The sequence below is a fragment of the Mytilus galloprovincialis genome, chromosome 11 (assembly GCF_965363235.1).
Source record: "Mytilus galloprovincialis chromosome 11, xbMytGall1.hap1.1, whole genome shotgun sequence".
Classification (NCBI taxonomy): Eukaryota; Metazoa; Mollusca; class Bivalvia; order Mytilida; family Mytilidae; genus Mytilus; species Mytilus galloprovincialis.
The window spans coordinates 56,372,548-56,438,160 of record NC_134848.1 but is presented as its reverse complement, the minus strand read 5'-3'; the positions used below and the strand labels follow the sequence as shown (position 1 = coordinate 56,438,160).

The 65,613-nt window shown below is 31.9% G+C and overlaps 3 protein-coding genes across 5 annotated transcripts; 1 reads left to right on the top strand and 2 right to left on the bottom strand.

Annotated features, from left to right (window-relative positions):
- Positions 1-7,127: 7,127 nt before the first annotated feature.
- On the bottom strand, positions 7,128-30,970 carry LOC143052419 (S-adenosylmethionine-dependent methyltransferase Rv2258c-like). Of its 3 annotated transcripts, none has more exons than XM_076225450.1 (5): positions 30,862-30,970; positions 12,141-12,317; positions 11,062-11,249; positions 8,332-8,445; positions 7,128-7,917 (listed from the first exon to the last, which is right to left on the bottom strand). In XM_076225450.1, the coding sequence occupies exons 1-5, from the start codon at positions 30,894-30,896 to the stop codon at positions 7,370-7,372; spliced, it is 1,062 nt and encodes a 353-aa protein (XP_076081565.1). In that variant the 5' UTR covers positions 30,897-30,970; the 3' UTR covers positions 7,128-7,369. The 3 variants fall into 3 exon arrangements, with proteins under 3 accessions (XP_076081565.1, XP_076081564.1, XP_076081566.1); XM_076225449.1 differs by lacking the exon at positions 30,862-30,970 and adding an exon at positions 18,302-18,447; XM_076225451.1 differs by lacking the exons at positions 12,141-12,317; positions 30,862-30,970 and adding an exon at positions 11,625-11,767.
- On the top strand, positions 18,928-21,402 carry LOC143051251 (ATP-dependent DNA helicase RecQ-like). The gene is made up of 2 exons (XM_076224214.1): positions 18,928-19,533; positions 20,197-21,402. Exons 1-2 carry the CDS (start codon positions 19,073-19,075, stop codon positions 21,320-21,322), a joined length of 1,587 nt encoding a protein of 528 aa, XP_076080329.1. The 5' UTR covers positions 18,928-19,072; the 3' UTR covers positions 21,323-21,402.
- LOC143052418 (uncharacterized) lies at positions 22,159-30,472 on the bottom strand. The gene is made up of 9 exons (XM_076225448.1): positions 29,744-30,472; positions 28,717-29,157; positions 28,064-28,223; positions 27,540-27,662; positions 26,846-27,112; positions 25,876-26,357; positions 25,345-25,599; positions 24,820-24,918; positions 22,159-24,444 (listed from the first exon to the last, which is right to left on the bottom strand). Exons 1-9 carry the CDS (start codon positions 30,287-30,289, stop codon positions 23,359-23,361), a joined length of 3,459 nt encoding a protein of 1,152 aa, XP_076081563.1. The 5' UTR covers positions 30,290-30,472; the 3' UTR covers positions 22,159-23,358.
- Positions 30,971-65,613: the final 34,643 nt, after the last annotated feature.

Sequence of the window (65,613 nt, the reverse complement as noted above, 5' to 3'; positions counted from 1 at the left end):
GTTTAAACCTTTCAGATTTCTTTTTTTTTTTATTTTGAAAGGGAAGTAACTCCTTTTTTTAGGACACCCTATACTAAATATATGTAGTCACTACATATAGTCCGTTAACGAATCATATCCCCATACATCTATAGATGATTAGATAAAAAAAATAGTATTTGCTGTTCACAAGTATCAGTATATGCGAGAAGAAGAAATATTAAATTGCAAGAGATTTCATGCAGAAATAGTGCAATTTGATAGTGATTTTTTAAAGATTAATTACCTGAAATTATGTTGAACGCTGCTAATTTTTATTATCAATTTCACAGGCAATGCAATAAACATAACCATTTATTTCAACTATATTAAACTAAAGTGAGTGGATTGTAAAGATCTTTATGATAGGGAAAAAAAAACAAAAATACAAGAACAATTTACATGTGTTATCGAATAAATATTTATTAATTTCAATAAAGGATACTTGATTGGAAAATGAAATTAGAGTGATAAAAACTATTTATTGGAAATAATCTAACATATCAAAATGTAATAGCAACCTGTATGTTCAGGGACACTTTTGACTCTTAGATATTGTCATAAACAGGTAGGAAAGGTCAACTGAAAGAAGTTATATTCTTATAACTCATTTTGATTATATTTAAAAGATTGAATAGACACACAGACATTATGATTTTAATCCAATTGTTTTCATGAAAATGAGGTTTGTATGAAAAACACATGTCGACGGATATTATGAATTAAAGGATCATAGTCAGATACTATATTATTTTAATTGTATTCAATTTGCAACTTAATTAGTACGAATAATGGTTCAGAAACATCCGAAACACCTGATTTATAAGCCGATTGTTTTATCTTCAATTGTTGCGTAATGCTATATTATTTTTTTTGGTTTATGATGTTTCTGACAAAGTGTTACTTTTAATAGCGAGAACATATGAATACTGGTTGTAAGCTGAGGTGAAAGTAAATCAATTCCATAAGTATAAGAAGATTTAAAATTTGTCATTGTTCAGTCAGATCCTTCTTTATTTATATCTTCCTATTCAGAACCCAATTTTAATAATCACATTTCAAATTTAGAAACCTACATTGATCAAGGAATTATTCCGAAAGGATTAGTTTTAAAAGCCTCCCCACTTACAACAGGAGAAAAGTCAAACAGATTTTTTCACAGATGGAACAACATTCTATACCACAGTTCTTTTAGTCTGATGGATCTTTTACGCCAAGAAGAAATTCATCAAGTAAATTATTTATATAAACTACGTGATAATTTGCACTGCCGATCTCGTGAACAATTGTCTGATCCTGAACTTGACGAAATTCAAGTACGTCTTGGTGATATCAACCATATGGAATGACATTAGCTCCACGTCAAACAGATTAACAAATTTAAACGTGATGGTGTGCAAATTAACCACCCTTTAATCAGACCCTCTAAAACATCTAATAAAAATAAAAAATAGTCCCGTTTGTTCTAACATACAATCCAGCCTTTAAAATAACCTTTCACTTTTGATCCGTGCCAATTGGCAAACTATTGCCAAACACCCTAAATTATCCAAGATCTTCCCCAATCCTCCTGTCTTAGCTTTTCGGAGACCAGCAAGTCTCAAAGACTTATTTGTTAGAGCTGACGTCTCCTCAAATAAAAGCTGTTCAATTGCAGGATGGTGCAAGTCATGTGGTAACAGACGTTGTCTGACTTGTCAACAAATACTTAATACTCAAACATTTACTTGCCACTTGACTGGGTCTGTGTACACTATATTTTGCAATGTAACTTGCAAAACCCAGAATGTTGTATACTCCTTCAGTGTCGATGTGGCATGCAGTATGTTGGCGAGACAGAGCAGCCATTCAGCAAACGCATGAATGGCCATCGAAGTGACTACACTTGTAAGCCCGACCTACCCGTAAGTCGTCATTTGAAATCACCTGGGCACACACAAGCTGATCTCAAAAACCTTGCCATCACAATCATAGACCATAACGAGGGTTGGTCGAAGGTCGACAGAGTCGCTCGGGAAAGATTGTGGATAAGAAAGTTACGGACAGTTTCCCCAGAGGGCATAAATGAAAAAACATAGAATGAGTCCATCATTTTCCTGTCTTCACTTATTTCCAGTAACTCCGGCTTTACAGTTCGAAATTCTTTTTAAAATACCAGTTTGAATTACAGGGCTTCATTCATTCGGGATGAATGTATAGGTACAGCCACGTTCAATTATTTTACCTCATTAGATCAAACTTATTTTTCTAATCATTATTAGACTGCTATTCGTTTAGGAGGCTTAAATATGTAGTTTCTGTTGCAATTGCCCTACCGTTGTCAAATTTGAAATATTATTCATACTTGGATCGGTTAGGACATTTTTGATTTTTTTTGTTTGAGGACTGCCCTCAATGCAGTTATAACATCTAAACTGTCACAACCTTTGGAAATTTAAAATTGTGCCAGTTCACATCGAAAATAACTATTTTCATTTGGCATATCTTTGTAATCTTTGCGCCGTGTTTGGAAATTTTAAAATTGTTTCAGCGTCTGTGGTGTTCGCTTAAATTGTATAAATTTCGAGATTTAGAAAAAGTTCCTCAGTTTGAATATTTTTACATGACTCATTTGACATCGTGCTATTATTGAAGAAGGATATCAGTTATCCGAAATATCTAATATTTGTTCATTTTATAGTTATTTAATGGTGATGTTGTACCCTTTTTGACTTGATATATATATATATATATATATATATATAGGTAAATGAAGATTTGTATGAGTTCCAATGAGACAACTCTCCATCCAAATAACAGTTTTTAAAAGTAAACAGTTATAGGTCAAGGTACGGCCTTCAACACTGAGCCTTGGCTCACACCGAACAACAAGTACAAAGGGCCCCAAGACTACAAGTGTAAAACCATTCAAACGGGAAAACCAACGGTATAATCGATGTAAAAAAACGAAAAACGAGAAACCTGTATAAATTACATAAACAAACAACAACTACTGTACATCAAATTCCTGACTTAGGACAGATGCAAACATTTGCAGCGGGATTAAACGTTTTATTGGTACCAAACCTTTTCCCTTTTACTGAGACAATAGTATAGCATCAGAACATAGAGAAACACCCAATAAAATATCAATTGGAAGGCTTAACTCAATCAAAAAATATAAATATTTACTTTTTCAAAAATTATAGAAATGTTTTTTTCCTGAATTTTGAATAAACTTTATGCTATGTGTGTTTCAAAATATAAACAATTATATCAGAACTGATAGTCTACAAATGTACGACGTTTTCAAAAGATAAAATACATTTCAATGAATGTTCAAATATCTACGTCATGGAATGTCTTGAAAACTTTAGTCAGTTGCCAAATTTTGTCGGAGCAAAGGTGCATATTTGGCTTTTAACATGGTAATGCATGTTAATTTCTCCTGGTGATCCTTTACTAATGTACCCTGACCTATGTTTAACCGTATTTGTCACAACTTTTGGGATTTTGGATCATCAATGCTCTTCAACTTTGTACTTGTTTGGCTTTATAAATATTTTGATATGAGCGTCACTGATAAGAGTTATGTAGACGAAACGCACGTCTGGCGTACTAAATTATAATCCTGGTCCCTGTGATTTCTATTTACACAAACTCATGAAATCGCAAAATTCATTCGAAATGTGCTGTCTGGAAAAAAATTTGGTTGCTTATATAGGGAATCACTGAAGCGTGACTGGAGCGGGACCCCTCTTAGGTCAGTCAGTGGGCCCCCACTTATGAAAATTTCTGGATCCGCCACTGTAGAGGAAATGTTTATTGGGTTGGTTTAGTATTTCTTTTATAATGAATGGAAATATATACGTCTTCATCATAAGAAATCGTCACACCGGACAGTGTGCAGCAGCGATGACAATGGGGGATGGACTTCAGAATACAAAATATGTTTAATATGGATTTCGATTTTGATATGCAATTAAGTTGAGGTCAAGGATCAGTAAATGAACTTGTCCATAGATTTTTTTAAAAATTTAGAACTCAATTAAATATTGAAAATATACATCAGAAAATGTAAAAAACCGTATACGTCACCGACTTCGTTTTCAAGAAAAATCTATTTTTAAAATGGTCCGAGAGGGTACTAAATTCCATTGAATATATAGGGTAAATCTATATTTTTTTTCTACAATTTTCAGTTTCCGGTATAAATCACGTGAACCGCTCCATAGAATTTTTTTTAAATTAATATTTTCTTCCTCTTTGTCTTACGAATTAGATGATATCAAAAAAAGATATGGTCACCGACTTCGTTTGCCCTGTAGAAGCGACGCAAACCCAACAAAAAAAAAAAAAGAACAATCAAAATTCGTGACGTCGTTATTTTTATTACATAACGTCAAGTTATCATTCTAATAATTTCCAACGTTCTTCGTGTTGATTATGCACGATGATTATGTGTTTCGTATTGATAGATTTTTTGTATCATAAGAGTTAGGAAAATTATCATTAATTTTTATTTAGTATTACCAATATTCTTTATTCTTAATATTTTAGCACCCCATTATACTCTTTTTCTTTTTTTCTTTTTTGCATTTTATTCTGCAATGTTTGCCCATTATTCTGTATTCCGTAAACCCCAATCAGACCCTCTTTTATGGAACATTTTAAAAAGAAAAAATATGATACATGTATGTTCATTATCAATATACATATCTAAGACAATTACTAATTCAGACAAAAATACATTGTAAGTACATAAACGCAAAAATGGTGAAAACTTAAAAATAGAAATCATCAGGGTTACTGTCTACAAGTTGACGCAATAAAAGATGTAATTGCAGCTATATTTTTTATGCCCCCCTCAACTACCCCTGTACGTCTGTCCGCACGTCATTCCGTCTGGCCGCTCGTCCTTCCATCCGTCCATCCCCTTTTATAGTTTTTCCGCAAAAAAATCTACAGTTTAAATTCTAGAACGTTTTCACTTTGCTGTCTGTTTGCATGTGGTCAGGGTTTTGATCTTTATTAATATTTGCTCTAATGAGAGAAAGTGGAACTTTGTCATTTTTGGGTAACCAATTCATAAATCTCTTAGACTATCTTGTAGGTCATCTGTTTACACTTTTTCTTCGTTCCGATATATGATGTAAGAACAGTTTTGACATACTACATATAAAATACTTCCGAGACCACATTGTTTTTTTCATCACAATTATGTATAAATAGAAGTGATCAACAGTTTTCACACTTGTTTTAACTGGTCGGCAGATATGATCAGATATACAAACTCTACCACCCTACTTCCCTGACGCCAGTTAAACACCTGATTTTCATTTTGAAGATCGTCTTCGTGACTGTTTTCATATTCATTTTCAATTTTTAATTTTAGAAAAACAAGTTCATTCTCCTAGAAGTAACATACTTTCCGTCAAATTTACCGTTGACGTTGTCCCATCGAAAAGTCGCCGGGTGCAATTTTAACATCTAGTCAAAGGGACGTAATTCGTACAAAACGTGGCAACATTTCGCGGAATCCGCTACACGACGTTCATTTACTGTTACTTGACCTTAAAGGTACCCATAACATCTGCTACATTGTGACCATTTCTACACCATTTGAGATCACCCTTCGATTTTGATCGAGTTGATGTTGCTCAGTCTATAATTGTACAAGTTGTGTGCTATGTACTTTTGACTGTCATTTTGTCCTTTTCTATTATAGTCGTGCATTGTTAGTTAGTTTATTTTTTACTTATGACTTTGAATGTATCCAGTTAAACTTAACTCACACAAGGCCAACATTTACTATCGACTGCATGTTATCAAAACCTGATGTAAACAATATGTGGACATCGATTTTTATCAATATGAACGCAGTAGAGTTTAGTTAACCCGTTGATATCAGCTACACACCAAATTTAGTTCATTTGAACACGGCCATACTGTGAATAGTATCTGCGAAATGGACCTAATCGTGTGACTTTAACCTTGTTCATTGATCCATGAAAGGTAAAGATGTAGAGGTCAGGCCTTGTGGTCATAAAACTTTTGAGCATGATTTTTGTACTCATACTCAAGAATCAACCAATCAAAATACTGAAGTTTTTGTTTAGTGCACTTATTTTGTACTCCGAGTACTGACCGAGAGCCCAGGTCAACCCTGTCTGATAGACATGTACACATTGCAAGGATCATTCGATTACTCATAGTTATTGAGACAATCATACGACAAAAAAGGTAATGGACCATCATACTGAGGTCAAGGAAATTCTGTAACATACATAAGTCATCTACAAACATGTATAAAGTATGCATCATCCACGTCCTTTAACATCTTAAGACAACTAGTTTACACCGACGCCGCCGTCGTGAACTATTTAAATAACTGTTCAGTAATTATTTTTTTATTGATAAACGACGTTCAAAACAATGGATGATAATGATGATAGATGGCGGATTAACGTGCAGTGGCAAATTAATATGCATATTCAGGACGAGAACAAGTTAGTGTTATATGAATATTAACCCTGCTTTGTGCTAGACCGACACTCTGATCCGAAATTTTAACGTGCTTGTTAACAAGATAAAAGTCCGCAGGAAGACATGTCCCCTTACCCGGACACATTATTCTGACTCCGAGCAGATTAATATTTGCTCTTGCTCCTTAATGTACACACAGTATCGAATGATTTGGAAGCAAACAATATTTTCGTTTAAATTGTTTCATATTTGTCATTTTTGGGCCTTTTATTATTTACCATGTAGTATGGGTTTTGCTCATTGATGAAAGAAGCGTTTGGTGACATACAGTTGTTAACGTCTACGTCATTTGGTCTCTGTTGGAGACTTGTCTCATTGGCAATCATACCACTTATTTTCATCGTCCACTTATATTTGATCATGCATTCATTTGATTGACCACAAATGATTTATCGAAAATTATTAAGATGTTTGATGCCAACAACAGTTCTGACTTCTATGATTTACATACATTGGTTCTAATGAAAGTCAACAAAGTTTGTAGAGTAACATGTTTGTTTCTTAAATTTTTTCTGGATACCCCAGCAGACAACAGAAAATGTTTTGGAGTTTTCGGTATAAAGTTTCAGAAGATAAGAAAACGATTAATGTAATGATTTTATTAAACGAAATCAATGACAACATCTTTTAAGAGCATACACACAGTAGGCAAATATATACTAAACTACCAGAGAAATTCATTTATGTCTTTGGAATGAATAAATCTATATTATAAAACTTTTAAAAAAAAATTAAAATTAGTGAAAATTTTGCAAGCTGTGAAAACACTTCTCTACTTCCAGAAAATGCAAATGTTAATCTTTTTCTTTTATGTTGTACGGAATATCTATGCTTTTTGAAAATGTACCAATCCATTATGTTCGTCCCCTAAAATCTTTAAATCATTCGATTTAAGAAATTCTGCTCTGTTTTCTACACCCCATCCTACGCCATTACCAACTGCAGGTTCGCGTGACATGCTACATGGGAGACACACAAATGTACTAAAAACATACAGCATTGCAGCAGTTTGGTTGCCTTGGTTCATTTTGTGATCAGAATTGACACATGGATCTATTGCAGATACAGTTCCATCATCCTTTAGAACTCGTTTGATGTCTGAAATACTGAAATTTGGATTTGGAAGGTCATGCAGTACATCAACCAAAGTTATCCAATCGAATTTCTTCGTCCAGGATTCATCCATGTGGTCGTTTTCAAGTAAAACGAATTCGACATTTGGTATATTTTCTTTTGCCTTATTCTCCTTAGCCTTTTCAATGGAATTTCGATCGATATCTACGCCGTATACTTTGGCATTTGGTAAATATTCAGCTAATTTTATAGTTAAACTGCCTGGTCCACATCCGAAATCCAAAACATTGGTTATTGCATCTGTGTAAAGAAGAGCAACACTCATAAAATAACCATTTTCGTGGAAAAGAAAATATTTCAATTTGATAAAACAAATTTATATTTACATGACACATTTCATTTACGTTTAGCGTAGGAAACATGTTACCATGATCCCGTGTATTTGTTTTGTTACCATTGAATCACGTGACTTGTTCTGACATACATACACTCAGTAAGTTATTATTTGGTAACCCAAATTAGACTTGAAAAACCAAAATCTTTATGTTTTATTTATGACTTAGTGTTATTCGACAATTGCTTTTCGGATAGTCTAGTCTAATCTTGTGTTTTGATATATCTGTTGTGTTAACAATTAACTTCGTACCGGCAAATTTTTAAAGCAAGTAGTTTTAAAACAAAGCATACAACGACTTAAGATCTATAATTTAAAACCTGGTTCCTTGTATCCGACCGGGAATAAATTTTCTTTAATCCATTTACTGTCACATGCTTGATTATCATCGTCCAACCACATCAACGTATCAAACTGGTTACTGTAATCATATCCTGAAATATTTCCATCAATTGTGTTACAGGCCTAGATATTAAATAAAACGGCTTGTTATGTACAGCTTACTAAAAAATACTTCTTTCGTTGGTAGCGAAAAAAATGGAACGGTAAGCTGACGGTTTAAACGGAGCAATAAATAAACGCTACTAAAAACAACAAGTGTACTTAAGATCAGGTGTTAGCCACGAAACTAACAATCAATGAGCTACACACCAAAACGTATCAGTTAGCTAGCAATCAGTAAGCTAGTAACCAATGAGCGGTCAGTAAGCCAATGGTTAACATAGCGCAGTTTGCTTACAATCAGTAAGCTAATAGATTATTATACGTATCAGATAGCAAGCAATCAGTAAGCTAGTAACCAATGAGCGGTCAGTAAGCCAATGGGTAACACAGCGCAGTTTGCTTACAATCAGTAAGCTAATAGATTATTATACGTATCAGATAGTTAGCAATCAGTAAGCTAGTAACCAATGAACGGTCGGTAAGCCAATGGTTACATTTGTAACAGCGCAGTTTGCTTACAATCAGTAAGCTAATAGATTATTATACGTATCAGATAGTTAGCAATCAGTAAGCTAGTAACCAATGAACGGTCGGTAAGCCAATGGTTACATTTGTAACAGCGCAGTTTGCTTACAATCAGTAAGCTAATAGATTATTATACATATCAGATAGTTAGCAATCAGTAAGCTAATAGATTATTTTACGTATCAGATAGTTAGCAATCAGTAAGATACTAGATTATTTTACGTATCAGATAGTTAGCAATCAGTAAGCTAATAGATTATTTTACGTATCAGATAGTTAGCAATCAGTAAGATAATAGATTATTATACGTATCAGTTTGCTTACAATCAGTAAGATAATAGATTAGTATACGTATCAGATAGCTAGCAATCAGTAAGATAATGACCATCAAGGATCAGTAAGCTAGTAACAATAACGGATGTTAGTGGTCAATATTCTTGTTACCAATTAGAGTCAGAAGCTATCGATCAATATGCTGATGGTCAATAAGAATCAATCAGCTTACAATAAGTAAGTAAGTGACCAAAAAAAAGCTAATCCTCACTTAGTTAGATAGCAATCAGTAAGTTGATATATATAGTCAATACATTTTAGTTAGCTAACAATCAATAAGATATTGACCATCAAGGATCAGTAAGCTAGTAGCCACTACGAATTAGTTAGCTAGCGAGCAGTAAGCTAGTGACAACAAACGGATCAGTTAACTAACAATCAGTACTATAATGACCATTTAATAACATTAAGCTAGGGGTCATTACGCTTTTGACATCTAACGGTCTGAAACCTTACAATCAGGCGGAAAAATACTTAAGGATAACGATAATTAAGGATCAGAAAGCTACCTATCTGTTAAGAATCAGTATGCTAACGTGTATAAATGATCAGTAACATAACGACGAGAAAGGATCAATAAGTTAACAAATATTAGGGATAAGTAAGCTTAAGGTTTGTTAGGAATCAGTAAGCTAACGACTTTTGAAACGATACGTTAGCCTATAGTCTGTTCAGGATCAGTAAGCTTAAGGTCTGTTAAGGATCAGTTAGCTTACGGTCTGTTAAGGATCAGTTAGCTTACGGTCTGTTAAAGATAAGTCTATTAACGACTATTAGGAATCAGTATTCTAACGAATATTAAGGGTCAATAATTTTACACTTTATTAAGGATTCGTAAGCTAACGACTTTTGAGGATCTGTAAGCTTACTGTCTGTAAAGAGTCTTATATAGATGAAACGCGCGTCCTGCGTATTAAATTATAATCCTGGTACCTTTCATAACTATTTAAACCACTGGGTCGATGCCACTGCTGGTGAACGTTTCGTCCCCGAGAGTATCACCAGCCCAGTAGTCAGCACGTCGGTGGTGACATGAATATCAAATGTTTGGTCATTTTTATAAATTTCCTGTTCACAAAGCTTTGATTTTTTCGAAAAATTAAGGATTTTCTTATCCCATGCATAGAATACCTTATCCGTATTTGGCAATTTTTTTTTTTTTTGGAATTTTAGTTCCTCAATGCTCTTCAATTTTGTACCTTTTTTGGCTATATAACTATTTTGATCCGAGAGTCACTGATGAGTCTTATGTAGACGAAACGCGTGTCTGGCGTATTAAAATACGTAAGTAATCTAAAGGTCTGTAAGTGTACCGACTAATAAGGATCGAGATAAGTAAACGTACGATCAGTTACTGATCGAACAATTAGGATCAGTAAACTAGCGATCCGAACACTTTATTGAGCTGCCAATGAGAAAAATGACATATGATTTATAAGGCAGAACGTATTACATGTATTATAGGTATAGAAATACACAATTTTGTAATCGCCCGGGATAAAATTACTTATTGTGTTTAAGATGCTATATGTATTAGCAGTAATATATTGGTTCATTTTATTTTTATTTTTATTATTCAAGAAATTGTTCCATTGAGTTTTAGGTCAGTAGAAATAGCGTAGGATTAAGAGCACATACAAGCATTAAGTAGGTAGAGAAAATAAAACAAACAACGTTTGGTTTACGTCAATTACAGAGTATTCCAAAAAGGAACAAAGTTTAAAAAGGTAAAGTGGTATATAGCTTACCCTTCGGTCCGTCCTCTTTGAAACATTCTAATACTGAGGAGGTATTCGCAGCTAGTTGCAGTAACGCACTGGCGAGTTTACTAGATTCTGTATGAGGTTTGCATGCTTCCGGTATAAAGTATTTATCATCGGATGAGATACTAACGAAACCAGCGGCTGACATACATCCTAACCATTCTCTGACATATCTAAGGGAAAAAGAGAAACAAATCCATTTGAAATATTATCTTTTTCTTGTGCTTCTGTTCCACAACAAATAAAATCCTTGTGAAATTCAAAAAACAGATTTACTCATCGAATTCTTCTTTTCAATTAAAAAGCACCAACAAATTAAAATCATTTCTATGTTCCCCGTAACGCGTTCGTTGGGGACAAAAAAAGATATTCAGTGGTACATGCTGCATCATTTTCCCGTTTGTAAATAATTTATAACCGGACTGCTCGGTATTTTACTACAAATTCTTGACAGGCATACATTTTAACAGTCCAAGCCTGTTTACATTTGTAACAAGTGTTGAAACCACGAGTAGGTTATACCAGTATGTAAATAATCAGCTTCATACCTGTAACTCTGATAAAGCAAATGTGTGGTTCGTATAATGATAAGTTCTTCTTGTACAATAAAAGCGTATGAGAACATTTTTGACCTTGTCCGCTAGATTACTTCTGTCTAGAAGGCTTAAACTCAACATGTCCTTTTTTGATACTTAACATATCCTTGTTTGTAAAGTACTCGTTTGAATCATAAATCATACTGACAAATAAATCGTGATAAATCTTTAGTAATCACATATAATTATGTAATATTTGTGTAAGCATAAATAAATTTCAAAATGTATGCATATATGTTTGAATGAAATAAGATAAAACTTTATAAATTACAAGCGCTCAAAGTGCTTCATTAGGAACACTCAAACACAAACATTTAAATACCAGGGATGTTCAAACACACAGAAACTCTAGAGACTAAAATTGACACGAAAATAATAACCGCATTCAACTCTGCCAGTTTTTAAGTTTGTGAGACAGGACTTGTTATTAGTAAATTAAAATCTACGATATATCACGTATTTTCCTACCTTTCTTTCAATTTGCATGATACAGCGAGCTCTGTTGGTGAAACTGGGGAAGTAAATTCATTCAGCGAACCAAAGAGTCCTAGTTTATGACCTATTGCTATTTCTAAAGCAATAAAACCATTCGTCACAGTTGAAGAAAATCTATCTGCATATTCCTCAGGTTCCAGTATGGGACTCCTACGTAACAAACAGACAGTATTGAGAAAAAAATACGAAATTTAAACCAGTACGAATAATAATAGTATAACGAATTTATGATTTTTAATTTTTACGAACACCATTATGAGTTGGTTGTTCGCAAATAAGTTCCAACCGTCGTAACCACTATCGTGTCCACTTTTTCTCAAATGTGATATCACGGAACGACACTTATATCCTTTTGATTTGTACTTACCGGAGAAATAGAAATGCTGACGAGTGCCACATATGGTGCAGGATAGATGGTATGCCTTCCCATTTTGTTTGTTTATTTATTTTTTTTTTGGGGTGGGGGAGTGTTCAGCCCTTAGTTTTCAAAGTATATGTACAGTTTTTTTTTATATCTTTTCGTCAAATGCAATGGTTTTGACTGTCCTTCAAAATTCAATTTTGATTATTCCTTGATTATCCTCGATCTCCTTTCCCAAAGGAATATCTTCACGTATTATTTTAGTCTTGTGACCATGTCTTTACTTTAAGTTAGATGATGCCATATTTTCTGTTCACTTCAAAACCCTTTAGTTTGATTTATGACGTAAGGTCAAATATACTTTAATTGCTGCATGTTCTTAATAATTGTTTAGCTTGTTATCTAATTCATATGTTTTTCAGTACATGATAAATTTTGCCCACGCCAATATGTGTGTGCTCAATTAAATACAATGTACAAGGTTTTTAAACGCATATAATGGAACAGAGAGAATATTTTAGTGTCCTTAAGGGAATAAATGTCGACGTCGAAATCACCTGATATTTGTTATATTCTATTTGATTATTCTTATTCGGTTATTATAGTGGCCTTAGCTGTCAAAGTCATGTTCACCGATTTGACTCAAATTCTAATATTTGATTTATAACATAGTAAACGTACATCCGAATAATAAATAGTCTGAAATAAACATTTTACGATGCACGGACTCGATAATACGTATCAGCATTTCGTGTCTTTTTTTTGTCTGGACGCCATAAATTATCAAGGTGAACTCCGAAGACTGCCGACGGTCACAAACCATCATAAATCTAAACATTAACATATATATAAGTAGATAGCCCATTCGTGCAATTAGATTTGTTAGGTCTGTTTGATGACATATTATAGGTTTTAAAATATGTTAATAACCATTTCTACCTGTATAAGAATGAGTTTTTGTAGATCGAATCAGTAAATCAAATGGTTTACCCTTGTTTCGTTTCCAATACATGTATTGGCATTCTTTTCTTGTAAATATCTGAACATGACTATATCATGTAATACTCATCTCTAGCTGTGGTGTTCAATTTAAGTTCACATGAATACGGATTTAATGAGGTCGAATTATTCACTTGGAAGTGAATCATTCATTAGCGATGTATCTTTGCCATTTTTAACAAAACTGAAACAAACTGGCTGCTAAAAGCGAATTATCATTTCACGATTTCACTTTTATAAATGACTGTCCCAAAAAAAATCATATTTTATTAATTTGTATACCTCGTAGCTAATGCCCCTTTATAAACGGACTCCGGATTGTAAACTGAAAATTCTAAGGAGAGAATTAACTTTATTGATTTAACAAAAATAACTCTCCTTGTTTTTATATAGCAAATAGCAATTAAACCCTTGTCATAAGGAAAACATTTTTCAATATTTTCTTTTCCGATATATTTTTTAACTACACTATGCAGTTATATTGTATATGTGAGCGGCTATAACTGAAATTAGGCATTAAGCTTAATGCATAGGCATTAAACTAACGCCAAGGCAGTAAGTCAATTGCCTTAATGATGTTCGACCTAACTCTTTAATCTTAGAATTTTAGCTTAAATCCAGAAAAATGTGTCCAGGCATTAACCTAAATGCCTAAAATGTAAAGGCAAGTAAATACAAAGACATGTATTCAAAGTTAAAAATTCATTTGATATATTATAACATGATAATAACTGAAGTTAAAATGTCAAATTCCTAATAGAAATTTACAAGTTCTGGCCACTTTATTTTTAAATCGGGTATAACCAAAAAGTCTAAATTCACAACCATTGTCACTTTACAGTTTATGGGGCGCACCAAACGTTTTCAAAATATCAATTAAATTGAAAGTCAACTCTGAAGCACATTTGGACTCAAGAGCTATATGTTACAAACCTTTGTTGGTTGGTTTTCTGAAATTTATAGTTTCCATCTGTGTTTAACATGTTTAATTGGAAATCCATTAGATTAACCTGTCCTCTACTTTTCAACCCTTGGATAAAATGGGTTCACTTCTCCCTTCCATATATATTTTTTCTTCGTGTTACAATTTTCATTTGACCAGTTAAGTGCGAATTTATTTCAAATAATTTTCAGACAAAATCATAAATCCTTCTCCTTTCATTAGAAACTATCACTTGTTTGAAACATATTTTTGAAATTCCACAAAGAAAAATTTAATTCTGTGAAGAATATGAAAAAATACTAAAATTTTTAGATATGTTAAATTAATGTAGTTTAATACTTATGAATATATAATGAACAATACTTTACATCAAGATTTTTTTACCAAATGTACATTCATTTGGAAGATAAAGCAAAAATCCCAAAGTTCTTATTGCCTGAAATGGTTTTTGGCAAAATGTTGAATAATTAACATTATTTTACAAACAATTAGTTTAATGCTTGAAATTTTCAGGCAATAACTTAATGCCTTGGCGTTAGCTTATTGTCTAGGATTTAAGCTTAATGGCTCATTTTACTTATTTCCGCTAACATATATATTTCATTTAAAGCAATGGGTGTGTGAACTTTAGTAGATCGTTTATTAACAAATATAGTTTACATACATGTATTCTTAAACTTAGCCATACATGTATCATGTGTATAAAGTATTTGTAAATATTTGTATCAGAGAACGAATGGAGTTTACAGAATCGAGAATAATTGGTAAATAGTTCAGGAAAAAAAGAATAGAGAATAACGGCAAGTTGTGCAGAATAAATACCCAAAAAAGAAGAACAATAGAGAATAATTACATTAGATGTATGTTTCATTATAATACTTTATTCTGATTGGCTAGCTGCACATCACGTGTTATTCCTTAAGCAATTACATTACTCAATAAAATTTATCATTCATGATAAAACGTGATCATCTGACAATAAAGTACATAGGTGAATTAAATAAAAAAATATAAAATTCGTGTTTTAATGATGAAAGCTAAAAAAATGTAATAATAAGTATTGAATGCTTCTTTACAAAATGTACTTCGGTCAACGCTTTTACACCCCCAAAAGTTACAAAAAGAAGCATTCAATTCTTAAATAAACGAATGTTTTAATTTAAATAAAAGAATAGGAAATAATGGTCAGATTAAATAACGAACAGAGAAAAAGGAAATAAAAACCCCTATCCAGAACCTCATGTAAGATTTAATATATCTGAAATGTTGTTTTAATTCCTTATCTCTGACCTACAAAAAATCATTCGAAATGAGCTATACGTGTAAACAGTTTAGTTATATAATCTCGATAAATTTACTTTCTCACGAATCTTATGTAATTTAATGTTATCGTAGTATTATAAATGAGCAGCTGTGACATAATCACCTCCGATGAACTACACACGATCGATCCAACAAAAAATAAGGCAAGAATAGTGTATGCATAGAGACGTTTTTATCCTAAGTCATATATCGTCGCGAAGTCATATTCCTCTGAAATCTCGCCGACTTTTGTTTTTATTTGAAAGGCAATGCGCGTGGAATATTTGAGATAAAGCATATAAAACCTAACACGAAAAACCTTTTTCACACGTTTTCTATCTTCCCAATTAAAACGTTAAAATGAACGAAATGTACTGCCATTTATTAAAATACAAAAAAGAGATATTGAATGATTGCGAATGGGACAACTATACAACAAAGACTAACGGACAAAGATGTTAACAACAACAGGTCACGGTACGACCTATAACACAGTGAGCAAAACGCATATTGTAAAATCAGCATAAAAGTTACAGGGATGACAATGTGTGTATTCAACATTTCATGAACATTTGCATATTATTTTTATACGACCGCAAAAATTGAAAAATTTTTGGTCGTATATTGGTATCACGTTGGCGTCAGCGTCGTCGTCGTCGTCGTCGTCGTCCGAATACTTTTGGTTTTCGCACTATAACTTTAGTTTTAGTAAATAGAAATGTATGAAATTCAAACACAAGGTTTATGACCACAAAAGGAAGGTTGGGATTGATTTTGGAAGTTTTGGTCCCAACAGTTTAGGAGAAAGGGGACAAAAAGGGTGCAAATAAGCATTTTCTAGGTTTTCGCACTATAACTTTAGTTTAAGTAAATAGAAATCAAAGAAATTTAAACACAAGGTTTATGAACACAAAAAGAAGGTTGGGATTGATTTTGGGAGTTGAGATCATAACAGTTTAGAAATTAGGGCCAAACAGGGGCCCAACTAAGCATTTTTCTTGGTTTTCGCACCATAACTTTAGTATAAACTAGAAATCTATGAAATTTAAACACAAGGTTTATGACCATAAAAGGAAGGTTGGGATTGATTTTGGGAGTTTTGGTCCCAACAGTTTAGGAATATGGGGCCCAAAGGGTTCAAAATTAAACTTTGTTTGATTTCATAAAAAATTGAATAATTTGGGTTCTTTGATATGCCGAATCTAACTGTGTATGTAGATTCCTAATTTTTGGTCCCGTTTTCAAATTGGTCTATATTAAGGTCCAAAGGGTCCAAAATTAAACTCAGTTTGATTTTAACAAAATTTGTATCCTTGGGCTTCTTAGATATGCTGAATCTAAAAATGTACTTAAATTTTTGATTATTGGCCCAGTTTTCAAGTTGGTCCAAATCGGGGTCCAAAATTAAACTTTGTTTGATTTCATCAAAAAATGAATTCTTGGGCTTCTTTGATATGCTGAATCTAAACATGTACTTAGATTTTTGATTATGGGCCCAGTTTTCAAGTTGGTCCAAATCAGGATCCAAAATTGTTATGTTAAGTATTGTGCAATAGCAAGAAATTTACAATTGCACAGTATTGTCATTAGGCAAATGTTGACTTAAAATATAGTTTAAAAAACGGTAACAATAGCAAGACATCTTCAATTGCACAGCAATAGCAAGTATTTTCAATTGCACAGTATTGCGCAATAGCAAGAAATATCTAATTGCACAATATTGCGCAATAGCAAGAAATTTTCAATTGGAATTATCTTTCTTTGTCCAAAATAGTAGTCGAATCAACTTAAATCATTGTTTTACACAATATGCAATGTATATTCACTTTTACTACCAACTCATAAATTAAAACAATCTTTACCATTCAGTGATAACAAGCACTTTTTTAAAAAAAATTTATGTATTTAAATGAGTAGTTATTGTTGCAAACTCCATTAAAAATTTGAATTGAGATCAGTTTTTGAATAAGGGAAAGGGGGATGTGAAAAAAAATTGCGGGGGGGGGGGGGTCAATTTTTCTCATTTCAAATTTCATAAATAAAAAGAAAATTTCTTCAAACCTTTTTTTGAGAGGAGTAATATTCAACAGCATAGTGAATTGCTCAAAGGCAAAAAAAAAATTAAGTTCATTAGAACACATTCATTCTGCGTCAGAAACCTATGCTGTGTCAATTTTTTAATCACAATCCAAATTTAGAAATGAATCCAGCTTGAATGTTGTGTCCATACTTGCCCTAATCGTTCAGGGTTCAACCTCTGCGGTCGTATAAAGCTGCGCCCTGCGGAGCAACTGGTTTTCAATGATGAAAGAATTTAAAACCGACTTCAATACATAAATCTTAATCACTTTAAATAAACCAATAAGAAAGTTATATAAGATAAAAAAAAAAACGGTAACATTTATTTTCCTAACCGTACGGTCCTGATACATCAGAACTGATATTATATTCATTATTCAATATGAAAATTCTTCACCCTAAAAAATATTTTAAAGAAATTTTAAACATCAAATGGACAGATATATTTACCTGTAACTTGAAACTTTTGTTCTAGATGATAACATCTTCAATAAGAATTGCCAAACGACAAAATTGTGGTTTTGTATTCATGACCTAGACTGGCTGGTTATATTGCACATAAGGCAATGGGGCCCTGTGAGGGAGATGAAACATTTGACAAAATGTGTTTCTATTCATACAGAAAAACAATCGGTGATGTAAACATTATGACATTATAAAAATTATAATCATTAGAGAAGTGTTCAAAAGCAAACATAGAGCAGGAAAAATCTCTATTCGGTTTGTAGTCTAGGACTAACCATCTGTAATGGAGACCACCCTAGCTTTGCTTGTCTTGAAAACATCTCAATGCTACTCAATTTTCATCCTTGATTTCGCCTTTTACTTAGTTCGTGCATCACCGACGAGTGATCTGTAGACGAAACGCAGGTCTGGCTTAAAAAATTGTATCTTTGATGATTTTTGTATTGATTTTACATTGTATCATAAGATGCTAGAACTCATAACAGAATTTTAAGTGGCTTCTGAATGGATGATATTGTGTTAGAATTACTATTTGTTGAATGCTTTAATTTTATTTTTTTTTTTTATAAATGCTATGAAATAAATAACTCGAATAATTACAGCGCCCCCTTACGGTCATTGTCCTCCAGAGGGCTTGAAGACAAAGTGATCATTGGACGCGTCAGCCCAATACAAATTGTATTGACCAATCGCGGACAACGACCTTTAGATTATGCGCAGTCCCGATTTCCGGCAACATCACGTTTGTTTACAAACATGGAGATCGATAGCTATCTAAGTGAAATAGAGGATAAATATATGTTTGAATTAAAAGATAAACAAAGAGAATCTATTGAAAATATACTACAGTTGAATGATACAGTTGTCATTTTACCAACAGGCTATGGTAAATCACGAATTTACTTCCATTTACCGGAGCTATTTGAAAAACTGTCCGGTGAAAAATCAACAGTGCTAGTTATTTCACCACTTCAAGCTTTAATGAAGGATCAGATCTCTAAATTAGAACAATTAAATATAAGTGCAACAGTAGTAGGTGAATGTCAACCAGATAAAGGCGTTGTTGAGAACATTGCTGCAGGGAAATATTCCATAGTCTTTTCCTCGCCTGAGGCAGCCCTTACACCAGGATTGTGGCGCACTAGTTTGACCAAAGGACAATTTCATAGTCATATCAAAGCAGTTGTAATAGATGAAGCCCATTGCATCACACAGTGGTAAGATATTATTTTTAACATTGCTACTGTCTTTTTAGCTGCGGAACCGTAGCTCTTAGGTCCTTATGTTATTTTTTGACTATTTGCGGACCATAGATCTATGGTCCGCAAATAGTCAAAAAATAACATAAGGACCTAAGAGCTATGGTTCCGCAGCTACTGTCTTTTATGATAATGAGGAGATGTGTACATGTACAGTATGATTGATTTTTTTTTTTAATTGCCATTTGTTTGAAATATCCTTCCAAGGCTCTACATTTTTTTCTTGGCTTTCAACAATGAGAAAAAAAAACATATTATATTGTCGGCTATTAAAGAAAAATTTCTTACAAGTTACAGACTAGATTATAACACTGAAACCTATGAAAAAACAAGGCATGCCAGAAACAATTTAACAGACATGAACCAACAACAGCAACTGAAATGCTGGTGTCCATTTTACATGTATATGCTATGTACAACTACATGTACCACTATTAATAGATTAAGTTAAAAAAAAAACCAATTGCATTGTAATGTATATTTCTTTTGCCATTATTCACTGAATTCATGCAGTGATGTAGCCTTTCTTGTGCTAATAATATGTTAACGACTAACAATCATTCATTCATTCTTGACAACTTTTTATGTTAATATATTGATTTTTTATTTTTTCTTTGGCAGGGGTGGAGAATTTAGAAGACATTATGACAGACTTGCAGAATTACGTTCAGTTGTGCCAGAAAAAACTCCTTTTGTTGCCCTTACAGCTACCTCAACCAAATCCATGCATTCAGAAATTTTGAAAAAATTGCAGATGAAACCAAATGGGACTAAGACAATTTCAAAATTACCTGAACGCACCAACATAACATATTCATTGAAAAAGTCCAGCAAAAGTGTCCATGAATTAGAGTGGCTGTTAAAAGACTTGAAAACTAACTCTGTAAAAACAAAGAAGACCGTCATATACTGTAGGAGTATTCTTTCATGTGCCGATTTGTTTGAGTACTTCGTAAGTGGTATTGAACACAATAGAGATATTTTGGATAATAGACTTGTAGCAATGTATCATAGGTCTACAGCAGAAACAAACAAGAATCATGTGTTGAATGAGTTCCCAAATGAAGATAGTACCATTCGAATTGTGTTTGCAACAGTTGCATTTGGCATGGGAGTTGATATTCCTGATATTGAAAGAGTAGTTCATTGGGGAGCACCTCGAGGACTTGAACAATTTTCACAAGAAAGTGGTCGAGCAGGCAGGAATGGCAAACCTTCACAATCTTGTATATATTTCTCCAGCTTTGATACTGCTAAAGGACGTTGCAATGAAGGGGTGAGAAATTTGTGCCAAACAAAGGAATGTATTAGACTTGAGTTAAATAGATATTTTGTGCTAGACAATGATGAGCTTCTTGAACAAGGTAACCATGTGAACAGCACAAATCCTTTGTGTCAGTGTTGCAGTAATTGTCGGTTAAATTGCACTTGTGGTTGTTGTGTAGACTTTGAATTCTGTAATATACATATATCACCTGAAAACAATTTTGAATCAGATCCAATTGCCAGACAATTCAATGACCAGAAATTAAAAATTTTGAAGGACAATTTCATTGACTTTAATGATTACTTATGTGAAGAAGGCCTCAACCGTCAGCTGTCATTTGACAGCAAATTCATTGACTGTTTAGTAGAGAATGTTTCTTTCGTATTCTGTGAAGATGATATCATTTCACTTGGACTTTTAGACCATGACCTTGCAACAGAAATTCTCGAATTAATTGAGGAAGTTGATATGGAGTTTTGATAAATGTTAAATTGTGCATTATGATATATTTAATTTGATTAAGTACATGTTTATGTACTTGTATTAAATATTTGACAACATGATGTATCTTTTTTTTGAAGAAAATCAAAATATGAAAATCAGATGACAATGTATGTTGTATATCATTGGCCTTGCCAATGAGCATATATATGATCTTATATGTAATGAGTATCTAAAAGCCACTGTGTGACCTTTAACAATGAGGATATTCCATAACTTTAGTAGATGTGTCGTCAGTTACACTATAAAACCCAACTTGACAAAATGCAGAACAAATCAATCAACTTATCTATTCGTCTCAGACAAAAACTACCAATGAAATCTTTCAACCCTTTATATTTGATTTATGCATGGAAACACTATAATCAATTGACCAAAAAATAAGCAGATGTCATATGATCGCCAATGAGAACGTAGCCAACCAAAGTAATTTGAAGTGAATATAAATGTTGATTCTTACAAGGTACTGTAACACCACTGTCCAAGGTTACAGTGAGAGTTGGGATCCAGCAAAGTTATTTTAGGTTCAATATAGCTTACTTTGATGTGCAAGTCAAGGTTCCATGTTGAAGGCCCTGTTGTTACGGAAAAATTCTTCTGAGTTCATGTAATTACAACTGTAATATTTGGATGAAAAGTTGTCTCATTGGTCATCATACCACATCTTCTTATGTTTAAATGGTCTTTAAGGGTCGCTGTTCAGTAACTACGTATACTGGTTTACAAAACTCTAGATACATGTAACCATGAAAACATGACTCAGTTATCAGTATCCACATGATCCAACTGCACAACTTTAGTACAAGAACAAAAAATTGGTGTTGAAAGACATTTTATTAACACAACAACTTCATTTTAAAGTAGCATCAAATATATACAATCATATGAGAATTATACATGGAAAATGCCAGAATAATACAAATAAAAATGGTCGACTGAGAGACCAGCAGTTAAAGTACATGTATAGGTACAATGTACATGTATCACTTATAAAATATCAGATAGGTTCTTCAAATAGAAAAATGCGTGCATTCAATGCAAAGTTGAAAAAAAGTTTAGAAGACAGCATGGATAAAAATTACAAAAACTTCTGTGGTTCATGATCAACAAATTAAAATCTGAACCAAAAGACTGGACTTACATAAAATGATAAATATTTAATGGATTGATTTTTTAAAGACCTATATGCACAATTATTGAATCATATATATATATATATATATACTGTTTATCTTAGTCAGCACTAATCTTTTCAATCGTAAAATGGAACAATATACATTTAGGCAGATTCATATACACGAAAAAGCACTATTCCTTTAATTTTAACACTGAATTCTGTTTCAATAGATAAACTATTCAGTTATTCCAAAAGTATCTCTTGTTGAAAATATTTCTATACTGGCACTTAATAAAGATGTATGGTCACAATTGGTCAAAACAAGAATATTTACAGCACTATTTAACACAACAATCGCAATTAATGAAAAAAATAACAACTGATTGAATATTAACGATAACAACCTACTTGTATTGATTTAACCAGAGACCGCATAATTCTTCATCACCATCAGTTGAAAAGACAAAAATATTTACAGCACTATTTATTTACAATGATCACAGTTAATTATAAAACAAAAACAAACAAGTATTTGGGATCACAAATTACCAAGCACATCATGTCTTGATTTAACCAAAGGCAGCAGAATTCCAACAAAGCAATAAAATATCACACATCAAGAGACAGTAAAAAATTGCATATAAGACTAGTAAAAAGAAGTTTCATTGCATACAAAATGAGTATTATTACATGATCACAAAAAAAAAAAACCCAAGGTACATGTAACACTATATATTTGAATACAAAACATGCAAAATGTAACTCATTAAAAAAAAACATGTAAAAAGGATAACAAACAAAATTGCACTATGGCTTCAAAATATTGCACTGAACTTTCACCATCACAATTTATAACTTCATGTGTACACACAGTATTCTAAGTAAATTTCTACACAGTTCAACACATTTGATATGAACGACTACGCTGGTATTTTGCAAATGTTTCTTTTTTTGATGTTAACCACTGGCTCAGTTTTTGTCCATTTACCTTACTTGTTTCATCATTTATAATATTTTGGAAGGAGTGGTGACAACGTCCTGGAATTTTATCAAACAAATTCTCTTTTGCTAGCTCTTCAACTAAAGAGTTGATGTCCTTTTGAATCGATGGTTTCGAGTTTGATGGTCGACCAAAAAATTGCTGCAAACCTTCTGTGTAGCTGTCAATAAGGTCATTGCAGCCCTGCAAACTTCTACCACATCTTTGAATTGAAGATGATGACAAATTTCCACTTAATGAGTTCAACGAATCTTTTGCCCGCATGTTTAGAAATTCCAGCGCCAAATCACCTGGTACATTTTTTCCTGCCCCACCATGAATGTTCACACCCCTGTTGTGACGCAATTGGTGTGCTAGCTTTGGTGGTAGAAGTGCTAACAGCTGAGCTTGTAGCCGGAATGAAAGAAGACGGTATTTTGTATGGTTATTTTGAGTATATTTAAGAATGTCTAACCTCCACATACGCACTAGACGATCACCATCATTTTCTTTAGATGCATCCTCTCTAATCCAGTCGTAAAGACCATCTCGCAACAAACTACATGAATAATTTAACTTATGGTCTTCTGTTTCAGCTTTATTAGAATCAACTTTTTTGGTTTCTTTCTGCTTTTTGTTTGTTTCTGGTAATTGTAGATGTTGCAAATCTTTGTATAAACAAATATTCATGTGTTTTTCCTTACACTTTCCATTTATGGCAAATGTCTTAGGGCAGCCTGGATATCCGCATGGTACTCTATTATTATCTGCCGTGTCGTGGCCATTCTGTTCAAGGACAAATGGTTTGGCAACAATATATTTTTCCACAATGTCTGATGACAACTTTTCCAGAAATTTTTTCTTTTCCTCTTTCTTCATTGTGTCAATTATTTTGTTGATATCATCTACACTTGTCAAATTCAGGATTTGTAACGCTGCTAGGATGATATAGCCCTTTGTCACAAAACGTACAAAATCTCTGCAGTCATTGACAGCATCTTTTACCTAAAATACAAAGTTTATAATTTTAGAACAATTTCAAATATAGGATAGTGTCAATTATAATCATTTATTCTGGTTTTCTTTAATGCAACAATAAATTTTAGGCAGATCTATAAATTAAATAATTTGTTAGTATTCAGAGTAACAGAAACATTAGTTTATTAAGACAGACAATATAACATAGCTTTATAATTTTATGAATTGAACAGATATTTCCAAACATGTTTCTCATCATTTACAATTACAATTATCTCCTGCACAAAAAATTATGGTGAAAAGCAACTTTATTTAATGAATTTAATAGAGTGGCTGAGGAAAAGCAATATATGTAGAAATTTTTATCATTTCATCTTTGTGTTTATAATTAAATGTACTTACAACTGATTTAACACCTCGGTGATCAAATTTGTTCCTAAGCTGAAATAGGGTTCCTTTTTCGGCAGATGATGTTCCTTTAAAATGTAGATTATAAATTTCCTGAAAAATAAACAAATTTTTTAAAAACCCAACAAAACCAAATGATGACTGAAAAAAAAATAACATACATGTAAGTGTTTACAAACATTCTGTAAGTGTCTGTCCCACCTTAGGAGCCTGTTATTCAGTGGTTGACTTTGGTTCATGCTTGTAATTTTTATCCTGCCTGAATTGTTCTGTAATTACTTTGGCGGTTAGTTTTCTAAAATGAATTGTTACATATATTTAAAGCAAACACTACATTATGGATTTTTCTCATTGTTGAAGGCTGTACTTTTGCCTACAGTTGCTAACACCCACTTCATTTGAACATTGGTGGATATTAGTCTCAGTTGCAATCATACCACAGCTCCTTGTTTTTAAATTATCATTTTACATGTACATGAAACATATATTTTTTCATCTTCAATTACATAAGAAACATACCTGTAAAGTTATGACATGACCATGCCAGTCTTCACTCTTCCAAATAAATCCTTCCAGACGGTCCTCTTGATTAACTCCATCAGCTCTTGCCTTTTGTGCCGCATCACCTCTTTCTACACTAAGAGCATCTCCCCCTAACAGAAGTGGCATCATCTTCCGCTGTCCATCTCTCGGCACATACTGTTGTAGGTGTTCAATAACTTCAATCATTTCTTCTGTTTTGTTTTCATCTTTTTCCATGATTCCCAGAGGTACCTACAATGAAGATATATTTTTTGAATTTGAAGAAAATATGTTTATCAAAAATCAAAATTACATGGACAATATATATATAAAAGTTGTAATCTAAAACTTAGAACAATTACTAAAATTTCAAAAAAAAGTCTATAAAAATATATCAATTAAATATTCACACATATATATATATATATCAGTTGTTTAATTTTGATGTTAACTTTTATTTCACGACAGATGTACAAACGTATTCATTATTTTCATTAATTAGCTACATTGTAAACTGTGGATACTTACAATAACACTTTTTTTCTTCGACTCCTCTGTATACTGGTGGGGAATGTGGTAGGTAACAAATTCTTTACAGTCCTTCAAGGCTGAAATATGGTCGACTAATGCCCTTTGAATAAGTATATTACAGTCTTTGTATAGTGCCTTGTAATCTTCTGCATTTGGAACAAACGCCTCATTTGGGACAGACAGTATGTCTGCTTGTGGGTGAACAGAGTCTAAATCCTCTGATGGTGCTCTGTCTTTCACTGCAACAGAATGGACTAAGTTGAAAACTTTGTTTGATGTGTCCATTGTTTTATGTCGTGCTTTTGTATTCATGTTGAGGTTGTCCATTATAATTTGAAAAGAAGGTTCAGTTGTTGAGTTAATATCCTTGGAATTTACTGTTGTAAAAGGAGAGTCAGCTGCTGTTAGTTCAGTGATAGGTTCTTCATGCTGGGATGTGTCAGCTGGAATTGGTGTAGACTTGACCATGTTGACTGCCTCTATAATACATGTAATACAATTTATTAATAAAATGTCCATTTTTTAAAATATACAAAATATTTAACATTTTCAACACACATCTTTTTGACCACATTCGCATATATCAATGTATATACGGTATACACTAGTAGCTGTTTAAAATTAAAAATTATTTCAATATTAGATTGGTTAAATCTTTCATAAAAATTCCATATGCTTAACTACTTTTCATAATAAAAATATAATAATATAACATAAGTATGCTAACAGAATAAATATGTTATTCTATTTGTTGTCTAAAGATTTTACCAGAATCAAGATATCCCGATATAATAATAAATGTTTTGTAAAATACATAAAGTGTAACTACATTTGGTTTTACTTGGACAATCATCTCATTGGCAATCATAGTACAACATGTACTACATAATACATCTATATTTTTATAATAAAAAGTATGATTTTGTTTAATTAACTTATAAAAGAAATGAAGCTGGTTTATATGTACCTTTAACTGATTCTTTATAACTGGGTGTTGTCATTGGGCATGGTTCAGCTATGAACATTGGCCACGGTGATCCTTCATTTATAGAACTGGGTGTCGTCATTGGACAAGGTTCAGCTATGTACATTGGCCACGGTGATCCGTCACTTATAGAACTGGGTGTTGTCATTGGACAAGGTTCAGCTATGTACATTGGCCACGGTGATCCTTCATTTAAAGAGCACTCACTCATTATGTTTGCCTCGTTAAATCTTGAACCCTGATGTAATCCTGAAATGCATAATAGGAATATGAGTTTTTTGCATTCTTTCGGTATCAAATAAAATGGAAAGAAAGTCAATCAAACATTAACACAGTCACAGATTCATAAAATGTGCACAGTTACATTGAATCACCTGGAAATAGTAAACATGATAGTTGAAATCTGTATGCTTTAAAATTGACAACTTTCTTAACCAAAAACTTGAATTAAATTTAAACACTCAAATACATTACCATGATTACATACAGTTCATGTAAACCGAAACTCTTGGTTGAAATAAAAAAACAAAAAACTTTTTAATGAATTAATATAGAAATAAAAGCTAAAACTTATCAACACTCTTCTTTTAAAAGTATTGTATATAAAAGCTCAAGAATTAAAGTGAAATCAGTTTCCCCTACGAATGTGCTGATAAAAATGGGCAAATTGTAATACCTGGTTCTGCATGCACTGGTTTCACTAGTACTGGTGTCTGTACAGAAGACAATGAGGATTCCATTGATACATGTACTGTAGAATCATCTTCCAAGAAAGTGGACAAGGCATAATTATGATCATCTGAAATGATGTATAATAATGATAAAATAGTGAATTGCTCATATATGTACATGTAGAAATGTGGTTGACAAATGAGCATATAACTATTTTCCATGTACAAAATATGTATACCTAAACATAAAGTTAAACATAAATGTATACAATCTATTTAAATGTTGAAGCATCCCTAATCATGCCCATGGACTAATTTTTCACTCATAAATCAATTAATGTACATATAGGCATCAAATTATACATGTTATAGTCAGATTAACATGTGATTAAATGGATACTTTTAAACAAAGATGAAGATTGTCTCACTGGTAATACGTAATACCACATCTTCTTTTTATATGTGCAATTTGTCCAATGATTGGTGTTAGCCTGCCTGCTCAACATACATAATGAAAAATATAACATACCTAATAACGTCATATCTTTGTCTTTATCCTTTGCAGCAGTAGCTAACTTTTGAGACCACATTTTTACTGGCAGGTCAAAGTCCTCACATATAACATCAACATGTCTTACTGCAGATTTGTATGAACTGCTCAAACCAGCTCGGTTGAAGGAAGTGTACACCTAAATAATAGAAAAGTATCTGTTAAATACATGTGCAATGTCATGAATGTGCATACACTAAAATACATATTCATTTCGTAAGATATAAATGTACCAAAGAATTAATCATGTTAATAGGTTAATTTTACTATATTGACATTTTTGTTTTTAATAAAATTCAACAATGTTGAATATAATTTTACATTTGTGACTGTCTATTCAGTATCTTTCATCCTATATTTTCTAATTTTTTCATGGACATGTATTAATCTAAATGAGGTTTTATTCAAGCTTTATGCTCAATGTTAAAGGTTGCTATGTCGCCTTCAATGATAAATAACTACTAACATTGTATATCAACAGCATTTGATCTTCCATAACAGTTGTCTCATTCAGCTTAATATCACATATATAAATATACATGTATAATTTATATAAATACATGTACATGAACAAGAACTGTGAAAGATTTAAGTTTTGTGTATGTCCTTAAATTAATCATTTTTGTACATACCTTTGTTCGAACATGACCTCTGAACATCAAAATGCTATTTATCACTTGTAAAGCTCCCATATGCATGTTTCTGTTAAATAATAGTATTGCCACACTTGAAACAACACGAGGAAGCTGCTTCAATTTACTAGGTCCAGCAACTGTATGAAGGAAATCCATTGTCAGAGGACATACACTTTCCAACTGTTTGCAGGCAGTCTTCCATGAAAATTGTTTTATGTTTTTTGTTCGTAAGACACAATCTTTGTATTTGCATATTTGCTGAATCTCTTGACTTATCTTCTTTTTAATGACTTGGTTGAGGTCTTTCTTCAGTTCTTCAATTTGAAGAAGATGATTCAGAGCTGTTTTGTACTGTTTTAATACTAGTGCTCGGCATGCTAGTTTGCTGTGGCCTTTAAGTACAGTATTCCTTGTACTGCCTTTAAATCCAAGTTGCACCTGGAATGAAAATAAATGTATTCAGTATTGGTCTAAAATCCAAACATTGGGTTAACATTAAAAATAATTAAGGAAATACATATACAGATGATTGTACAAAGTACCTACATGTACAAATATTGTAATACATGTACATACATGTAATTCAGACATTTAAAAAAAAGGGGGGGGGGGTGTTCCAACTTTATGTCCCCTTACAAATGTATATTAAATGTGTTTAGATATATATATTAGAAGTATATATGTAAATGACTAAATGTACGTTGTCGTTGATCTTTATACCAAAATTTTTGTTAATAATTTTAATGTATTTTTCACGTTTATATTGTACATGTACATATTAATTTATTAGAGATACAAGTTGAAGTAAAGTCGTGCACTCTTCATCAAGTAATTGAGTATGATGATTTGGTGCATGTAGACCTAATTTTGTATAGTCATGATAGTGATGTTGCAATATTAAATAAGACTGAGGCTAATTATTTGGAAGGCTAAGCTTACATGCCAAATAAAATAATAAATGTACACAGTTACACTTTTCTGGGTTGTTATATCCTCCTCAGATCATAAATATATTAAAGCATACCTTAACTCTTGGCCCAGGGCTTGCAGATATTTTTTTCTTGGTTGTATTTGGGGTCTTCCTTGGTGAATTTGAGAAATTCAATCTCCTTCTGTTTGCTTTTGGTGTTGATGGGGTAACTAATTTCTTTCCCTTTGGAGTACACCCAGATTTCATTGGAGTTAGGCAACTTCTTGGTCTCTTTTTAATTGATGAAATCACTATCTCCACAGGCACAGACTTATCATGGTGAACTGGCAATGATGTACATTCTAGATCTGTTTTGATGTTCTCAAAATTCAGGGAAGCAGCATTCTTCAAATTCTCTGTAAGATTGTTGAAACGTTTCTGACTCCTACATATACCCTGTAATGTAGCAAAGCACTTGCTGCACACATAACAACTTTCTGCACTGTCAACATAACAACGAAGTGTTTTTTCTGCAATCCCGTATGAAAACGATAGAGTTTTGACAATATCAACATCTCCCTGAAGTTTATCAACATTTCTCCTCACGTCTTTAGATGAACTGAACACGTGTGAACAGTGAAGACAGGTGCTTCGGGCCATCGCTCATGTTTACAAACATTTATTTCAACTCCTCCTACTTTTTGCGCCAATTTCTATAGACAATAAACCACAATGCAACTCGTTAATTTGAACTTCCGGTTGACGCGTTCTGATTGGGTATGCATTCAGGCGTTAATGGAGTGATCGAAGTGATCGTAATATAACGACTGGATTATTCGGGTTATGAAATAAAATTCATATTATTTAAAAAGCAGAACCAATATTTAAATATTCAATTTATGTACGACTGAGCCATAAAAGAACTGCATTTCAATCAATCGAAACAGCAGACGCTCTTTTTAAACTATGTTTTAAGTCAACATTTGCCTAATGACAATGTATTTCTTTTGACTGACTTAAATACTTAAATCTTCATCACTTTAAAATAAAACAATAAGAAAAGTTATATAAGATAAAAAACGGTAACAAATATTTTGTTAACCGCACGGTCCTGATACATCAGAACTGATATTATATTCATTGTTTAGGTAGTGCATGTAAAATATGAAAAATCGTCACTCTGAAAAATATTTTAAAGAAATTTTAAACATCAAATGAACAGATATATTTACCTGTAACTTGAAACTTTTGTTCTAGATGATAACATCTTCAATAAGAATTGGCAAACAACAAAATCGTGGTTTTCTATGACCTAGACTGGCTGGTTATATTGCACATAAGGCAATGAGGCACTGTGAGGGAGATAAAACATTTGACAAAATGTGTTTCTATTCATACAGAAAAACAATCGGTGATGTAAACATTATGAAATTATAAAAGTTATAATCATTATAGGAGTGTACGAAAGCACATATAGAGCAGGAAAAATGTCTATTCCGTTTGTAGTCTAGGACTAACCATATATTATGGAGACCACCCTGGCCAGTCAAGGGCGTTACTTAAACAAGTTATTTTTTCAAGTTACTTATATAATTTTTTTTTTGTTTGTAAAAATAATAAAATTACTTAATAGAGTTATTTTAAATGTTAGTAGAAGCATAGACTAAATGTAGTTTTCAGTAATTTTTACACCGTCTTATATCATAAAATAAATACTTTTTAAGATTTGAGAGCAGTATAAAGGTATATGGTCACTTTAAAAATAATTACAAAAATATTACTTGAATAAGTTATTTTATACATTTTTGAAAAAAAATAGTAGTATCACATATGTAAAGAACATATGAAATTTACTTCAGTTACAAACTATAAATAACTTCAAGTCTTAGTTGATGCACTAGTCTCTATCTATTTATATCAGTCTACCGTTACGATTTTGGAGGGAAATGATAATTTAATAGTCCTAAGAGACCAATCTTTGACCCAGAAGCGTCGGTATGAAAGATGAGTGCGTCAGAAAGGCAATTAGTGGTTCAGAAAGATTAGATTTTATATTTAATGAGAAAAATAACCATATGACTGTGAAAATTTGTTAAAGCTAGTAAAATCTGTATTATTGGACGCCTATAAAAATAGTATTCAGAAAAGTTACTAATATATGTAATATTTAAAATAGCCTCGTTTTCAACATTACTTGTGTAGGTTATTTTAACTGTTACTTGTTTAAGTAATGCCCCTGACAGCTGGCTTTGCTCATCTCAATGCTACTCAATTTTCATCCTTGATTTCGCATTTTCTTAGTTCGTGCATCACCGACGAGTGATCTGTAGACGAAATGCGGGTCTGGCTTAGAAAATTGTATCTTTGATGATTTTTGTATTGATTGTATACTGTATCATAAGATGCTAGAACTCATCACAGAATTCTGTGTGGCTTCTGAATGGATGATATTGTGTTAGAATTACTATTTGTCGAATGCTTTTATTTTATGTTTTTGTATAAATCCTATGAAATGAAATTCATATTATTCAAAAAGCAGAACCAATATTCAAATATTCAATTTATGTACGACTGAGCCATAAAAGAATTGCATTTCCATCAAGCGAAACAGCTGACGCTCTTTTTAAACTATATTTTAAGTCAACATTTGTCTAATGACAATGTATTTCTTAGGACTGATGAAAAACACGAATATTTCGTGGAATAGGAAATCCTACCCATTGGTTCCAGTTAATTTTAAAAGCCATGAAAGCCATGTTGCAGGAAGCTAACAAAGGACGTCACGACAATTGATTGCATACTGTCTCTCAGTAAACAAAACAACCCGAAAACATCACTCAAAACAGGTTTTATATAGTTTTATATTGTTTGGCAAAACCTTTCGGAATTTAGGTCCTTAATGCTCTTTAACTTTGCACTATATGTTGTTAGTACGCATAAAAACTGTGATGATCTTTTAAAGCACGAAAGAATAACCACAAGGTTTATCATCAAGAAGCTGTCGGTTTAGAGGAAACTTAGACTTTCCAAGGACAAATAACATATTTGATTGAGGGGCAGGCCGTTGTGACAACAACATTTTCTTTTTCCTCTCGTTACATTATTCATTTTTTCTCAGTAAATCTGAACAAAACATTATAATATTTAAAGCCTGGATATGAATTAATGGTTTAAGATCAAGCAATATGTCAATACTTGGAAAATGTAAGAAAAAACATTCAGAAAAAAGCTTCTTGCACGAGTCAAGTGTTTACAAATAATGTTTTTTTAAACCGTATGTAGTTGCTGTCTACAAACAATTCAAAGAACATGCAATTTTTTGGATTAAAATACATGAACGTAAACTCCTAAACAGTGTAAAGAAAAGACACCAAACACAAGAGAGAAACCAAACCTACAGAGAAATTGTTTGATGTTTTACACTCATTTGACATGTCAAATAGTAAATTCATGTTAAATTGATATCGAATTGCATACCTTATAATCAGTTATATTGCAGAAGTAGATTTTATAGTGAAATTAGCAGTGAAAGAATAACGATCAGCAATTTCTTCAAATTTTGATTCACCACTATATAGACCGACACTAATTTAAACTAAATTTCTTTAAAAATATATTTACTGATTAATGTGATATTGAATATTAAACAATAGTGACAATGACGTCCAATAATTATTAAACATTTAAATTAAAATGAAGTCTGATCGAAAAAGGATATTAAAGTGATAAAAGCGTGTAATATATTGTATGACAATTAATAACATTTGTGTTATTTGACGGTTATCAGTCTGAGGATGCAGCGATAAAGTGAAAACAGGTAAGATACCTAAGTCAAAAATATGTTCTAGAAAGTGTAAACCAATTTATTTTCGCAAGCGATTCTTTTAGGGTTTATTCCGGGGTCTTTTATTTTTAAATACATCAAGTAAATTAGAAAATATTGACATTGCATAGCGCGAAGTGGACTAGAAAGGATAAAACGCTAAATAACGTATCCGCGAAAATAAAGCGGTTTACAGATAAACTCATCATAGATACCAGGATCAAAATTTTATATTTACAGTAAATTATTATGTCTATTAAATATATTCGAAAATTACTTACATATCTCAAAGTTAGACAAAATTATTATCATCATCAAATGGTATTAAAGAAGCAGGTTATATTTAATTTTATTAAGACATGTTTTAAAAGTATATAAATAAAATCCCGAAATAAATTAACACTCATTAGACTTATTTATTCAATCGATCAATAGATTTGTCACAGTTACAAACTGGTCCAACTTTTGGTTTCAAGTGTTTGAGCAGTACTGTAGCTAAATATGCTTCTCACTTTATAATAGCTCTTACGTAAATACCTCGTTTTTACAGATTTTATTTTGCTCAACCTTAAGTGTGTCTGTGCTGTCGTGTTATTGACTGTTATTCTGATTTTGCGATCATATTGTATTTCCTTCCTTGTTGACTTAACATCGAAAGTGTACCTTTGATTTCAAGCATTCGGTTAATGTTTGACTTTTTGGGAATTTTGGGTTATCAACGTTCTTCCACTTTGAACTTTTCTGGTTTTCGTACTGTTTATCTGAGCATCACTGATGGGTCTTATGTAGACGAAACGCGCGTATAGCGTATTAATAAATATTAAATTATAAGCCTGATACCTTTGATAACTATTTCCATACGGAAAAAATCGTAAGCAAAACAATCTGTATAAAATAACAAAAGTGCACACGCTGAAATGTCTCGCCTTCTTTACTAATCATTGCTATTATGTTGATAGTCCTTAATATAAAGCTTTATTACAACTGTCACATAAACTCCACATTAACTCAGAAAACATTGATCAAAGAACCATGAAGATGAGGTCAAGGTCAGATGCACCATGCCAGGCAGACATAAGCAGCTAACAATTCTTCCATACAACAAATATAGTTGACATATTGCTTATAAATGAAGAAAAACACAAATATTTTACACTTAGCAATTAACCGTGCAAATGAGGTCAAGGTGAAATTAAACCTGAGTGACTGACAAATATATCTTATCGCACCGCGGGTAAAATATCACGTTGTGATTGGTTTAATGCCGTCACGTGGTGACCCCTGTGAGACCGTATGGGGTTAGAAGATTTCATAGGAGGTTCATGACGCGTTAATGGTGACGTCATCTATCGATGTTCTTGTGTTTCATTGTTTATTTTTCAGCATAACGTAGCAGAAAAAGTCCAGCGTGCGATAAATTCGTTATACGGTTAACTACTAACCCCTACGGATCATAGAGGGTGAATAAAATTCATAGGGGATTCGGCCTCCGGCCTCACCCCCTATGAATTTTACTAACCCTCTATGTATCCGTACGGGGTCAGTAGCGAACCATATAACTTATAATAAAATACTTCCAAGCACCAAATATAGTTGACCTATTGCATATAGTATTACAAAAATAGACCAAAACTTAAAAACTTAACTTTGACCACTGAACCATGAAAATGAGATCAAGGTCAGATGACACCTGTCAGCTAGACAGGAACATCTTACAATCATTCCATACACCAAATATAGAAGATCTATTGCATATAGTATAAGAAAAACAGACCAAAACACAAAAACTAAACTATAAACACTGAACCATGAAAATGAGGTCAAGGTCAGATAACACCTGCCAGTTGGACATGTTCACCTTACAGTCCTTCCATACACCGAATAAACTAGACCTATTGCTTGTAGTATCTGAGATATGGACTTGACCACCAAAACTTAACCGTGTTCACTGATCCATGAAATGATGTCGAGGTCATGTGAAAACTGTCTGACATACCAAATATAGTTATCCTATTACTTATAATAAGTGAGAATTTAACATTACAAAACATCTTAACTTTTTTTTCAAGTAGTCACTGAACCATGAAAAGGAGGACAAGAACATTGGACATGTGACTGACGGAAAGTTCGTAATATGAGGCATATATATACAAAGTATAAAGCATTCAGGTCTTCCACCTTTTAAAATATCAAGCTTTTAAGCAGTTAGCTAACGCCGCCGCCGTAGCCGCTGGATCACTATCCCTATGTCGAGCTTTCGGCAACAAAAGTTGCAGATTCGACAACAACTACATGCATACATCATTTATCTTGTTAATGATATACAATTATATTGGCATTTCAATAATATCAGTATATGCAAGTAGAAGAAATGTTAATTTGCATGTTTTGCATTGAGATTTCAGGCAGAAATAGTGCAATTTGATGGTAAATGGTTAAAGACTAATTACCTGAAATTATGTTGAACGTTAATAATTTTTATTATCAATTTCACATGCAATGCAAGAAATACAAGCATTTATTTCAACTATATTAAATTTATATGATTATAAAAATCTTTATAATAGGTATAGGAATAAAAACAAAAATGCAAGAACAATGCCCATGTTTTTTCGAATAGTTATTTACTCATTTCAATAAAGGCTGCTTGATTGGAAAATGATATTGGAGTAATAAAAACTGGTAATTTATTAGAAATTATCTAACACATAAAAAATGTAATAGCAACCTGCATGTTCAGGGACGATATTAATTCTAAGATATTGGTATCAACAGGCAAGACAGGGAAACTGAAAGAAATCATATTCTAATAAGAGTAACCCATTTTGATTATATTTAAAAGTTTGTTAAAACATTATGATTATAATTCAATTCTTTTCATGAAAATGAGGTTTGCATGAAATACACATGTCGACCAATATCATGAGTTAAAGGACCATAGTCAGATACTATATTAGTATTACACATGTATAAATTGTATTCAATTTGCAACTAAATGAGTACGAATAATGGTTCTGGAACATCCGAAACGCCTGATTTAAAGGCGATTGTATTATCTTCAATAAGATTTTTTTATTGGTTTATGATGTTTCTGACAAAGTGTTGCTTTTGATAGCGAGATTATGAAAATACTGGTTGTAAGTTGAGGTGAAAGTAAATCAATTCCATAAGTGTTAGGATATCCAAAAATTTGTCCAGTTAGAATCTTCTTGATTTCTGTTTTTCAATTCAGAAACCAAGTTTAAATGCTTTTCCCTTAATTTGGAATAAACTTTCTGTGTTTATATGTATGGTGCAAAATAGAAACAAATATTAGAACTGACAAGAGAACGACATTTAGATGATTGTTAAGATTGTTACCTCCGGTCATGTCTTAAAACTTTTTTCAGTTGCTAAGGTTGTCGGAATTAGGTAATAATTTGAATATAAACATGGCCATGAATGTCAATTCCTTTTGATGATCTTTTTTTCCAATTTATCCTGACCTATTTAACACAAACTCGTGAAATCACAAAATTCATTCCAAAAGTGTTCTCTGGAACATATGATGTTTAAACTTATAATATTACTGCCATGTATATAAACTCATCATAGATACAAGGACTAAATTTAGTATATACGCCAGACGCGCGTTTCGTCTACAAAAGACTCATCAGTGACGCTCGACTCGTATCTTATATACTATTCATTTGAGTAGGGGGTATGTATTATGTTAGTTTGATACTCCCTCATTATAAGACAACGTCACGCCTGACAATGTGCAGCCACAATGACAATGGAGGGTGACTTCAATATTAGAATTAATAAGAAAAAAAATTACAACAAATATTGAGATTTAGGTGTTAAGTAAAATGTTTTTCATTCCACACTCTCCTTCGAAAGTGGGTCCATAACAGTGAATTACGAATTGTTCAGCTGATGATGGATAAGAGATAATTTTCCAAACTATTTTTAATATGAATTTTGATTTTAACATGGAATTATATTAAAAGAAATTTGAGGATCTGCTATATTATAACTATTTTTAGAGCACTTGAGATCACCTATCAATTTTGATGTGGTTAATGTTGCACAGTCTATAATTTTCTATGTTGTGTGCTATGTACTTTTGATTGTCTGTTTGTCTTTTCCTTCAATAGTCATGCCGTTGTAAGTTTATTTTTGACTGATGTGCTTGAATGACTACCTTTTGCCTATCTTTTGTTGACACGAATTGTCATTGATATGGTTATATTTATAAATAAACTGTTTACAGAACTTTTGAATTTTTTGAAATATTTAGGCTTTTCTACCTCAGGCATAGATTACCTTAGCTGTAGCTTTTGGCAAATATTTTAGGAATTTTGGTCCTCAATGCTCTTCAACTTCGTACTTTATTTGGCCTTTTTAACTTTGTTTTTATTCGAGCGTCACTGATGAGTCTTTCGTAGAAGAAACGCGCGTCTGGCGTATATACACAATTTAGTCCTGATATCTATGATGAGTTTATTGAAACAAATATTTTATTTATTTTTCGTCCATCTCGATAATAGAAAATATTTTTTGAATATATGTCAATGATTCAAAAAGATAATCAAATAACTTTTAACAAGATTGATATTAAAAATGCATGCGTTTACGTTTCTGCATTGGCTAGAGGTGTAGGGGAGGGTTGAGATCTCACAAACATGTTTGACCCCGCCGCATTTTTGCGCCTGTCCCAAGTCATGAGCCTCTGGCCTTTGTTAGTCTTGTATCATTTTAACTTTTAGTTTCTTGTGTACAATTTGGAGTTTAGTATGGTGTTCATTATCACTGAACCAGTATATATTTGTTTAGAGGCCAGCTGAAGGACTCCTGCGGGTGCGAGAATTTTCGTTGCATTGAAGACCTGTTGGTGACCTTCTGCTGTTGTCTGCTCTATGGTCGGGTTGTTGTCTCTTTGTCACATTCCCCATTTCCATTCTCAATTTTGTTGCTAACTTTTGTCAGCAGAAGTGACAAACTATGTCGAATTTTTGTTTCAAACTTTAATTGACATTTATCGTTTTAATATTTAATTCAAACCGTTTCTATTGTTTCGAAAGTGTTTTTATAAAATAAAACAATAGTTCAGGAAATGTAAATATGAATGACTTTAAATTCAATATTAACAGAAATATTTAGAAGAAATGTTTTCAAATAATATAGTACTAACAATTTAACTATTAGCTGTCGAGGTCATTGTAAACATTAGGTACCGAGTCGTACTGAAAAATTATTTTTATAAAGGGGGAAAAACTTCAACATGATCATCAAGAAAAACAGCATGATCCTTAATCATGTTAATATTTAAATGAATTCATCATAAATGTACATGTCTATTGCTTATGATTTCCCGTATCGAAAAAACGTACATTATGCGCAGTAATAATGTTCGATTGTCTGGTAGTGATGTATAATACTGTTAAACTTTTAGGAAATACTCCTTTTAATCTATAATCTCATCGATGTGGTGATAACATCACTAGATACGTTTTCAAACATGTTTTGTAGTTACAACTAAAAACAACCGACATAAACATGTGATTTTAAGCTAGATTTTTTATAACATGTTTAACCCACAGTTTGCTTCGAAAAATGTCTATACCAAGTAAGGATTATGGATATTTTTTTTAACTTGTTCCGTTGATTGATAAGTGTTTAATTCTTTTTGAATTCTAGTATTGAATTTGCATTAAAGTTCAGTATTTTTATTTGTGAGTTTTTCAAACTTGATATATCGAGAATAATACTATAGTTATATCATTTCCATTCTATAAACATGATAAATATAAAACCTTTCAAGTATAACCAATACGTGTAAGTAACGATCTGAACATACAGCTGATTTTCAAACCGTGCCTCTTTTGGGGAGGTAGGTATGTTAATTTCTTCACGCACTGGTACCAAGATATGATCTCTGGTTTTCGTCTACATAACTTTTAAATGTAACAAGTATAGAAAAACTTGGTAGCACCTATAATTTAGTTCTTACAAGGTACAAGAGTGCCGGTAGGAGTAGTGTTGAATTCTAGTATTAGTTTAAACTCTTAGAAGTTCAGGGCATATACATATGAAGAATATGCCGCACAGCCCTATATTTTGACCTTTGAATAAAATAGTAGTGCATATCAACTTTCTGTTCTCGGATATAATCTGGGAAATTGCATTATCTATATTTACTTAATTGCAACCTGTATCCAGGTTTGACAAATTTGAATATGAAATGTATGGAAAATATCATTCAAATGATGGCCCAAACAATTATAAAATGTTATAGTGAAGATAAACAAGTAACAATGTCAGCACAATTAAGTTATAAAAAAATGCCATGTAGTAACTATAAAACTATCAATCATTAAGATAGCTCTATCTTTTTCACTTAATATTTTACATATAATTGGATTCTTAATGAATTTAATACACATTTTGTCACATACATTGAATAAACATTAATTCAGAAATTATACTATAGCGATGTCAACTGCTTAAATCGATATAGCATGTTCCGTAGATAAATGCTACACTTCTGAACCTTACGTAATATTGTTTTCGAACTGTTAATAACGACATATCATCATTACAGCTGTGAGTGTTTTAATCTTTATCTGTTTTAAATTAAAATATATTGTTGATATATATTCAACCTAATAATGTTCTCCATATAAGACAAATTAAGTCATTACTGGTTCTTAATGTTGTCATTAACAAAATAATTTTGTAAAATATTACTTGCAAAAAAGGAGACACATACACACATTATTGGTTGATTGAATGGTGTTTTACGCAACTTTCAACACTATTGTTTTAATTCATGACAATCAGATTTTATTGGTGGAGAAAACAGGAATCCCCGGAGAAAACCGTCGAAACATTCATATAAGATTAAGTTTGATTACCAGTAAATTCATGTATGAACATACGTGATAGAAATACATAAGGGTATGCAACAATCTATTAGACAAGATTAACCGTAAAAAAACAGTTTTCGATTTTGATTATTTTTTATCCGATAATTCCTTGTATTTTGATCTGTGTAAATATGCATTTTGTATACCACTTTCAGTGCATATGCTTCAATTTATATTCTTATTTGTGGTATATCATATGACATAAATGTTTCCCTCATGTTATGAGCCTCTTACCTTTGGAACCTTTTAGAACATGACGTTCATTAACCTTTGTATAAATTTCGATATTTTGCATGTATAAAAATTATCAAAACAACAATTTCACAGCAGAACAGTTGTAGACTCTATGTATAACATTTAATTAAGATGGTACCTAACACTACAGGGAGATAACTCTGTAAAGTCAGCTAAACGTTTTAATTACGTTGTGTTGTATAGGGAATATTAAGCTTCTTTTATGATCAAAATTGGTGTTTGCTATATAACCAGACTATTTTTTCTGACAAAACGGTTGGTTCAAAATTTTTGAAATTTCTATTTTTTTGTTAAATGGTCAAAGCAAATGCTTTGTAAAAATTTAATTGAAATTAAACGGGCCAAATTAATTTTAGTGAAAGTGTAAGGTACCACCTTAAACTATTCCTGGAGTAATAAAATAGAAATACATTGTATACGTGATTGATATTAACAGATAATACCAATTTAGGTGTTGAACTTTTTCTGGCCTAAGACCTCACAAGTATTTTTTGTCAAGAGTGCTATCTTTTTTAAATGGCCGTTGTTAACAAATTTGAATACCAAATTGTATATTCAGAATAATAATTGTTTATCTGCATAGACTATTTCAATTGTATTATGACAGATAGCATAACTTCGATTACCTACAAATATATATTAACAAAATTTGAATAGCAAATTTAACTGTAAATCATCTTAAATCTAAATGGAATTTAGAATAAATAATAGTTTTTATATCATGCTATTTTCTTTATGTTTTCATGATTGAGAAAAAAATAACAAGTGGGGGTAAGATAACAACGACGCGAAGATTGTTAATGAACAATCCTTGTATTTTACCTATGAATTAATATTAAGATGTTATCAAAGGCCAGACATATACTCAAAATGGCGAATTTTCATAGAGTTCATGTGTCTTTGATTACTTCAAGTAGTTCGGCGATCAAATGATTGTCAAAATACACTATGTTTTGCAATTTGAGTTACCACATAATGATTTGTATCATAGTTCATCTTCGGTGGTAAATACGCTATGTTTTCTTTTATACTTTTAAAGTATTTGGACTTGATCATGATGATATTGATGAAAACTACACGTTGATCTCTACAATTAATTCTATTTTATGTTTGTCTTAACGTTACTGTCTTATCGGTCATTGCACCAAATTGCATCCTTTACTCATTTTGCATAACTAGGCTTTTATGATTACAATGGTAACAACAACCGTGACACATGGATATGTCCTATATTGTATATCTTCTTTTAACATAAACCTATTCTATCATGTTTGTTATAGAAAAAAAATTGAGCTAGCAATCATTTCAGAATAAAATAGAATAAGTTTAAATTTTGACATGCAATTTCTAGCTTCATCACATATATTATATCCAATGGTTACATCTCAACCCCAGTCCCCTGGTGGATTCATGACTTCATATCGCTTGTTTTGCAATGACAAAAGTAACACTATATAACAATAAACTTATAGAATATCTTCTCAAGAAATGTAGAATGCATAAATCCGTAATCATTCTTTATTGTACACAATAGAACATACATGACATAGTTAAGTGGCTGTTAAATGAATGCTGGTTCGAAGAATCAAGTGTATCATTGTAGATTACTTTGACTGATTTATAATATATAAACAATTAGAGTTTTACATGGTTAGGTATTTGAAGCACTTATTTATACATGCTTTATCCAGAGATGAATACGCATAATGTATGCCTGGTATAGGTATATTTTAAAAATGAGAAATGTTTGGCAAAGATCAAGAAAGAAATATAGTATATTATATGTTTTATCTCATTGAATGGAATTTGAAAGTATAATAAATCGGTAGCTAAGTGAACTGACATTCTTCAAATAAAACCAAAGATAGTTAACGTTAAATAATACAGTAAAGCAACTGAAAGTTTCTGTAGTTATTTGGTTGTTTAAAATAAAGAGATGCTTGATAGGTATGTTTATAAGCATTAAACTGTTGTTATATCCGATTACGAAGCAAAGTAATGGTTATTTACATTAGTGTGATAGTCTGATGAAGTTTGATCAATTGCTATCATAATGGCAGCTATATTGTCTCCTTTAGTAGGTCACGTTTTATGATAAAATAAGTAGGTGTGCATTTAATTTGTTACGTAAACTAACTTATTTGAAGCTATACATCACTTTTTTCAATTAAGTCTTTCACTGACATGTGTGTGATATTGTTATGCAGAAAACGATAATGGAAAGATGTGATTTATAGGAGATATTAATTTTCTAATAAAATGAAGTTTTTGTCATCTGATGGTATATATATCTGTTCAATTATGAAACAATTAATAATAAGCTCAACAAACAAATAAAACACACACTGAAAAAACAATGAATATTTATTTAAAATAAAGCTTCGGTTTAAAGAACACAGTTCGTTAAATACAATATTCTAAATTATATACATTCACTTTTATAGGAGATATTATTTTTTTTTTTAATGATGTTTGTGTCTTCTGATGATATATATATATCTGTTCAATTATAAAACAATTGATAATAAGTTCAACAAACAAATATAACACACACTGAAAAAAAATGAATATTTATTTAAAATAAAGCTTAGGTTTACAGAACACTGTTCGTTAAATACAGTACTCTAATATACATTCACTTTATCAGAACGGTCAAAGTTGAAGCTTAATAAAAAAAAAACAATATTGTTGTATGTACACAATGTATATGATACCATTGTCGTCTTCCTTTTTACTGTACCTGTATTTCCATTGGAATTATTTTGTAGCTGTGATTTGCATTTTATTTGCATTTTGATGTAATCAAGTGACATATTGGTCCCTATATTAAACTAAATCTACTTTGAATTTGATTTGGATCTAAATAGTGAAGAACGTATTTTACATTTTGTCACTTTATGAAATAGTACATGTATATGTCAATATCTGAGATATATGCAAAGTAAAAAATTCAAGTACAAAACAAAGTATTATTGCCTATATCTATCTGTTTTCGATTTTTTTTTACTAATATTATCTTGTGGATTAAGGTGGTATGAGTGTCTTCCACCATCTTGGATTGTAAAAAACAGGGAACCAAAGGTCCAGATTTTCTATTAAGTTAGCAAAATTTGATGCAGGAATGAAGATTGTAAATGTGAATGTGCATTAAAAAGAACCAATTTATAAGAATATAGCTTATAATTATTAGACATCTTTGCAAATGTTGATTATTTTTGGTTGTTTTTATTTTTTTTTTAAATTGGCGTTTTAAGGGGAAGTTACTCTAAAACAGTGCAGTTTCTAAAGGATTCAACATGAAATTTTCCTATTTTGTATTTTAGCTGGAAAAAACGTACGGTGTTCTTATCTTTTCTTTTGATATTCTTAAAGCATTGTCTGAAAGCTATCTTTTCCTTAAGTATTTAACAATTCTATCGTTTTGTTTAGTTTCTAATAAAATGAATAACAAAATGGTGTTTTCCCTGTATAATCCATACAAAATGTGTCATTTTGTCACGTCCTGTAGTTTTAGAAAATGCGCGGTGACCTATCATTTTTATTATATTTTTCAACATATATCAATAGATACTACGTTTTGGCAAAGTAAGAACAAATTCTATCATTTTTATTTTAGACTCCCATACCACCTTAAAAATGTCTTTTATAGGCTGCAAATAAGTAATACAGCATTTCTTTACTTTTTATATATGAATATATATTTTCATGTCACAATAAGATGTGTTTTTCCTAATATGTGTGTATTATTTACCACTGGATTATATAGCCCAACACCAATCAATTTCTTTCTCTTATGTGTTTTTCATTTCTCGTAGCGACAATCTCTCCAACGAACTGTCTTGAATTCTGATTATAAAATTTGATATAAGGGCTTTATAGGTGGCAGCACATACTAAAATAACTGTTCCACTCGATTTATGATTTACAAGGTTTTATACCGATTACAACTCCATCATCTGAGAAAATCAATTAATGAATTAAAAATTTCAAATAAGTTTGTTTCTCCTTTTCAAATGGATTTGAATAGTGTTCATTTTATATCTCTATAAGAAATGAAATCTCCAACTGTAACACAAATGTTTGTCGTATATTGCTTTCAATCAATTTCCTTGAAAGCCAAAAAAAAAAAAGAAGACATCATGTGTTTTATCAGGTTCTGCAATAACATCATGTGGCAATAAAACATATCATATCTATTTTCAAAAAGTAAAATATAATAAACAATCACGTAATATGTAAAACCTTATTATACCAAATCGTTATATTCCGTGATGTTCTCACGTACATAATTATATGGCAGTTCAATAGATTTCAAGAATAAAGTATAATTATACAATACGGATTTACGAGTGGTTTATTTTTTAAGGTGCTTAATCAAATCCAGATAAAGATGTAAATACTGTCAGTCTAATCTTCTCACGTAATAAGAAAAAAAATTGCATGGAGGAATTTTATGAACAACATTTATATTAGTTCATTCCGTATGTCATGCCATGTTTTTTTGTTCTAAAAAAAGGGTTCCGAAGTACTCTTTAAAACTAACGGTTATAGATTTTTTTTTCATATGATGAAGAAATAATATATCAATCATTTTAATTCAGGCCTATAGCTGGCATGTCAGTAACTGATAGTAGTCCTTTATTCATTTATGTATCATTGTCATTTTGCTTGGGTTCCTTTGTGACATATTCTGACAGCCGGCTCAGATATTTTTTTAACTGCTTTTTTTGGCACAACTTTTTGGAATTTAGGGTTTTTAATGCTCTTTAACTTTGTACTTTTTTGGCTTTATAACTATTTTGATCTGAGCATCACTGATGAGTCTGATGTAGACGAAACGCGTGTCTGGCGTATTAAATTATAATCCTGGTACCTTTGATAACTATAAAGATGCCATTTTAAAACAGTATTGTATACTAATTGGTATATGTACGACAGATGATATCATGGGAGTTCATACATCATGTTAATAACAGGGGTTGAAGTTATAAAACTTTTCTCAGTGGTCGGAGCACAAAAATCATGCTCGAAACATGAAATCCGGCTTTTTGCGTGGTTTATTTTGTAGTATGAGTACAAAAATATTGACTCGAAAATTTTAGGACTTCAAGGACAGGTAATAATTATGTTTAAGTTGGATTATAAAATTCTGATAGCCTTTTAAAAGTCTTTGATTTGTGTTTATTGATTTAAAATATGAAGAACGTTTTTGGCAAAGACATCAAGCACTGTAACAATATATATGTGTCCTTTCATTACGAGGACTTGCAAATTTTACAAGATTTGTTACCCAATGAACAATAACATTAGAATGGAAATAGGGACAAGGGCAAAGAGACAACAACCCAAACAAAGCGAAGCCAACAGGCAAAGGCCATCCATGGGTCTTCAACGCGGCGAAAAAATCTTGCACCCTGAGGTGGTCCACAGCTGGCTCTTAAGGTGGTACCTAACACTTTCACTAAAATCAACTTGGCTCGTTTAATTTTCATAAAATTTTGACAAAGTATTTACTTTGACCCTTTGACAAAAATATATAAATTTCAAAAAATTTGAACTAACCATTTTATCAGAAAAAATATACTGGTTATATAGCAGTTTGACAAACACTAATTTTGATCATTGAGAAGCTTAATATTCTCTTAACAATGCAACGTAATTAAAACGTTCAGTTGATTTTACAGAGTTATCTTCCTGTAGTGTTAGGTACCACCTTAAATAGAATTGTGTACTAGATCAGTGAAAATGGACGTCATTCTCAACTCCATAACATATAAATGGGGAAAAAAATCCAAGACTCACAAAGGTCAAAGACTTCTGACTTGGGACAGGCGCAAAATGTGGCGGTGTTAAACATAAACTGTGAGATCTCAACACTCAACCTATACATCTAGCATATGTAGAATAAAGAAACACATAGCAATACAGGCTTATAATAAAGAAAATTAAAGTACTTATATCAGTGACTGACAGCTCTAGACCTCAATTAAACTGATTAAGATAGTATGTCTTTATCATCTGAATATCATACTATCATAAAATACATGTCAAGAACATAACCCATATCATGCAAACAACTTGTTTTAGAATAAATGTGTTTAATTCCCAGGCATTTTACAAAACAGTAATGGACAATTTCTGTTCGTTAACCGACATCCTTTGCAGTTCATTCTACATATAATTTTCCATATATTCTATAAATGGTGCAACACTATTTTGTCCGTCTATAAAACAGCTTAGTACAGCGTAGTTTTTTAGTAGGTCATATTTTTTTTTATTTTTTTTTAATAAATGGGTTTAAAATATTCATCCTGTTTCAAGATAAAATTAATTCAAATTCAATTAACTATTTTATTACCAATTTTGCAATATTTACATGTATAAAATGATAATGGAGAGGATACAAAAACTTGATTTATAGTTTTTCAACGATATTCATCTTCCATTTAAATTGAGTTATTGATCCGATTTATATAGGATGTTTAAAAATGAAAAAAAGTAGTTTTTAATACAGCGAAAATACTAACACATCAATTTGAACAAAATGGATAAGTTTTGACATCTGTCAATTTTATATGCAGGAAAGGTATTTCAGGTGAATAGCACAGAGAGTTAAATACATCAAACATATTTTTATTTAAATCATCAGAACGATTAAAGAATAAATAAATGAATATACGATGAATTGATATCGATGTCCATGTTAAATAATGATTCTTTTATCTTCCTTTTTATTCATGTTATTGTACTTTCATTTCTGAATAAATTATTTTGCATCGGTTTACATCAAAGATAGGCAAATAATAAGTGGCTAAACCAAAAAGCATTTCGTTGTGCAGGTACAGGAAGGCATTATGAATTTCCCTTTCCCGCGGTTTTTGTTCACTGATTTTCTGTGCCTGTTTTTAGATTAACCTGACGTTATTCGTTTATTTAAGCACACTAGTAACTTTTTATAGGAAGAATAGTTCAAACATTTTACCAGTCTTATTTATGCTATTGGCATGTATCCGTTAAATTTTCGTTTATTTTATTTTTCGTCAAATTTATTACACATGTTTTTAAGTCGAGGCATAGCATATTTGTTTAACTCATTTTTCGAAATTCGTACAATGATGTAGACGTTTACAATCGTTGAACTCTGGTAGATACTTGTTTCATTGACCCCTTATATTCTTTTTTTATTTCATTTTTATTGTCAAAGAAAATGAAACAATGGCGTCTGTTGAAATTGTCTCGCAGACAATGTTGTGTAATTTATTCGCATCACATTTTAACAAATCACAGAACACCGTTATTGTTTATTTTGTGACTATACATTTTCTGTTTACTCATACGCTAAAAAGCATAGGAAATCCTATTCGATAAAACGTTATATTTACCGCGGCTAAAATAACAAGAAGTTAATATAAGATTTGGAACAGCGTCTTTGTACTTAGATATAGATATTCCATTGAAACTTTAATGACGTAGGTTTAGGACGTTACGTACATTTCCATTTCTTTTTCTTTTTCCTCTTGTTGTGGTTTACTTTTTGCCATCTCTCGTTTTGTTGTATTCTTTAGCAAACTTTATTGAGTATTTCAACTGATAAAAAAGTAGCAACTGCAAAAACACATCATTAGTATACAAACAGGGAGAAGTTTTAAAGTATCTTGAGGAAATACTTGCAAAATGAAGAAAAATTTACTTTTGATTTCAGTTAATACAATGATGTATCAACACCAAATATATGAAATTCACCCTCGGACGTTGGCATCGGTGAACTACATATATCTGTATATCTGGCCTCCGTTAACTACATATATCTGGGTTTGATACATCATTGTATTTATATCATCAAAAGTCAATAATTGTATAATATCAGATTATTACATGGCATTTTTCATATCGCATGTATTATCAGCCCTAGGTTCAATGTCAGCTCAAGAGCCGCATGGCTCGAGGGCTGATATTGACCGAGGGCTGATAATACATGCGATATGAAAAATGACATGTTATGATCTTTTTATCATATGCTTCAACAATGGAGAAAAATAACAGATTCATATATTGATCTTTTTACGTGGTTCCCAAATAGAAGTTCAAAGATTGAAAAGTTCACGGACGTCGGACCCAAATTTAGTAAATTCGATATCAAATCTTTCTACCATATGCCTCAAGAGAGGAGAAAACATTTTTAATTGTTTAATATGGATGACTTGACAAATTAAAAACAAACAAAAAATAACAATATACATAATGAACACTGTTTGGAAAAGTCAACCTTTTCAAACTTGTAACTTTCTAAATTATGTTTGAAACTTATAAAGAATGCATTTATTTAATAATTTGTTTGTTTTTTTATTTTTATTTTTATTTTTTTTTATTATTTTACACAATCTACTTTTCAGTATCTAAATTATTGTTTTGTACACTATTTCGTAATGTTTTTCACTGAAAACGTATCATTGAGGTGTATTTTCCGGAATTTGCCGAGTATCACCGGAATGCCATGTGATAACGTTACGGAAAGGCATGTGATAACAATCGAAGCATGTGATAAACATTTCATATCAGCCCGCTAAGCACCAATTCGAAAAATATGGAATTTACGTTAATTTAATGCTATTATCATACAGTAAAAATCATATGTTATTTAGTCTAAGTATAGGATAATGTATTATATATCTATTAGTGAGAAAACATATACACCAGTATTGTGTAGTCAGCTTTACAACTCTTTCATTTATTTTACAATAATGAAAAACGCAAAGACATGTATTCTGCAGTTGCAATAAAGTCGATAAGTTGAAATCTAAAAGTTATACATTCAATAGTATTTTACTTTTATAATCATCTATATTCTCCAATGGGTATTACTCGATTCATTTCACTTGACTGAGCGGGGTTTAACCGGTTCGCTCATAATAAACCAGTCCATCTATAGATAGGTGTTTTAGGATAAACTCATCAATGAAGTGTCCAGTCATTCTTTTGTTAATTCCTTTGATGACACTGATAGGTGATTAGAAATCAACAATAATAATAATGTCAATCATTCTTATCTAGACTGTCCTAATGCAAATTAAAACATAAGCTCCGCCCGATCAGTTGAAATAACATTGGTAATACTTTTCCTCTTTGTTTAACTGACATCATATGTAAAAAGATACACAATTAAGTTAATCATCGGTATTTTCTATATTGATTTGATTTGATATGAAGAAAATATAAAGTTTGTTCACCTATAGTTTGTGATGTAATCAAATTTCACAAACCACTGAACAATATTCATAATATGTTTCTTAGGAAGTGCAAGTTGGATTTCTAGTTATATTGAATATATATTCTGTCGGATAATCGCAAAGGAATCATGCTTTCACAAAAAAGGCAATACTTACAGAATTAATTATAAAAGTAAAAGAACAAATAAAATAAATCTTATTTTTGCAACCAAAGCATTTATCCTTCATTACCAGGAAATATTAGATTAATTTGATTTGTTAGAAATTGCACGACATTTTCAATTTACTGCTTATAACGCATGATTGTGAATAACTGGTAGGAAAACATATAGTTAATCAATCTTCTTTTGTATCAAATCTTGTTAATGTGTCGTTAATCTTACGCTTCATTCAAAATTGAAGGACATTGTAAATATAAAAGTACATGTTTTCCTGGTTTGGATATTTTTTATAATAAATAATTATCCAACCAATAGTTTAGATTTACAATATTCACTTTGAACATGTTGCAAACACCTAAAGACACTTTAAAACTAAATGTGCTGGATGTACTTAAAGGTAAGTACAAATATTATGTAATCTTGTTAACTTTAAATATTACATCAAAGTATCTTTTTAAATAGTTGTAATCAATTAAAAACACCAGTAAAAGACATGAAGAATGGGAAACTTATGTGAATATACTGTTTGTAGAGTACGTTGTAAACAGACAATTAAAAAAGTATGTGTTGTGTATATATGTCGTGCTTTTTATGCTAAAATATCTATTATTCTACCGCGTCGAATGTGCTAAGATATTTTTTTATCTTAGAAAGTTACATTTTCAAATTTAAAACTTGCACAACAGTTTTGTCTGAGATGCTGTACGCACCACGTTACACATATGGCGGGGTAAAACAGTTATCAAAGGTACACGGATTATAATTTAATACGCCAGACGCGCGTTTCGTCTGCATAAGACTCATCAGTGACGCTCAGATCAAAATAGTTATAAAACATATAAGTACAAAGTTGAAGATTATTGATGATCCAAAGTTTCGAAAAGTTATGCCAAAAACGGCTAAGGTAATCTATTCCTGGGATAACAACATCCTTATTTTTCGAAAATGTCCAAGTTTTGTTTACAGGAAATTCATAAAATTACCATATAATTGATATTCATCCCAACACCGCTGACTACTTCGCTGGTGATACCCTCGGGGACGAAACGTCCACCAGCAACACCATCGACCCAGTGGTGTAAATATCAATCAAAGGTACCAGTATTATAATTCAATACGCCAGACGGCGTTTCGTCTACATAAGACTCATCAGTGACGCTAAGATAAAAAAAATATGAAGCTAAACAAGTACAAAATCGAAGAGCATTGAGGATCCAAAATTCTAAAAGTTATGACATATACGGCTAAGGTAATCTATTCCTGGAATAAGGAAACCCTTAGTCTTTCGAAATATTCAAAGTTTTTTTTACAAGAAATTCATAAAAATGACAATTTAAATGAAATTCATGACAACACCGAAGTGCTGACTACTGGGCTGTTGATACCCTCGGGGACGAAACGTCCACAAGCAGTGGCATCGAATCAGTGGTGTAAAAAGGTATCAAAGAAACCAGGATTATAATTTGATACGCCCGACGTGCGTTTCGTATACATAAGACTCATCAGTGACGCTCAGATCGAAATAATTATAAAATAAAACAAGAACAAAGTTGAAGAGTATGATATCGCTTATATCTCTCCGGCGGACATTGATGAGCATGCACAATGCATACATATCTGTATAAATCAACTGAAAATAGAATAACTAAACATGAAGATTGGTATAAAAATATAAGTTCAGAAGTAATGAAAAATCACTATTTCAGATCTTGTTTATTTGATGCTGTCATGAATACCCATGACATATTAGTAATTGTACTTAAAAAATAAATCAATGCAGCAATATTGTATTTCATATTTCAATAATTTGTTTATGCATTACAGAAGGGAATGCATGTACCAAGCCAGAAATAGCTCTTTTCATTCGTTTGACGTATTTGATTTTGACATTTTTAATTGGATTTTATCTTATGAATTTTTCTTTGAGTTCGGAACTTTTGTTATTTTATTTTTTGTTTGTACTGACTGATTTTTTTGCACTTGACAAATATTTAATAAGTAATTAATGAAGCTGGTATTTCATATGTTTACTACAGAAAGTATTATCTAAGCTTAACCGATAAGGTGATAATACCTCAATGAACTTTCTGAATTGTAAAAAAAATCATAACAATGGATAGTTGATCAAAACGATCTTATGAAAACGAAATCACTGTTTAACACTGATAAATACATGCACTTAGATAAAATGTCGTATGTTCATTTGAACCATAGTAACGGCATTTTTATATTCAAAAGAAAAAAACATCACAGCCTTACTGTTTTCAAGGATTATTCTCTAGACGTTTGACGATTTAGTTTGTCATATATTTTTTTTTTCATCTCACAAGAGATGTGAATGTATTTTTAACATCTTTGTTAAGGTTAATAACTGTAAAAAAAAACAAATTAATCGTACTTTAATTCAAGTAATCTATAAACGTGAAGACAGATTGATAGCATTGGGCCAAATTTCATTCAAAAAAAGAAATTTAACAAAATATTTTTAAAATATTAATTGAAAAGATTTCACAAATTAGAGATAAGTCCAATATGATTGATAAAATTGCGCGTTAAACAGCTCTATGCAAGACTCTATGAAATCTTAAATAGATATTAACAATTTCGCGTAAGTATTAAATTCAAAACACAAACAGCATTAAGATATAATTCAAGAATTAAACTGACTTGTTTTTGGCATGAAATGGCTTCTGATTATAACGCACGTTATCAACCCCGGTTTTGCTGAGATTTGTGTTGCTCAGTCGTTAGTTGTCAATGTTATGTTTTATATACTCCTTTTTGTGTAGAAATTATTTTTTTTTCATCATGGATTTGGAGTTTGAGTTTAAATATCGTTTTCGGTATCTTAGGCTCTCATTCCATAGCATCCTTTTCAACCGTCGATTCGTCCATGGGTAATTACACAGGTTTCAATATTTAAACAAGCATGGAACAGGCATTAAGAACACTGTTCTTCATATGCTATAGTCACAAAACTAACGCAAGGCAAAATAACGTGGTTTCAGTAAACGCTCGTAATTACTAAAACATTATAAAAGTATTTAACCTAGCGGATATATATTTGTAGTAATTTGAAATTTCGATGAACTACAAAATGTATGTGTATCTTCCTAAAACCACCTTTAAGAATATTAAAATAAAATTACAAGGATCAAGAAACAATATACAGTTCATTCAAAAGGATTTATTTACCAAAGGGTATGTGAGTTTTCTTACTTATAATCCTTTTTTTTTTCTCGTATCCTCTCAACTATATTCTTCCAAAATAGAAATATTTATATGACATTATAACAATCTGTTTTTCAAATGTAATAATGGAGGCTTATGTAACGATGACATGAAATGCTTTAAAACGGGCAATTAGACTTTTCACGTACTCTGTTTATTCATAAGCCATTTTCTTATTTCGATTTTGTTTTACTTTCATTAGACGAATCCTACACTGCAGATCATTAAACTTACTTTATAATGCGGGCTTGTTTTAGTGCTACGATAGTTAAGAGGAAACGTTTAGTGCCTTCAATCGCGAATATATTGATCCTTGGAAATGTGATTAAGGTGGTACCTAGCACTACAGGGAGATAACTTTGTAAAATCAGCTAAACGTTTTAATTACGTTGTGTTGTAAAGAAAATATTAAGCTTCTCAATGATCAAAATTGTTGTTTGTCAAACTGCTATATAACCAAAGTAATTTTTCTGATAAAACGGTTGGTTCAACATTTTTGAAATTTGTATATACTTTTAAAGGGTCAAAGTTAAAAAAATAAGTTTTGGATACCACCTTAATAAACAGCATTGTTTTTAGTTTTCTTACCTTTTTTACAGACACTGGTCCATGTGAAAGTCACAAGCAGTAGAATACAGATGTAACCATGCATGACAGATTTATATTCAGTGTTGTAATCTTTTTATACAACATAATTTGTAAGTTTTATATTTGATCGCATAATTCGAAATTTGAAACCTTTGCTATTCACACAAGTGAGCCTTATTCTAAACTAACATGAAGACAGATTGAAAGCGTTAGGTCAAATTTCATTAAAAAAAAATACTTACATGTCGGAAAGAGATATATTATATATTGGAAAAAATAAACTTTCAGATTTAACAAAATTATGCTGTGAAACATACGTCATCGAGCATTTTTACTTCAAACATATTTTTCTACGTTTGGAGGATTTGTTTTTCAATGGTAAATCGCCATTCACGTGGAACTGTGCTTAATTTCTTACTCTCTTTTTCTTTACTTCATATGAGACAAATGTCATACTGAATTATAAAATTATTTAAAGACTTATTTCTTGTGTATAATTCGGAGTTTAGTATGACGTCCATTATCACTGTACTATTATGCATATTTTAGGGGGCAGCTGAAGGACACCTACGGGTGCGGGAATTCTCGCTACATTGAAGACCCATTGGTTGCCTTCGGCTGTTGTTTGCTCTATGGTCGGGTGGTTGTCGCTTTGACATATTCACCATTTCCTTTCTCAATTTTATTAGTGTGGTTACTATGTTGAACTTTTTTAAAACATAATGGGACCCGATTTATATTATTTCATAACAACCTTAAGTATCATTTTTTATCTGACTTAGCAAGTTGTCAGCTATTCAACTATAGAAACCGTCTCATTTGACTTTCATTTCATGCATATTCGTTTTAGGAGTCGACAAAGAAGATGGTATACGATTTGTACTAAACTTGGAGGTTTTTTTAAATAATTGTGCTATTTGATTCCATGGGGCGATGAATGATTTATTATAACGGATATTTGTGTTCTTTCGATAATAAGTAGAGCTTAACGTTTGTATAACTTACTGCTTATTAAAAAAGTGACGAAATTTAGGGAACTCTTTTATTGTCTAGTTATTGATCTAATGAATTCAATGACTTTTTGTGCCTTTTTTTGGAAATGTCTTTAATCCAAAGCCAGATCAATTTTGTTGGTTGGAACAATCAAGATAAAAAAAACACGCAACTGCACTTACACAAGTTACCGCATACTTTATAAGCAAGAAAGTCAAGCGCACCCGTAAGGACGAGCAGGTGTTTAAAGTGATAAAGTCAGTACCAAAATATAAAATGCCATTATGTTCTAATTCAACACGTCAAGCAATTTAAAAAAAAAATAAACTCAACACCTTTGTATAGGATCATCTCGCCTGACAGTGTACAACAAAACTTTAATTTTACTAAAGTCGAATGCAATCTGTTAATGTCTGCCTAGGCCGCTGCAGGTAACAAACACACAAAAAACAATCTACAAAAATAAAAACAATTTTCATAATGTACGCAAATACATATTAAGAATCCCCCAAAATTCTGTTCTCACACATTATTATTAACGATAATAAAGAAAAAAATAACACGAGAAAAATACATTAAAGATCATTAAATCGGCTAAGGGTAGGAAACTTTACTGCACCAAAAAATAACCTCGAATGACAATTTTTAATTCACAAAACCGCCAAGAGTATAGCACGAAACATTGGAATTGACCTTATTCAATATTATGGTCAGTTCTAACTCGACAAATGCAAAACCATTAACCTGTTATATACATCCAACACGTGTAATTTTATAAACAAATACAAGTGGTTATGTTTAGATACCGGTGTACATAACTTTAACAAATTTATCGTCAACTTGTCTTTACTGTATAAGTAATTTCTGGTTGAAAATATGAATAACTTAGTAAAACTACTTTTACGCGTACAAACCGTTTTGATAGTTTATGAATGAAGTCGTGTGAATTTCTTTGATAAATGGACACTGATTGACTTGAGCACGCGACGTTGATGCATTGATATATGACTTCATTGCCTAATAATTTCGAGTCCTGTACAAGATCTGCAAAATATTCGATCAAATGGAAGAGGGGCAAGATACCAGAGGAACAGTCAAACTCATCAATCGAAAAATGATAAAAAAAAAATGACAATGACATGGCTTAAAATATAAAAGACAAACAGACAAATAATAGTACACAAGAAACAACATAGAAAACTAAAGACTGAGCAACACGAACCCAACCAAAAACTGGGGAGATCTCAGGTGATCCTGAAGGGTTAGCAAATCCTGCTCCACATGTGGCACCCGTCGTGTAAAATGTACAAATCGCCGATAACAAAGTAAATGTAATTAAATCTTCGAACTAATAGCTATGACAGGCAAAAGTAGTCATATCTGTTTTGTTTCAAAATACACCACCATTCTATAATTAGATGTCATTTATAATTTACAATAATGTATTTGTTAGTTTTAGAAGCAGTAATGCAAGTGACCAGTACAGTATCAAAAATTACAGTAGCTCTCAATGATTTTGCTTCAATAAATGTTCAGTTTTCCCAAACACCAGTTTCAGTAAACTGGGTTCACCAGAATATTAATGGATCCCAGACAACAATTGCTATAGATGGGACCAAATACTTTAATTCGCCGCTTACGGATCTTACAATATATCCAGTAGGTCGTTATGACTTTGGATTTTACGATTGCAATGCCTCTGACGGAGTAGATAATTATCATCTTGAACTACCTGTACTACTTTTTGAGACAGGTGAGTAAGCAGATATTTTTTCAAACGTGTAACAATGTTGCTAGATATCATCCCGTTTGCTGCCAGTTGTTTTTTTAAGGTTGCCTTTCGTGCGTCAGACAATACGACAGCTCGGCGACTGTGACGTCAGATGTTCAACAATGACGTCATTGGATGTATGACTTCATGCCATAATGACCCTTACACTAGGGACCCATTGATGAACAATTTTGTACACTTTAATCTTTGGTTTTTATTTGTTTTTTATTTGTCTTTTATTTGAAAGATAAACAGCAATGAAGAGAAGTTTGCATACTTAAAACATGGACATCGTGACTAACGGAAACTCTGATTTATCTGTTAATGCTTGGTAAGGTTGCTCATCTAAAAGAGGGACGAAAAATACCAAAGGGACAGTAAAACTCATAAATCTAAAACAAACTGACAACGCCATGGCTAAAAATGAAAAAGACAAACAAACAACAGTACACTTCACAACATAGAAAACTAAAGAATAAACAACACGAACCCCATCAAAAAACTAGGGGTGATATCAGGTGCTCCGGAAGGGTAAGCAGATCCTGCTCCACATATGGCACCCTTCGTGTTGCTTATGTGATAAGAAATCCGGTAAATAGTCTAATTCGGTAGGTCACATTTATGAAAGGGAATGGGGATTGTGTTTACGACGTAAGGAACATATCCGATATCATTTGTGGAAACGGTTATTCCATAACGGTCAACCAACTCGTGATGGCGTCCGTAAAATTTAAGAAGGGATGATTGCAACTTCACCATTTGGAACTCTTGGTTTAATATTTTCCTTGTGAGAAGCAACCCTCTATCAAGAAAATCATGATAGAAAATGCAAGCACGGGAATATCGTATCAATTGGGAGATATGCACGCCGTTTGCAGGTGCTGCTGGAATATTGCTACTTAGAAATGAGTTCACAATTGGAAAGCTGAAATCATCTCTTTTGTCGTAAATTTTTGTTTTCAACCGACCCTCATTGTCAATTTCTAGATGTAAGTCAAGATATGAGGCCGCCTTAACTGTATCTGTAGTACCCTTTATCTCTAGCTCGATTCTAATTTAGACATATAACTGAATTTCACTTTAACAACTGCAAGATATAATAAGAGTTGAATTTGATGTGATTTATTATCTGTATGATTTATGTTGCTAAATTAATCAAACATACAAGTCTCAATTCTGTTCTCAATATACGCGCGTTTCGTCAGTATATCACTCATAAGTGGAGCTGGAATCAAAACAGTTCATATTACGACGTTGATACAGTCTGTAGGAATTAAAAACCCGGAATTTCGAAAACTCGGTCACTTACACAATATATGCCTAATATATTAGAGAGAGAAAAATAAAACCTTAGTGTATCCAAGATATTCAACATTGTATACACAGATCATTGACAGAAAATGAACGTATCAAACTATACGCCATGTCAACACTAAAGTGCTGACTACTTGGATAGTGATACTTCCATGGATGAATCAGACTTTGTATCGATCCAGTGATTGATTAAAAAACCTTATAATTTGTTATAATCAATATTGTTATGTAACTTAAATTCTTCACTTGGGTGTGTTGAGTGTATGAAAATTGTTGTAAGCATGAATTAATGTGTTTCATGTTTGATGCAACACGACGGGTGCCAGATGGAGAGCAGGATCTGCTTATCCTTCCGGGGCACCAGAGATCAACACGAGGTTCGTGCTGCTAAGTCTTTAGTTTTCTATGTAGTGTCATGTGTAGTATTATTTGTCTGTTTGTCTTTTTCATTTTTAGCCATGGCGTTGTCAGTTTATTTTCAATCTACGAGTTTGACTGCCTGGTATGTTTCGCCCCTCTTGTATCTTCATGAAAGGGAAAGTTAACAAAAATTCCCGGAAATCGATATTATATATAAAAAAGAAGATGTGGTATGATTGCAAATGAGCCAACTCTTCACAGAAGACCAGATGACACAGACGTTAACACCTATAGGTCACGGTATACATGTATATGTTACATGTATTACATATACCTTTACTCATCACTTCGTTAACTAAAATTTAAATTAAAATAAAATCGACATAAAAAAGTATTCAACAATTACAAAATGTCAACTAGTTTAAGGAAAATATTTGGTTTTCAGGTACCCCGTCCGTCGAATCGTCAATGACATCTCTGGATATTGACCCGATAGGTCAAACTATCGAACTGGATTGTACCTACACAGACTCGCATGTACCCTCTGATCCTAGTATGGAACCTGATGTTAGATGGCTTCATTGTGATGTATCGCATATCTGTAGTCGTATAGACAAAGGGAACAATTTGAAATATTCCGGAAGTAATGTTACACATCCGTCCTTAACTATTCTCCTTTATGCTGAAGATGATTTTGGTACTTATTGGTGTCAGGTGGAAAATGAAGTGGGTACATCTAGCAGTCACGTGATAAAACTAACCGGTACAGGTATGTTCAATTGAAATACTGGGATTTATATGCCTAAATTTTAATGTTTAAGTAGATGTAGATGAACAAAAAATAATAAAAGAATCCAAGTTTTACATGTTCGAGACAATTTCTATTCGCATTATTTTTTGACTCGTGAAAGTCGCGAAATACATTGCTGGCGAAAATTAGTTGGTTGACAGTCTATGTTGCGTATTATACTACTTAAAGAACATGCGACTATACTTGTAATACGTAAACTAAAATTAAAACTGTTTAAACAAACAGGGAATAGCCGCCATAAAATGAGTTTTACAATTCCTAAACTTAGTTCTTTGTTTTTAAACAACGAGAGTCATTCTAGCAAACATTTCTGGACAAAAGGATATGTAGGGAAACAAATTGATGAAGGTCAAACAAAACAATCGAACAAAATATGTTCAGGTTAACTTGTGATCCCTATCAGACAACATATACATGTAAATACACATTAAATACAAAAATGGAAAGGGAAAAAGGAGATGTGTCAAAAAGACAACAAACCGACCAAAACACACAAAACGGCCCAAGGCCACTAATTGATCTTCAAAGATGCGGTAAAAAATCCCGCGACATCATACAGGATTCAACAACAATATTTACTAGATCAGCGTAGATGGACCTTACATTAAATGTAACAGGGTTGAAAATGCTTTATGATATCTCAACCCTGCCCCGATAACTCTATCCAATGCAGAATTAACATAACAACACGCACGGTAATACTCATTTGCAAAAAAGTCCCATGTTAAATAACTCACAGAACTTGGTCAAAACTCGTACAAATAAAGCGTGGAATGTATTGGTATTTGAATTACAAATATACAAATGATGACCTAATTTGAATTTTCGTGTCTTATATTTTATTGAACAATTTATTAGTTACTCAAACTGCTTAGCACATGTATTTTCATGCTTTAACAAACATATGAATGGTGTGTTCTTAGCTGCAACTGCCTACTAAAGGGTTGTGTGAATCAGATGTAATCAACAACTTAAACCCTTTGTTGGAACAATCAGTCCGTCTTGTGTTAAATTTATTTAAATTTTGTAGTAAATACTATGGTGGAAACAACAACAACAACAATAACAATACCAGACTCAATGACAACAATACCAGACGCAACCACAACAACACAAGACTCAACAACAACAACAATACCAGACTCAACGACAAAAATACCAGACTCAACAACAACAAGAACAACAACAATACCAGACTCAACCACAACAACACCAGACTCAACCACAACAACAATACCAGACTTAACAACAACAATAACAATACCAGACTCAACCACAACAACACCAGACTCAACAACAACAACAATACCAGACTCAACCACAACAACAACAATACCAGACTCAACCACAACAACAACAATACCAGACTCAACCACAACAACAACAACAACAATACCAGACTCAACCACAACAACACCAGACTCAACCACAACAACAATACCAGACTCAACCACAACAACAACAATACCAGACTCAACCACAACAATACCAGACTCAACAATAACAACAATACCAGACTCAACAACAACAACAAAAATACCACACTCAACTTTGACCTCAATATTTATAACCAGTGCAAATGTAACTACAGGACAATGTGGTGGCTATAATAGAGGTATATAAACATGATAAAAAATACTGTCAAATAAAAACACTTACTGTTCCGAAGGACATGAGATCAGCCCCAATTTTGATACGATTCGCGTTGCTTTTTTTAAGTTATCTATGGTGTTTTTTTTCTATACTGTTGTTTGTCGTTTTATCGTTTATCATGTTTTGTCATGACGTTGTTTTGTTTTAGACATGTTGGATTGAGTGTAACTTTGGTATCTTTCGCCTCTTTTTGACATTGACATTGTAATGGCATCTTGAAAGAATATTTGATAAAACCGCCATTCAATTGTGTGGTCATATATTTCATTCGACTAGTCGCATATGAACCGACCCATGAATCAAAATCATTTATCGAAAACAATACTGGTTTAAAATATACATATCTTAAATGCAAATATTGACAAACATCACGGTTTGTGTAGATTTACGAGATCAGTTAACAAACATTTCTCATTTTATTCACCATTCAACAGATTGTTTTCAGTCAAATTAATACACTCACATACAACATACAATGTACGGATAACCTTTCACACTATTTTTTTTGTGTCTCAAAATGCAGCCTGGTGTTGAAGGAAAGGGTTTTAATCCTGTTTGATTGTTTTAGATTCGTTTTTACAGTGTATTTGTTCTTTTTAATGCCAAAATTTCCTTTTAATTTGAGTCTATATGCTATAAGTTATCATGCTTTGACCCAACTAACATGGTTATTTAGACGGTGTCGAAAATTGTTGAACGGTGAGGGCGAAAGCCCGAACCGTTCAACAATTTTCAACTCCGTCTGAATAATCATGCTAGTTGGGTCAAAGCATGATAACATTTTTGTGCGGTTATGCTAACCGTATTAGGTATATAATTAATGAAACGTTAAATACACAAGTGTCCTAGATTTCACTACGCAATATTAACATGTTAACTCCGCCCACTGACCTCACTCTTAATGTGTATCGTGTAACCTGATGTTCTATTGATTTTCCATGTAGGGCATAGTTCAACATGTGTTTTTAAAAAGACGTGTGTAAAAGACGATTTGTTCATTAAAACTAGATGAAGTGTTGGGTCATTTTTATATGAATGTGCGTAAAGCTGATGAAAATGTCCACAAGTTTTCAACAACTGTTCTGTAACATTTGTATATTGTTTATAAAAAAGAATGACTTCATTTTTAGAAGAAGAACAGATTTAATAGTTTTCGAACATTTTTTTTATTTACCGTTTGGTTTAATGTGATCGGGAGCATTTCACTTTGTTTCATTCCATCTTATATTTTTTTTTTTCTTATTTATATTTTTAAGGGTTTTCTGGACGACAAATATTTTTTTTTTAATCTTTTATTACTGTTAATTTTGTATAATATACTACAGAGATGTATAATAAATATATTTTATTTAAATTTCAATAGACTGATAAAGCCATTGATTCAGCGTGTACCTTACTTTGTTCTTTTTATAGCACACATGATTTCAGGTCAAGAGGTTGAGCACATTGGTTAAAGGTCAACATATTACAACGCGATTTCTGATTGGCTACAGGCACATGTTTTGTTAGAAGGTTTCTTCTATTGGGACAATTTGATTGGGTTCTGTACGGCGAACATGGTTATTTAGCAGCTGGCAAGGCAGCCAGTAGAATTCAAGTTTACAACTGCATAACCGCACAATTAAGCTTGTCATGATTTTGTGTTTTGTTTTAAACGATGTCAATGATATTAGTCTTACTAGTCATGATCCCTCAGGTTAATAAATAATAACTGTATCAGATGGTTTACTCTCAATATCAAATGCTTTTTTGTGTGACTTTTGGATAAAAGTCCTTGCTTTATATCAACTATTTCAGTTGTTAATTAGATCATCGATTTTATTTGACTGAAACAATTGTATGAAAACTAAACCCCCATATATGATAACAATAAGGTCACAATTTCATATTCCGAATTTTAATGCTCCACCTACGATAGTAGAGTGGCATTAAGTTTTCTGGTCTGTGTGTCCGTTCTTCCGTCCGTGTGTGCGTTCGTCCGTCTGTCCCGCTTCAGTTAAAGTTTTTTGGTCAAGATAGTGTTTGATGAAGGTGAAGTCCAATCAACTTGAAATTTAGTACACATGTTCCTTATGACATGATCTTTCTAGTTTTAAAGCCAAATTAGACTTTTGACCCCAATTTTCACAGCCCACTGAACATAGAAAATGGAAGTGCCAGTTTCAGGTTAAAGTTTTTGGTCAAGGTAGTTTTTGATGAATTTGAACTCCAATCAACTTGAAACTTTGTACACATGTTCCCTATGATATGATCTTTCTAATATCAATTTCAAATTATTTTGTTAAGTACACGAATACCCGACTTGCACTATCATTTCCATGTTCAATGGACCGTGAAATTTCACGGTCTATTGAACATGGAAAATGATAGTGCAAGTGCGGCATTCGTGTACCCTGGACACATTCTTGTTGTTCTTTATGTCCCGTTCATTTTTCCTTACACATAAATACTCATGCAGGAATAAGAGCAGTGTTGAGTTCGAAACATACTGTAAACAAAACAATTGTTAATCATCTAAATTCATTTGTATAAAGATGTTGAATATTGTTGAACAAACTTTTGAAACTAATATATTTTCAGATGAAAAGGCTATCTTCATTCAATATGCAGGTGCGAAGGGTTCAATTGGACACATAGAATATAAGATAAATATACGAAGCAGTATAAGATGTGCTCTGCATTGTTTACAATGCGACAACTGTAATGGGTATAATTATCAGAAATCAACCGGAACCTGTCAGTTATTAGAGTCATCGCTGTCCAATTATGAAATCAGTAGTAGCTGGGACTTTTATTTTCAACACATTTGAAGACTGACGACTATATATGTCCTTGATAAAACATTTGAAAAATATTGGATAACTACATGTACATGTATATGGACACATTTTTTAGACCCTTATAGCTTGCTGTTCGGTTTGACCCAAGGATCCGTGTGAAAGACCGTACTGTTACCTATCACGTTTTTTCTTTTCTAAATTGTTACTTGGATGGAGAGTTGTTTAATTGGTTCTCATACCTTATCTTCTTATATTTACATACATCAATACTATCGTCCTTATTTGTGCTAGCTCTTTAAATCCACACGAGTGCATTTTTCTTATAAATAATTATTTTTTTCTTTCTGCTAGTTTGATATTTATTAGCGTAGTTGAAGAACTTTGAGGCAACAGCTAGTTTCAAAACAGCTCTAAAAGCCAATTATTTTGTAAAGTAGTTTTTTTTTAATTGTTGTGTGTATTTTGTCATTGCGATCCTAGACATGTGATATCAAATAACTCTATATATTTTATATTCGAAATCATATCTAGAGTTTCCATCTATTCCATATTATTGTATTATGTGAATGCAGAACAGATATCAATAATGTGGTCATTTTTATAAATTTCCTGTTTACAAAACTTTGAATTTTTCGAAAAACTGAGGATTTTCTTACCCCAGGCATAGATTACCTTAGCCGTATTTGGCACAACTTTTTGGAATTTTGGATCATCATTGCTCTTCGACTTTGTACTTGTTTGGTTTTATAAATATTTTGATATGATCGTCACTGATGAATCTTATGTAGACGAAACGCGCGTCTGGCGTACTAAATTATAATCCTGGTACCTTTGATAACTATATCCCGGTTAGAAATTTTAAATGTTAATACTCAATATCATTTTTACATGTGTCATATTTTTATACCAAAATGACTCGATCATTTCTTTTTATCCCACTTATTGTCTATTGTGTCATATATGCCTTTATGATAGTTTTACTTTTTTGATTAGTATCAAATATTATATTTTGTATGTTTTATTAATACATCAATACACATTTTAATGGGTTTTCTTTGGGAAAAACAGTCTGCTCAAATATGTAATTAAATGCTAATTCATTAAACAGTGTTACAAAGGAAGTGTTTATATGTGGTGTACAAGATAGAAATGGGAAAGAAATATTTGATACAAAAAAGTGTGTGCTGGCATCACATGCATCATCCATTTGTATTAAGTGGTTCGTAAAAACAAAATAAATTGTACAAAAAATCTGTTGTAATTTGTACAAAATTATAAGCCTGATATCTTAATTTCTCGTTTTTACCTAAACATTGCAAACCTAAAATGTTTCTGAGTATGGTTTTGGGATCTCAGGGTTAATATCCATATTTTGTTTTCCTTATATTGGGGTGATTGGGATATCATCCAAAAAGGTCAGAACACTAAATTCATGATAAGATAACAAGAAATTGGTATACATAGAAAAGTCTGTAAATACGAATCTAAAGTGCAAAGCTAAAGTTTAGGTAAAAAGATACACTGGCATTCAGTTTCAAATTATTAAAAAAAACAAAGGTTCCAATGCCATTATGCAAAGGTAGCCTCGGAATGATACATTTGTAACAACTCGGCCTATTCCGTACCTCAATCGGAGCCATCCGATGTTAGACGATTGTAGGAGGATATTGACTGTTTTTGTATTAGATACCTTATGATAATTTACCTCCTCTTGTGCGCAAGTTCTTAAATGAGCCTAGCATTCGATTATTTGGGTTCCCGTTATTGGTAAAGATAAGTCTGCAAAAGACCTATCGGTATTTCAGATTGTGGATGAGATTTACAGAATAGTGAATTATGGGCAAAACAATATAAAGAATGGTGAACAATGAATAAACAATATAAATAATGGTGAACAATGTATAAACAATATAAAGAATGATGAACAATGAATAAACAATAGAAAGAATGGTAAACAATGAATAAAAAAATGAAAAAATGAAAAGTGAGGTGCGTAAATATAAAAGAATGGTAAACAATGAATAAAAAAATGAAAAAAAGAAAAGTGAGGTGCGTAAATATAAAAGAAATGAGAATTATGGATAAAACGTATCAAGAATAGAGACA

Bases quoted from the DNA above. Each gene is read 5' to 3' on its own strand.
- LOC143051251 (XM_076224214.1), top strand. From the start codon at position 19,073: ATGGAGATCGATAGCTATCTAAGTGAAATAGAGGATAAATATATGTTT. The intron at 19,534-20,196 runs GTAAGATATTAT...TTTCTTTGGCAG, and splicing joins GCCCATTGCATCACACAGTG to GGGTGGAGAATTTAGAAGAC.
- LOC143052418 (XM_076225448.1), bottom strand. From the start codon at position 30,289: ATGGCCCGAAGCACCTGTCTTCACTGTTCACACGTGTTCAGTTCATCT. The intron at 29,158-29,743 runs GTATGCTTTAAT...TTTTCATTCCAG, and splicing joins GCCCTGGGCCAAGAGTTAAG to GTGCAACTTGGATTTAAAGG. The intron at 24,919-25,344 runs GTATGTTTCTTA...TTTATTTTTCAG, and splicing joins GTCATGTCATAACTTTACAG to GAAATTTATAATCTACATTT.
- LOC143052419 (XM_076225450.1), bottom strand. From the start codon at position 30,896: ATGTTATCATCTAGAACAAAAGTTTCAAGTTACAG. The intron at 8,446-11,061 runs GTAAGCTATATA...GAAATATTTCAG, and splicing joins CAAAGAGGACGGACCGAAGG to GATATGATTACAGTAACCAG. The intron at 7,918-8,331 runs GTTTTAAATTAT...TTCTTTACACAG, and splicing joins GGTCGGATACAAGGAACCAG to ATGCAATAACCAATGTTTTG.